Source organism: Nyctibius grandis, chromosome 17 (genome assembly GCF_013368605.1).
Source record: "Nyctibius grandis isolate bNycGra1 chromosome 17, bNycGra1.pri, whole genome shotgun sequence".
NCBI classification, from domain to species: domain Eukaryota; kingdom Metazoa; phylum Chordata; class Aves; order Nyctibiiformes; family Nyctibiidae; genus Nyctibius; species Nyctibius grandis.
The window spans coordinates 3,779,606-3,851,009 of NC_090674.1; the positions used below are offsets into that span (position 1 = coordinate 3,779,606).

At 49.5% G+C, this 71,404-nt stretch overlaps 1 protein-coding gene across 1 annotated transcript; it reads right to left on the reverse strand.

Annotated features, from left to right (window-relative positions):
* Nucleotides 1-10,920: 10,920 nt before the first annotated feature.
* On the reverse strand, nt 10,921-49,563 carry DISP3 (dispatched RND transporter family member 3). The gene is made up of 21 exons (XM_068415071.1): nt 49,485-49,563; nt 32,099-33,035; nt 30,623-30,842; nt 28,875-29,011; nt 28,216-28,350; nt 27,832-27,992; nt 27,327-27,466; nt 26,378-26,523; nt 24,704-24,865; nt 24,127-24,288; nt 23,566-23,688; nt 22,822-22,958; nt 21,956-22,137; nt 21,370-21,500; nt 21,087-21,262; nt 20,359-20,485; nt 19,319-19,464; nt 18,797-18,956; nt 18,271-18,384; nt 17,106-17,272; nt 10,921-16,392 (listed from the first exon to the last, which is right to left on the reverse strand). The coding sequence occupies exons 2-21, from the start codon at nt 33,024-33,026 to the stop codon at nt 16,030-16,032; spliced, it is 4,017 nt and encodes a 1,338-aa protein (XP_068271172.1). The 5' UTR covers nt 33,027-33,035; nt 49,485-49,563; the 3' UTR covers nt 10,921-16,029.
* Between the last annotated feature and the right edge of the window lie 21,841 nt (nt 49,564-71,404).

Below are 71,404 nucleotides of genomic sequence, written 5' to 3' on the forward strand. Positions count from 1 at the left end.
ACCACGTGCTGCTCAGGGGCAGCTCTGGGGTACCAGGAGGTTGGCTGCAGCACTGGCAGATGAAAGAGGCTGTTGTAACATTAGCCAAAGAGCTTGTGAAGCCAAGAGGCTGTTTTCAAAAGGAAAGGAAAAAAGGCTTTCTAGTTCATAGCTGCAAGGTATTTGCCTTAATGTTAAATGACAATTGCTTGCAAAACAACATTGCAGAAACTCCCTGGAGGCATTAATCAGAGGCTGTATCTCCTACTCTCACCAAGCGTGACGAGCGACAGATACTTACAGATAGCACCGCAGGGCAGGGGCTTTCATTCACGGGCTGCCAGCAAGAAAAGCATCAAAATCCTATTTGGGTCCCCAAATTGGAAGCCTCAGTGCCTTTGTGGGTCTAGACCCAAAGCCTTTCTGTGGGTTTCTGAAGATGATGACCAAGAGAGAGCTCTGTTATCAGACAAAGCCTTTCTGAAGCTGGGCGCTCCCAGGTCTGTCCCCTGGGTCCCTGCAAGCATGGTCTGCTGTGCCAGCAAAAGGTCCCACAGCTGCTGGAAGAAAACAGCACTGCCTGCCAGGTCACTCCCGTGACCAAGGGAGGGTTCCCTGTGCAGGGAGGAAACAAGTTGCTTTTCCCAGCCTCCATCTGCGGGGAGAAGCGATCAGACTCCACTAGAGCTGCCCAGGGTAAGGGGAGGATTTTTTTGTTGGGTTTTTGTTTGATTTTTTCCCCTTCAGAGCACCAAGGAGGCACGGGGAACAGCAGCATATGGGAGCTGAAGCCCTCTTCCCTGGCCCCCACCACCCCTCCTGCCTGCCAGCACGCTGCACCTGCAGAAACAGATGGTCCCTTCAGGTCATGGTTCCTCCAGACTCGTAGTGTGGAGCCAAGAAGGCAGAAATAAATAGCGTGCCATTTAACGGGAAAAAGGAATTTCATACAGAAGAGGCCAAGCCCTGTCTTGGCAGAGGAAATGCCAACAGGTCATGGAGCACCACTACAGACAGCCGGCACCAACCTGCCTTTCTGTAAGGAGGGTCGGGGCTCCCTCCATGCCACAAGGGTGGCATCATTGCTCCTGGCTTATAACAGACTTCTCCAGCAGCAGCACTAAGCCTGTGCTTAGAGTCCTGCATCCCTCCTGCCCCACGCAAGACCTACAGCACTCATGATGACTACGTCAGGAAGACCTCACCCTCACGTCTTTCCAGACTTCTCCTCTCTTGCCGCCCTCCCATCCCTGCCCTGTTTTGGGCCACTACCTTGAGCTGCTGCTCGCCTCCACTACTACCATCATCCTGCTTCCTCTCTCATTTCCCACCTTCTCTCAAGATGTGATGCTATATCTGCTTTCTTGCGAAATATATGCAAAATAAAGTGTATTCTACCAAGATGGGGCTTTAAATCCTTATCCCCTTCACTGCATGCATCTTAAGGCATCATTTTTAAATGGTAGAAGCATGTCTACAGATTTATGTGCATCTTTAAGGTCTAATTTACATAAAAAAACAAGTGCAGAGTGTTTCTTAGCCCCAGGGCACAGCAGATACAAGGAGAACACCTAATGAATTAAAAAATGTTTGGATAAAACTTATATAAACTCTTACATATGCTAGTAAGATGAAAGGCTGTAATTACGAGCTGAATTGTGTACTGACACAAGTAGCTCCATGCAGTAAGCGACAGAATTTCAGTGTCCTTGAATCCAAAAGAACACATTGTGAGAAGATGCTCTCCCATAAATCTGGCTCTGTAGGTTCTTTCCAACACCGCTGGAGCACAGGCGATGCTAAGGGATGCAATAACAACTGCTCAGTTGGTGTAAATTTCATCTTTATATGGATCACCCCCTATTTAAGGGCACCTTTCCACTTCCTGAAGAGCACCGATGGAAGGTAATTATAAACCTTATCTCACATGATTTGGATCATCAGCGGGCATTCATAGGAAAGGTGCATCTAAATGAGGTGTGTATGTGCACGGAGGGGGATATTCTCACCGAGTTTCAATATACTGATCTTTTCATCCAACATAAATTTTTAATGCAGGAGGAATTTAATTTTGCAATACAAAGCTCGGAAGCACTAGAGTTTGTGTAAACAGCCAGCCACAGGGAGACTGCACTCCACAAACAGGTACTGCCAGCGCAATCCATTTCCACAGCCGTTTAATTCATGAGTTACTGTCCGTTGCACTCAAAACGTAATCCTCCACAGCACTCAGCCTCCCCATCCGTGGCACCGAATAACAATGCCCAGGGCACTGCTCAGGGCGTTGCCAGTTCAGACTGTAACCTCCGTACAGAGCTGTCCTCCCTCGACAGCCTCACGCTGCAAAACACACCCACGTAAAGTGGGGCTCACAGAAAGCAGCACGGCATCAACGGGAGGGAAGCCCCTTCTTCCCCGCTGTGACCTTGGGTGGGAATCTCTCCCCGCCCCAGCTACTCTGCTGCAGAGTAGGGACCATAACTCCTCATCTCCCAGAGGAGGAATTCATTAACATTTCTTATGCCTCATGCATTAGGGTGATGAGCCACAAAAAGCCCAGATCATCAATTTATTAATGCCAGCGCAAGCCTACAGAAATGCCAACCAAGCCAGTGGAGTTGCTCCAGATTGCCTCCAACATGACACCAGTCCAGACCTCCCAGCAACTAATGGTTGACCAAGCTGAGATATCAACTGCTGACCTTCTGCTGGCACCTCAGGGCTCCAACCTTAGCTCCCTCTGCTAATATACACGAGCCAGGCAGGCCATCCCCTGGAGTATTTACAACCTCTGCAGGCAGGATGAAATGACAGAAACAGAAAAACAAGGGGAAAGTAAGTCAAGCAAAGATGGAAGCTGACACCAGCGTGGTGGCTAGGCTAGAGACTGGCTCCCGGGCCAGGCTTGCAGCACTCAGCCTGGCCACCACAGCGGCAATGAGAGCACTTCACCCTGCCTTGGGTTGGTCTCATACACCACGCAACCATCACCCCACTTTTAATCATTCTGGGGACAAGTTGCTCCCTCACAGCTATAATTAAAACTCAGCTGAATAATTTTTCGAGTACTATGAACTGCAAGGTTATTTAACACCACCAAATCAATCGGCAACCTTAATGCATCACCTGGAGTTAATGTGCACCAAAAGAAAGTGATTATACAAGAAATATGCAAAGACTGCAGTCTTTCCCAGAGTCCTTTCCTACCCCCTCTTTGCCACAGTGATGGAGACAGTCAGCACTTTTTTGTGCAGATCAATACTGCACTTGAATGTGACCACCACTCCAATTACGGCCTCGATTACAGAGGCATGAGTTTCCTCCTGCACACCTACCCCTTTATTGAAGAAACACCGTGCACACTCTGCCCATTGAAGTGATACCTGTGGGGAATCATTAACCCACTAATTTGAAATCAATTTAAAGTGCATTTGCCTAATGACATGAGCACTGTAAATTATCTATAAATTGTTAATATATGAGAAAATGACATCAGAATTTTTGTTTTATTAATTGGCTTTTCCAGATGCAAGTTATTTCTAAAGCTTTATAATCCATGTCTCTTGGTGAGCAAACATTAAAACTCACTTAATAAGATGCCTTTTATGCCAAGAAAATGTGTAAAATAAGTAAACCCGCTCTTGTGAACACTTCAGTATAAGGGTTTATGCATTCATCCTAGCAATTAGAGAAGGAGAAGTCATAGGGAGAGTGAAAAAAGGTCCTTTGAGTGTCTGTTCACGTTCTTGAACAAAATTGGTTCCAACCACATTTGCATTTTTCAGAGGCAAAAATTCCTTTGAGTGCAGAAACCAACACCAGCCCAGGTCACCTCTCTCATCATCCTTGTGCCTCCTTGGCAAGGACTCAGCCAGGCACAGACTGAGCTAAGAACCTCACCTCTCAGCAAATATTTGAGCGACAGACTCGCTGCCCAAAGCATTAGCAGGAAATGATTGTCAAAGTCTGTGTCCAGGGACCAGGCTGGGATTTCTTTACTGAGACAGAGGTGTTACAGACTAACTTTTCCTAACAACTTCAGTATATCTACTTCTAGTGTGGGAATGCAGAGTCCTTCTTCAGGTTATTTTCTTGCAATACCACATACCCAGGTCCACAGAAGTTAAGTATCTGCTCAACTAACACCTATTTCAGTCTCTCCCTCCAGTTAGATCTGTTTCGACAGATGGATCTTGGTACGACAGCTCCACTCCCTCTTTTCTCTTCCTGATCTTTTTAGGACCTGATGCAAAAATCCCTCAAACAGCACAAAGACTCTCAGGAGTGCTTTTGTGCACATAAATGAAAGCTCCTCCACGCACAAACCAACCACCCCTGCGCTCGAGCAGCAGCCGGCACGCACAGAAAGCTCCGTTTCTGCCAAAATAGAAAGCTGCAATCTCAAACCTTCCCTCTTCCATTAATGCTCTATTTAAGTCTGTCTTTGAATCCGTCTGGATTACACACCCACCCCCTCTCAGCAAACCCCCTTCCCAGACATCCCTCCCCCTCTTCTCTGCTAAATAGATACTAAATATAAATATATACCAGGGAGAACTTTTTGGGGAAAAAAAAAAAGATTGGGATTTTTTAAAAGCTTCCCCCTCCTTCATCTGCTCCACAAACCCACACACCAAAACAGAGCTGCTTTGTTGTTTACTTTGATGGCTCCCAACTGAGTTTGTCCCTTCACTGCCATTCATTACCACAGCTCCTGCTGCAAGAGAGCAATGCTGGGAATACCCTTTCCCAGGGATACACCAAGCCCCTCTGCTGCTCTCCTCTCGCAGAGCCCAGCAATGCCCCGCCAGCTCAGGTGATAAAGGCAAGCAGGCTCAAAGAAAAACTGCCAGATGAACACTGGCCCTATTCCCTGATCCCCTAGTGAAACCAATCCAGTCGGAAGAATTCCTGCCTGCTGATATGCTAATATTTGAAATGAGCTTTAATTGGTTTCCCAACGCTACCCGTGTCACCCGCACACCCATGCCAGTCCTCATTGCTGGCAGCCCCATTGTGCTACATCGGCACCCTGCACCACCACCTCTACAGCCCAAAGAGAGGAGACGCTGGGTTCCATGGGGCTGCTCTGCTTGCCCGACTTGTGCTCTGAATATATTTATTCTGGTGTGAAATCACAGCACGACCTGCTTCTGATCATTTCACAGTTCCCATCTAAAAGAAAACATCCTTAGAGTGGGGCAGAGCTGATAAGAAAATCCAGCAGCCCTGTGCTGGCTGCTCTTGGAAACAGCACGAGGGGAAGGGTGCGTGGGTGAAGGTATATGTAGGAGATTAGTGAGTCACACACCATCTTTAGCCAGCTAGCACTCCCCTGCAGCTCTGGCAGAGCTCGGTCCAAGAGTCCATTGATATCTCTGCAGCGACTGAGTTGTAGGTAAGGCACCTGCACAGGTACCACAGCTTTGCTGCTGCATCTGATCAGACTAGCTCACCTCCTTCCCATCGAACACAATTCCTCCAATTTTGTGCTGGCATTAAACGAGCATATCATTTGTTCCAGCTCTCTGCTCAGAGGCTAAGGCTTACAGTCCTCCACGCAAGCCACTTGAAGCAGCAGGATGATGTGCCTGGCCCTCAGGAAGGCCTTGTACCCCCAGTAACCATCATTTTCCTCCATAGCCCTCTGGAGGACCTTGTCCCCACTTCCCCCCACCCCTTTCAATCCATAAGCTCCCCCAATAACACAGCCCTGCTTCAGGCTGGATCAAAAGGACACCGTTCGACCCTACTGCCTTATAATCAGACGACAGGCAACATTACCAAGGACAAGAGCTCCGCAGTGTTCCCAGGGAAAAGACCAGTTGTCTTCAGCCCTTCCTACACCCAGTTTTTAACCAGCACCTCCTCCTCTCTCTCTCCCCAAATCTGCTCTCCCCCAACTGCCACATCCCTCCCAGCTCATCCCTCTTGGAGGGAAGGCAGCATAACTGATAGCCTGATGCAAAGGCTCTTCAGTTAAGGCACCAGAGAACCTCGAGGATGTCTCTTCCCAGGTACAGTACGAGGCCTTGCCTAGATCCCTGGAAACATCTTTGGGTTTGTGTTTATTTTTCAGTGTGATCATCAAGCAAGACAGCAAAGAGATTCGTCACCATCCATCACGAGCTTCATCGTTTAGTCATAAGATGTATTGCCCCCCTGCAGCAAAATAACACTCCAGCCAGAGCTCCCATTTGTTATGGGCTGGCTGACTGGGACAGCTGTTCGTGTCAGTGCTGTAAACACTCCATTTGGAGCAGAGACAGCAAAATTTAAGTGCTAACAAATGGGATTGCAGGCTGCCGAGGGCACGCGAGGTTAGCGGCTGGTCACCACCAGCTTTCCCCAGCCAGGCTCCTTGAGCAGCTCCGGTCCAGTGCTGCCAACCACCGACCTCCTTCAAACACAGCGCAGGGAGTGTGGCTCATCCCAGCTCTGTCCCACACGTCTCCCCACTCCAGCACCCCGTTAACCCTGCTGCGAGCTGCCACAGCACAGCTACCACAGCAGAGTGTCCCCAAAAGCCATCTGTGAGTGGGCAGGGAGGGTTTGTTATCAGAGCCAGTGGGATAAGGCAGCTTTCTCAGCTCTGCAGGAATGGGGTCAGAGCAGCAGTGCTGGAGGAAAAACTTACTTGTCTCCATGCGTTGAGAGGGAGCTGAATCTGCTTTTCTGTCGTTAGCTTTATTAGAAACGGCATCAGCAGATCAGACAGCAGAGAGAAGGCTTTCTGGAGAGCACTGGCGGACTTCCCCGGTAGCACACGATGATAACCTGCAGAGGACAGAATTAATGCTTAGCTGGGTGTCTCTGACCTGGTACCCTCTGTGCCTTCCAGGGTTAGAGGCATGCCCTTATCTCAGGTTTATTACCAGCTATGAAGACTGCTCAGTGCTAAAGCTCCAAAGCAGCAAACTGAGCCTCTGGCAGCAGCTAGGAGAAGATAACTGCATACTGGGGTGTCAGAGATTATCTGTCACCAGATGCCTAAACACACACTGGGGCTGTTCAGAGCATGCTTTCTCTCCCCACATAAGCTCCACTGTGGCCAGTGTAAGCCAGGCCCCAAGGAAACAGCAGCCTTCCTGTATTCCCAGCCTGCAGCAAGAGCCCCAGGACACGGCGAGGGTGCCTGCACCACAGCCAGCTCAGCCAGGGCAGAGCCTCTGCAGTGCAGCCTCAGTTGATACATGAGGGCTTTCTGGCAGCATCCATCAGTGGATTTCACTGAGGTCACAGCCTCACACATTAGACACAGATGTCACTTCCATTTTTACATCAGGAAAAATAAAGCTTAAAGACATACAAAGCACTGGCAAGATTTCATGATTTATCATTGCTGTCATCCCAGGCATTCACAACAGCCTGGGTTTACCCTTTTGCTCCCTTATAGCAGCTCCTCCAAGAGGTACGTGAGTACCAGGGGCAGGGGACAGGTCTGCTGCTCATTCACACCCATGTCTCTGACAAAGTAGAACCCCTCAGGAAGGCTGCAAGGGTTTAAAAGTACATTACAAATAAGCCCATCACCCTCTGCAGCCAGCCTGAGAACAGTCATCGGGAGCAGTTTACCCCCAAAGAGCAGACAGTGGGAGCACTGCGCACCACGCAGAGATAGGAAAAGTAAAAAGCTGGTGTAGTTTTTCACAGCATTCAGTCAGACCCCCAAGCCGTTTCAGCTGTCTGCAGGCAGCCCTGTGTCACCACCCCAAAGGGCATAGACTGAGTCTAAAAATACAACATGTAAAGCCAGCACACAAGACCAAAGCAGCACCTCACCACTATCTTCCTTTGAGCAGCCTTGCAGCTTAGGAAGGACTTTCTCTTGCCAGAAACTCCCCCCTCTCCAAACAAAGAGCTGGAAAGAAAATCCCACATGCAGCAGATCCTTCAGCGCTCTTGTGCTGTGTCTCATTCAGGAGACAACCACAAGCCCAGGTGACATTCAAGGAGATGAACCACCACTGCTCACCCTCTAGTGACAAAACTATATTGTCCATCCAACACAAACTTCTTGACGCAAAGCAGAGCGGTTGTGGCAGGTGCCCCAGGCTGTAAAGGGTCTCATCCCTTCTGCATCTGCACTATCTGGGTTCAACCTGGTTAGGGAAATAATCTCAGACCACCTCATTTCATGTGGGAACTTCTTAATCACCCAACACCCATCACCTGCAGTGCTCTGACAAGGCTGCAGAGCTCTTTGGTGATGGGGAATGAGACATCAGTGCCCACACCTGTAGCTAAGATGAGCCTAACACAGAACATAAGCTAACAAACTAAAGGAGTCACGAGGCACCAGGAGCTGCTTGCCTTCCTGCCAAAACTAGCTGAGCCACAAATGCTCTCGGTGCCACATTTCAGCTCACCCCTTCAGCGACTGGATGTCCTCGTACCCACCCTCATTCTGGGGACTCCGAGACTGCCACATCTTCCCCTAGAAGAGGCCATGACCTGGCCTCCCTGCCCACACACTATCAGATCAGCTACCCAAAGCAGCACCACAACCCTTCCTCTCAGACATATCCCCCTCTTGGCTAGTCCATATGCAGGAGTTACCCTCTCCCTGCCCTTATTCACCCCTTAGCAGCCCTTTTTGTGGCTTCACTACCTCCTTTTCCAGAAGGAGAACCTTTCATGGTTAGGCACCATGGGCCAATACTCAGAGAAAGACAATCCACTAACTTTCCATGCTCCCACTGTATTGGGCTCACTTCAGCTCCTGTGCTGGCTTACAGTGAAGGAAAACCTGGCACCCAGCCTCTGCTCATCACCACCCTCAGGCCTTGGGGAGCACATAATAGCTGAATAAACAGCCACAAGGATAAAAAAAAGAGCATCCCAGAGGCACAGCTCCCCACAGGTCTGCCAGAGCTCTCTTCACCGCTTGAGATGACACTAAGACGTGTCATCTGCAGGGTGACAAATTGCCAGGGAAGGGAAGAGGGTGAGTCGTCCTCTTTAACTGACCTTTGTGTCAATCACCAGAGGGAGAAGACTGTTCCTGACCTACTCAGGAACAGATAATGAGCCACACGGGGCTGCAGAGAAACCGTTCGTGGGCTGAGCCCCAGCCCTGTTGAACACAGGGCGATGTCCCCACTGGCACCGTGTATGTGTTAGGGTGCTTGGAGAGGGCTGGTGAGAGATAACGAGCACTGCGTGGGCGAGAAAAACAGCGAGGAGCAACGACCAAGTAAAAAAACCCAAAACAAAACAGAAGACGGTGGTTTTCATCAGCGTAGCTGAGTCAGACGAGTGTAAGGTTTAAAATCTGCCCATTTCTGTGCTAAGTCACCCGCAGCTGAGGGGAAGGGGGACAGGGGAGGGCGTTAAGGCCGGAGCAGAGGGGACGGGATGGGCAGCGGGGCCGGCGCCGCTCCGAGGCGGGCAGAGCCGGGCTGCCACCCCCGCCCCGCTCCCCGGCCGCCGTCGGGGGCTGAGCCCCCCTCGTAAAGCACCTCAGGGCAGCACCGAAAGCCGAGGCCGCCCCGCAGCTCGGCACAGCGGGGCCCTGAGAGGACGGACAGACCCCCACCCGCCTCCCTCCCTCCTCCAGCACTGCTCAACGCGGCCCCCTCGGCCCCACCACGGGGGAAACTACTCACCCGGTGTCACACCGTGTTGTCTTGTGTCGTGTCCCGTCCCACCGCGGCAAAGACAACCCATTCCCCTCACCGTCCCCCCCACAGCTGCCCCTTAACGGTGCCCTGACGAGGTAACGGCAGCACCTGGGCCCGGCAGCTCGTGCCAAGGTGGGAGGTGCGAAGGCTCCTGCCCCCCCCGTGCCGGGACCTGCGGCCGGTTTGGCAGCTTCTCCCCCGAAACAAGGGGCTCTGACGAGCCCGGCCCCGCTGGTGCTGAGGGGGGCACTTTCCGTCTCCCCAAAAAGTCCCCAGGGACGGGCGGGTGGTGCGGGGACACACGCACAGCGACAGCATCCTGCGTGCGTGGCAAGGGCAGGCTCTGGCACACAGGTTTTCAGAGAGAAGGTGGGTTTTGCCTTTCAAAGCCACAGAATTGGGGCTTGGGGTTTGGTTTCAGTGTGGGAAGGAGCCTGTGGGAGAAGGGATGCACCTGTGGCTGCTGCATTTTTTTCTTTCTCACCAGATGGTGACCCTGAGCCTTCCTTGTATTTACTACAACAGGGGTTTCACCAGTAACTTTGGCCCCATCCATAGAAGTGAGGGCTTGAAAACACAGGAGGTTTTTGCTGCGAAGTGCTGTCGGTGCTGTCCTTCCCAGCAGTGTCGTCGCTGGGTGCAGTGTGAGCACACCCAAATGAGGGTGCAGGGAGCAAACCTGGCTCAGCATGGCTGCACAGACCGGTAAATGCCTGGGTTCTCCTCCTATCCCACTGCTGGCCTCTGCGTGCATCAGTTCAGCGTGGTCCTGGGAGGTGCAGGGTAGCACTTTCCTGCTGCAGCACAGGACACAGACAAAACCTTGACCAGAAGTTCATGCCAGGCATCGTGCGTTGTGAGAAACTGCGGTGCTGCAGGAGCAGGCAGATGGCTCCCCTTCTTGTGGGGTCGGCACAGAGGTGCAATCTTCACGTGCTGCAAGGAGCACAGTACGGAGCAGAGGAGTAAAAGGCCTCCACAAAACTTGGATAAAGCTCCCACTCGAGCCAGCCTTTGTGCAGGCCTGTGTGGGATCCTGGGCTGGATTTTCAGACTGTCAGCTTTTCTGGATGTGGGAAGTTGGCTTCAAGGAGCCTAATTTCAGCAGCAGGAGCAATCCTGTGCATGTTGGGAACCAGTGCTGTGGCCTCATCCCCGCTGCATTACTTACACACACAACACGTAACATATCAGTGCCACTCTGGCCAGCACTACGCTTATATGCAACAGTGACAAGTGAAGGATCCAAAGGTGTGAATGTCAAAATATTTTATTTACAACAGTCTCCAAAAATCAAGGAACATTGAAAATAGTGAGGGTAGGAGACGACTTACAAAAGTAACACGTGTACGTTACATCAAGAATTGTGCTACATCACTCTGAGAACCGACACTCTAAGGTCTGCACATGACGTGGTGAAGGGGCAGTGCCCTCCCTCCTTGGGGTGCTCACACCTCTTCTCCCCTTGGCTTTTGAATGATTCTTCCTCCCATTTGCTCTCTTCTGCTTCCCGCTGCAAACCTTTCTGCTCATCTGCATGTTGCTTTGCCTCTGGTCCTGGCCATTGCCCCACCATCTTCCCCAGCAACTGCCCAAAGGAGGAGTGGAGGGGAGAAAGGCAAACAGCCAAACAACTACATCCTCACGATGGAGACAGGCCTTGAAAGACTTTCAGCTCTGGGACCCTGGGTACTAAGCCAGAGCACAGCAGTTAGCAGAGGCCTTTGAAAAGCGCAGCCTGTGAACTATGGCTTGTGTGCTGTCTGGGGTGAGGAGTGATTTCGGAAGAAATAACCAAGACACTGTGAGTTTGTCCTGCCTGGCTGCAAATCAATCAGCACAGCTTCCTTGGTGGACAGTGTGGGAGGATTTATACATGTCACAGGGTTAAATAAAAAGCCTTTTATAACCTTCCAGGAGGGCAGGCTGCTCTGGTAAGAAAATTCAGTGCAGGACAAGCTAAAAGAATTACATGGCATGACATAAAGCAACATCCCAGTTTGCTCCAGTGGAGACAAAGCCAGGGGTCTCTGGAGACCATTGCATCCACACTATTGTTTCAGTGGTCCCAGTAACCCTGTAAGCATGTCACATATCCTCCTTGGGGATAGTTCCCAGGCTGGCTTTGCTCTGGCACAGTTTCAGATCCAGCAGGGATTGACAAACACAGCCCAGCTCAGCCACTGATCCTCTTTCAGCATCTGCAGCCTTTGTAATTGTCATGGTCCGTGGCCAAACCTGATGCCCCAGTTGCCAGTACAGGCCCCGTGTGAACCCAGCACCTCAAGAGGCACCACGACATAAGGACACAGAGTGAGGAGACCTGGGTCTATTCCTTCCTCTGCCACTGATCTTTGCAAATCACATCAGCTCCGTTCCTCCTTGCTCCAAAGCTGATTTTGACAGGGCTGTTGTGAGCAGAGACTCTCTCCCTGAGTGTCCACAGCCATGGGGAGCCTTAAACTCACTCAGCAGCTCCAGGGAAGGCAAGAAGCAGCACCACCAGCTCTGTGCATATCTCACAGTGCTTCAACAATGGGGAGCAGTGCCCTTCTGCGACTGCCCGGGGCTGGCAGGGAGAGGGCTTCTGCTCAGGACAGGACCCACTCTGTTTTGTAGGAGAATGCACAGTTTCAACATCACCTCCATCATGAAACATTAACATCAGCTTTGCAGAACATAACCCTCAAAACAGGATTTACTAGAAACAAAGGAGTGGGCAGTTAACAGAAATAGTCCACTGCAGTGTGCTGTAACAGAACTCATGTATATTTCTGTTCAATTGCAGCAAGATTGTTTTGAAATGGAAAATCGGAGCATTCTCCACCAAGTAAGGCTGGTCTGCTGTGTTCTACTGTTTGAAAACACCAACACTGGCAGCTTCGTATGAAGCATTGTAACTCCCTAGCTTCCCCTGCCTAAGAAATTCTCCCTGAGACAACCTCCAGCCACTTTTAGTCCCAACTCTGTGAGCACCTTAGGCATGAGCAGCTACCACACAGAAGGCTGAACCTTGCTCAGCAAGACGATGGTGCCCAAGAGATGGTCTGGGAAACAGAGGAGTCATCAAAGAAAGAAGATAGAGAGAGATGTGGGAGGAATTCATTTAGGGTGAGCATCTGCTCCTGGACCAGTGCCAGACAGGTGAGGCCTTGCTTTTTATTGCTACGAGCATCTGCCTCAGAGCACTGATTCCCAGCAGGGCTGTCAGCCCCACCTGCACATTTGCTCAGATAAACCCATCCATTTTCTTACCTCTATAATTTTATGAATATTTTCTAATCCTGAGGAGGACACTGCTTACATGGAGGTGGATGTACACATCTGCTACTGATTTATTGTCTCCACAGACTCTTGGGGAGATCAGGGGGCTGTAAGCATTTTGGGGAAGGCTGGGCCCCACCTCTAGGCCTCTTTCACTCCACAGCACATGGAGAAAGCACCAGCCACCCTAACCACAGAGCTGCGCAGAGTGAAGTGGTGATGGGGCAAATGTCTAGATCGATCTTTTGACAAGTGTCATGACTACATTTAATCAAGTTTTCAGCTTACCAACATCCAGTGGGTCCTTGCAGTGAAAAACATCACATAGGATCACCTCCTGGCTCTTCTGCCATCCCACTACAATCTGGAGTAAGTTCCTCCTCCTCTCCTTGCCTCAGCTTCCTTCCTGGAGGGGCAAAATCTCCTCAATATGCCTTTGTCAGTCATCTGCTACTGCTCTGCACTTATCTCAGTCTCTCATTTTCCTTTCTGAATCGCTCCAGCCATTGCTCTCCCAGTACCACCTCGGACAAACAAGGGCAAGGTGATGCCCTGCTCCTGCTAGTGCCAGCCAGCCCTTCTGCACTGAGCAAGCCTGGGCTGGCCAGAGAGGAGGAACGAAAATGATAGCTTGTGCTTTCCCCTGCCTGCTCCAGAAAACAGGACAGATCCTGTCAGGTGCCAAGAACTCCGTTATTTTTGTCTGCAGATCAGACACCGCCAGATCAGACCCAAGAGACATAAAAGGTTTTCTACTACTTTGAAATTAATCTTCATCTTCCAAGAGTGGCTGAATGAATGGTCCCAGCATGGTGTGTCCAGAATCACGCTGGAGGTGGGGAGCTTACATAGCCTCTTTATAGTGAGCCTAAACACAGGACATCAGCAGCTTAAATGAGCTTTAAATTTTGCAGGATTCAAAGCACATCTATGCCTTGTCTTAAAGGCCTTTCAAGGTTTCTTCATGCTCAAAGAAGGAGGAACTTCCTCTAAGGGTGCACTCAGCACTTTATTCTCTTGTCTGGTGACCTGGAAATATCCATCAGCTTTAATCACCCCAAGGAGTTTGAAGCATTAGCTAAATTCAGGTCAAGTCACCAGCCAGAGCATCCCTGGCAGCAGCACTAGGGCTACCTTGCTCTCCCCTGCAGCACCCACAGAGCCACATGGGTCTCAGGGGGCTGTATATCATCAGCACACTGCCCTCTACACTTGCTGCCACTTAAAGAGTGCTCAGGGCACCATTAATTTGGAGTAATTAAATTTGGAGAACAGACATAGGGAAAATCATGGCTTACAGATCAATGTTGGGGCTGAACTGTGCACAGCAGCCATCAAAGCAGGACAGCTTAAGGACAGTCAAAAATCCTTTCCAGAACCATTTATTCATGGGCACTGGGTTCATTATGAAGGAACTGGTGCAGATCAGAGGCAGGTGTCAAGGAACATTCAACAGGGTGCAGAAAGGGGTAACGCAGCTGCACCATGGCGTGGTGAGGAGGAAGCCAGGTCTGTTCTGCTCATGCTCTCACCCTCACTGCCTGCAGCAGGATTGCTCTGGATTTCCCCTGCCATCAACAAGGGTCCTGTCCTGGCACTCCTCTCTCCAGCTGACACCTTAGGGAACCTACTTTAGGAACAAGAGTTTGATCCAGTTTCACAGGGACGACACCATGTGAAGGTGTAAGACTGTCAGGGATCAGAGCAGGGATACGCTGAGCCAAGCAGAAGCAGCTGCTGCTCTGTCTCAGCAGCACAGTCCCCAGAACTTGGCTGGCAATGGGGATGGGCTTCCTGGAATTTCCATCTTAAAAAGGGGGTCAATCCAGACAGCGAACACAAAGCCACCAGGGACACCGTATCTGCAAACAAATGGAGTCAGGCTGCTTTCTGGCCACCCCCCTCCATTGGCATCCCTGTAAATAACATTTAGTGCATCTCCCAGTGGGCCCAACCCCTCCCCTTCTGCCGAGGACCAGATGTGCTGCGTATCAATGCACACGCTTGGCTATTTCAATTTTAAAAATATGATAGAATCAGTGATGCTTAAAATGTACTTCTTAATGGCACCAGTTTGCGATTTCATTTTACTTTAATATAAGCCATCTGCTCTGAGCAGGCAGCAGCCGCAGGCTGAAGCTCCGCTGCCCTCATGTCTCCACAACGGAGCATGTCTCTGAGCTGTCACAGAGGATGCCCCACTGTTTGTGTGTGCCACCAGGCACGGGCTCTACCTGGCCCCAGTAGTTACCTCGTCCTCAGTCTAAGAGCTGACTCTGCAGGGACCTCAGGGCTGTCTGTTCTCTCTCCTGGCGAGGTCACACACTGAGCAGGAGGTGGGACTGGGCATCGATACTACCTTGGCCTCACTACTGTGATGAGGAAGAGGAGGGCAGGCTGCTGAGGGCACCAACTGCATTCCTGATGGCTGTTCACAGACCCAAGAGATCCCAGCAAAAGGCTTGCCGTCCCTTCAGAGAGAAGGGGAGAGCCACGTGTCCTGACACCCCCCACGAGCGATGAAAGCCGGTCACTGCAGGTGGTGCCACCCAACACCTCTAGTTTGGATCCCACAATGACACCCGTAAGAGCTCCTGTGCAGTGGGTTCTCTGCTGGTCTAGCTTGGGCACAGCAAAGGGGTGCAGACAATGCTGTTTGCCAGGCCTGTCCAACAGCTCACTGCTGGTTTCGAAGGCTCAGTTAGTGAGGCACAGGCTTGGCACGGGGGTAGGACATCACCTCAAGAGCCATCATTGCAATGCTGACCCTGGCCAAGGGGAGGGGAGGGACAGAGGGAAGGGTTTTGAAAGGGATCAGATGGCCTTCCCGACTTCTCCCCTTTTACCTTTGCGGTTCCAGAAAGCTCTGTTCAAAAAAAAAAAAAAAAAAAAAGGCAGAAAGAAAATTGAGAGGAGGAGACCTCCTCCCCTCCTGCTCACGGGCTGAGGTATTCCCTGGGCAGCCCTCACTGTCCGTCATCCATCCATCACTACCAAAATAAATACAAGTTTAGAGCAAAACCCATTAGAAAATAAAGTGCATCTGGAGTTGAAAAACTTCTGGAAAAAGGGGATTTTTTTCCTCTTTTTTTTTCTTACAAAAAATATCTTTTAAAGAAAAAAGGGAGTAAGAGGACAGAACGTGTGGCTCTTGGCATAGGGTCTACAGGGCTGTCCCATTAGGCAGAGGGATCTTAAATCCGCTCTTCAGCAGGGCGAGGCAGATGCATAGACCCAGCAGGCCAGCAAGAAGCACCCCCAGCACAGCCTTGAGGCAGGAAGTCCTGCTGCGGACGAAGGTGCCAGGCCCCATGATGCTCAGCAGGGCTGTGCTCACAGTTAACGTGTACAAGATGGAGACTCCTGTGTTGAGGGCCACAATCTTCCCAAACTTGGCAAAAGGGGCAATGATGCAGAAGAACAGCGGGACGGTGGCAATCACTGTGGTGACAGCGCTCGAGACAATTGCTACGCCCACGTGACGGACTGCTTCAATCGTCCTCCACTGGCGGCACGCGGTGGGGTCCTGGCAGAAGGGACAGAAGTGTTAAGGGGAGAGGGGACAAGCACATGGGGCTGTACTAATATTTCAGCCCTTGAGATGATGGCTTAGCTGGTCCAGCACAGAGATGCTGTGTGAGTGCAGATCGGACAGTTCATGCAGTCTCTGAGCACACTGGGCAAACAGCCATGAGGTTAAAACCCAGCAGAGGCAAAGTCTGCTGGATATTGTGCCTCCTTTCAGCCACACCAGACTGACTGCAGAGCCTACACAGAGGGAGTGCATGCAGGCACTAAACCTGGGATCACAGTTCCCCGAGCTTTTGTGGTCTCCTTTTACCCAAATAGGGAAAAGATGTTAACAAGGCTGGAGAAGCCTTGGAGGTCCAGCACAGCACAGCAATTTGCAGAGGTTACAGAACAAGCGCAGGGCCATTCCAGCACAAGACTGTCTTCACTGGGGCGTGAAAGGGAGTTGCTCTGGACAGAGCTGTGGCCAGTAAGAAAGGGACAACCATGTGGGTTGGACCCTCAGCTGGGTTTACTGTACTCAGGTGCACAAGCTCCCATCAGTCTCTGACCAGTCAGCTGGACAAGCAGCAAGCATCCCAGGCATGCTGTGAGGGTGGCAAGGCACATTCCCCCTTGGCCATCACGCCTTAGGTCCTGCATCCCAGCTGAGTGGCACGGAGGACATGAGTGGAATGGATGCAAGGTTATAGGAAGAAAAGAGCTCACCTCTGCCTGGTGTAGTGGCAAGTTTTCCCCTGCCAGCAGGTAGCCCTCCACCAAATGCACGCAGTAATCGACAGAGGAGCCAACGAGGATGGAGAGGGAAATGGCTTCCACAGCTCCCATTTCCCAGCCAGACCAGTACATGATGGTCACCACCAAGCAGACCACCCCTGTGTGAAGAAGGTCACGTTAGGTGAATTTAAAGGACTCTGGGACTGCTGTCCAGGCCTGCTGATAAGAGTCAGTCACTGGGGAGTCTGGGATCACACCCCTGCAGGTCTGCACGCCAGCCAGTCGGAATCTTGTTTGCACTCCCTCCTGCCCACAGAGGCAAACACTGCCCTCACCTTCCACTGGCCACTGGGACCATTCAATCAGACGTGCTGGGGACAGTGAAGTACATAATTAAATATTAGGCAAACTGACGGACTGATGCCGATCTAGACTAATGCTTGGTAAATGAATCCAAGCCCAGGCACGTGTGTGTGTGTGCACCCACGCACAGCAGGAAAGAGGGCCCTGTGTTTTGCTTGCTGGAGTTACACACAGGCTGAGTGCACGCACAGGGTTTTCTTAAAGGCAAGAGCAATGTTTGTTTGTGAGTCATGTGTGGGAAACTAAGTGGTTTTAAAATGATGGATTCGATTTTTAAAATGAGAAGTTTAGCAACACACTTAGTCCACAATATTGTCAAATCACCTGCTAGAGAAAAGGAACTATTTACAAATTTGCTTCAAATACTAACAAAACCACTAAAATGTTCAGCTTTTAAAATCTCCCACTGCTTGGAAACAGCAGCCATAGTGTAGATCCTTGGGAAGCAGTGCAATTGTTATTCAGAACATGTGGGACTTAATCACATTATTATACGTAACAGGCAGGGATGGCATTTGTGTAGCTAAACCCCCTATTTAAACAAATAGAAAGGATTGTGTGGATAAAACACACTGGGAATTAGACACACAAACCTACTTTCCCAGCGAGGTTCCTGTGCATTTGTTGAGTTTCTCCCATTCACCTAGGTATATCAGGACTGGCTCTTGGAAAGCCAAAAGGGTTTACACAGAGTAAGAGCAATTCACTTCAAATCACCAGAGACTCAGCAGTGCCACAACCCACCAATTTCAGACAAAGGCAAAGCCTGATACATTGGAATTGGCATTTTTACCTAAAATGCTGAGCAGCACTGGCAGCAGGAGGAGGATGTGAGTGGTAAACACCGCCACTGCAGCCACACAAATAACAAGCGAGAGGACGAGACCGTACAGGGCACTCTGCACTCCTGGAAGAAAAGAGCCAGCTAATTTGACACCTGGAAACATAGAAACATAGAATATCCTGAGTTGGGAGGTGACAGCCGGGATGAGAAAGGCACTGTGTCCCTGCTGGCAACAAAGCAGGCAGGCACTCACACTGGGAGAGATGGGAAGGGGAGGATGAAAGTGGGAAGTGGGTGATGAACTTCTTGCCTCTCACCCCAGCAGGCCAGAGGCCCTTCCCTTCTCTATTTCCCTGGGCTCTGCCTGGGATTTTGACAGTATACACTGCTTGGGGCAGACACAGGCTTTAGGAGATGCACAGCAATGGTAAGGGACTGAAGATACAACACATGCCCATCAGATGGGAGAGAGTGTGCTGTGAAGATGTATCAGAGAGATGGGCTCCTCAGGGAGAGAAACATGGCAGTGACTTGCCTATAATCTCCATGAAGATCTGCTTCCAGTGCTCACAGGTCTGGAAACCGTGCCGGAGAGCAGAGCCCTCTGGGAAGAGCTGGAGCTGCTGCTGCAGGAATGTCTCCCATTTCAGGTAGTCAGCATAAGTCTGGAAGGAAGACTTCCCTTTGTAGGTTGTCTGTAAGAAGATGAACATGTTATTCTCCTGTCGTGCTCTTTGGGACAGAGTATGTATGGCAAGGGAAGGGGTAGAACAAGCCAGCTGGAGTTGCAGCACCTGGGAGAACTGGCAGTGGCAGATGAGCAAGTCTGCCACCAGCTCTTTGCCTGAGCTCTCATGGTAAGAGCAAATTGTGGCATAAGCAGCCACTCTTAGCAACTTGTGAGGGCAGGAATCTGCCTGCAACAAGGCACAAACACCAACAAACACTAAATTATGGCTCCAAATGGAAGTGGCCAGTGCGGAAAGAGCAGAGCTAAACCCCCAGAAGTCACAAAAAGAAACTGTCCCAAGGGTAGATGGTGATGCCATGTGCTCACCGATTCAAATGCCATGGAGATCCACTGCACCTTCCCATCCTTCACCCCCACTGCCCCATGAGAGAGCTGTCCTGGCAGCAGGTTTGGCTCAGGGATGTTCTTGCACTCAGGGTGCAACATCTGCAGGAAGGAGGAGATGCTGTATCCTGGAGAGAAACAAAGAGCAAGGGATGGAGGACAGGGCAGGGAAAGGAAGCACATTGCAGCAAGAGGCAGAAAAAAAAACCCAAGAGAAATTTGCAGGTCCCATTTGTCAGCAGCTGCTTCCCCTTGGAACTCTGACTTGCCAAAGCCCTTGAGGTCTCAGCACCAGAGCCCTCAGCTGCTGCTAAGCTTGAGAGGGCACTCTGTGCCATCAGCACTGGACAGGACACTACCACCAGAAAGTGCTGAGTTACATCAGCATAGGAGCTGTTTGCCTGGCCTGGTTGGGATTTTCTCCAGGCATGAGACTGGCTTTTGGCCTGAAGCCAACATATACTTAGACTCAGCTCCACAATCTTGTGACCACTGAAGTTGGAAGATGGAGTTAGTGGTTACATATGTGAAGCCACAGAAGCAATGAGTAGCCTCATCACACAGAGATCAGGTGTGATTTGCTGGTTATTCAGGAGCTACTAAGAAGATATTTACTTGTCCAAGTCCTGGTTTGCTGTTGAGGACCCCAGCTCAAACAAACACTGCTGCAAGCAGAGCTGCAGAACAGGAGTCTGATCTTCCTCCTCATCCCCAAAACGCTTGGCACAGCACATGGAAGCATAGCCCATGGAGCTGTGACTTGAGCCAGGTGGAAACAGGCAGAGCTGTGCTGCAGCCAGGTCAGGAACGCTGACTGCTGAGAAACACCTCTCCTCCCTGCACTGCCTGCATTTATCAGTGACTGGGAGCTCCCTCTCCTTTCCCTGCTTCATCAAGTTGGGATCTGAAAGTTTAAAAGCCCTTAGTAGCCATACTGCTCAGATGGGAGGGTGAGAACCAGTCTCCACCCAGGCACCCAGTATCTCTGCACAGAGTCTGTGGCTGGCGTTAGTCCTACGTACCAGAGGGCAGGCACTGAGCTCCTCCTGGCTTCACCAGCTCGGTGTTGCTGGCGATGGCTTTGCAGAGGCGGCACAGGTTGCCAATCTCTTTGAAGAGGTCGAAGCTGTCGTCATAGATAACGCTGCCCTTTCACAAGGGGACACAATAAGAGCACCACACGTGAGGCATACACACAGCAACTGGCACAAGAAGGCAGAAGCTGAGTCCTCTCCCAGCATAATTTTGCTGGGGAAAGGCTGTGAATGTGTCAAGGTATCAGATCTGGGAGATAAGCTGTTCCTGGAAAAGTCACATTTAGAAACCTTTCCCCAGAGTAACTGATTTGTATTTTTTCATGTTAATATCTTGTAACAAGATAAACAATTATAGAAAAATATCAGTTCCCTAGGCCTTGAATTTGTAATGAGATTTTCATACTGTGCTCAAGATGGGTTTGCTTCCGAAATCCTCAGGAAAGCCAGATTTAGACTCAAAATTAGAAGGTTAGATATTGCACTCAGAAAGGGATTTTCTGAGAAGTCGGAGGTAATTTCAGTAAGGGCTTCCTGATCTCCATTATTTGTGAATCTGTTAAAACAGAAATGTACTTTTGGCTCATCACAACGCTACCATCTCTGCTATTCCATCTGTCTAGGCTGCTGTACCACGCTGCCTGGGCTGTGGGGATTAACTAAAAACCATCCAGGGAGACCTTCCTTCACTCATCAGCCCCGAGCATGCCGTGTACCATGTCTCCGATGACGTGGTTGTCTGGGCGTCGTGTGCGATTAACACCTCTGATCCCAAACACTACGAACACCATGGCTCCTGTGTCTACCAGTGGCCGCACCGCTGGCTTCCCGCAGCCCGTGTTCATGCAAGGATTAAATCCAGAAGTGGCCGACAGCTTTGCTTTGGGTGCTGCTGTCAAACACAGAAGAAGGATTGGTTACATCAGAAGGCGGCAAAAAAAGGTCTGACTCTCTGGCCCAGCCAGCCAGACATGGCTCAACAAGCCCTCACCAGCTTACCTTTCTCACTGGGAACATAAAGGATGCCCTTGGTGGGTCCATCTGGGCTAGAGCTGAGAAGACAGCCAGGAGGTGCTACACACACTCGGCCGTGGTAAGGGGGCTTGTGCGACTGGGCAAAATACAGTTTCCTGTGCAGCAAAGAAAGTTTGTTATGGGGGAGCAGAGGTAATAAAGATGATGTGTCCAAAGCATTACACAGAAACAGATGTTCTCAGGGACAGAAGGAAAGGAAAAGGTGAACAACTCCAAACCTGAACCCCTAGCCATTGCATATTCTGTGCTGCCTGTTCAGCCCAAGAGTTCAGGTGGGTAAGGGCAAGAGCAAGACGAGCAATGTCTTTTTGCCACCCAAAGAAGCCCCCAGTCACAGTCCTGCATCTATCAAGCCTTTGGCGCATTAATGATGCCATGGGCCTGCAAAATAACTTTGCAAAGATGGGGCACAGTTGCAGCAAAGCAAGTCCGAGGGCCATGGATGTCACCAACTGAGGGCAGGACTGGCACTGGACATCAGGCATCCCATATCGGCCACTCAGCTGTGCTGTTTTTGCGGTCTGGCCCTGAGTGGGTTTTGGAAGGTTACCGTGTTCGCTGCTGCTCCTTGGCGGCCACGTAGAAACTGAAGTCGAACTTCCAGCCTCTCTTGGTGTCACAGGACAAGGTGGTCATCATCCACTTCCTGGGGCTCGTCTGCTTAAGCAGCCCTACTGTGGACACACAAGCTGTCAGCTTCCTGGTGAAGTTACCGAAAGGCACTCTATACACCTAAGCAATGGATTAATGAAAACAGACACTTAACTCCACAGGGTTGCAGCCTGTTGCACATTAGCATCACACACTCCCCTCCTCCCTGAGCGCTGGCACAGCCGCACAGAATGAGCACTGCAGGCACAAACCCAGCCAGCCCCCAGCCTGCCTCCTTCCCAGGGTTGGCCAGTGTGTGATGGGGCCCCTCACCACCCCCATTCTCTGTGGCCTCGGCTGAACGGTGGCTGCTCTGTCCAGGGTGAGGGACATCTGAAAACGAGTCCTCCTGGGGTTGTGTGTGTCCCACAGGGCCTGTGCACAAGCAGTGTTGCCTGCTTGCCTGTGTCTGTGGACAGACAGAAGGAGGCAGTGGGAATGCAGCTGTCTCAGTAGCAGTTCCTACTAGAATGAGTTCAGCTGACGATGCCAGGCCTCATCTGATCTCCACAGACACCCACACTTCTGCTCCCATTGCCAACAGTTGCATCACAACAGCAACAGGTAAGTATTGTGGCACTGCAAGGCACAATCTTTAATGACACCAGGCACAACGCCCTCTGTGTTACTACCTTACTGTAATGCCCTCCAAATTTCACCCTGAGCTACCTAGGACCCCGTGGAGAGACCGGAGGAGGCTCTTGTGCTCACCTGTTGAGTGCTGCACTCTTGATAGAGGAGTCCAACATCCCTGGACTGACTCACCTGGAATGAAGGCACCTCCCCGTCTCCCGGTGACACCGTCTGCCAGGGGGCAGGGACACTGGCGTTGAGCGAGAATCTGTAGATGGCTGGCCTTCCCTTGCTTCTGGACTTGGAGATATACACAGTCCCCTGGAGATCTGAAGAAAACAGAGGGCATGAGGGCTAATGGTACTTCTCAATCAGCAAATCCTACAGACATGGACAGCAGCGAAGGAGGGCTCTTCTGGTTTGCTGTCTGCTCTGGGGCAGCAGGCACAGCCTCTGCCTTCTAGCAGCACAGCACACCTTTCAAAGGTTTTCACAAACATATCCTGAGCTGCAGTAATTCCTGACGGCTTATTGATTCATGTCATCTTGGGACCTGGCCCAATAACTATTCTATCCTCAAAATCCCCTGCAAAGCAGGCTGAATTTACTCTCCTCACAGCCTGCCAACAAGGTTTTGACACAGGACTGAGATGCAAAAGCTCTGAGCTCCCAGCCCTGTACTCAGACCAGAGGGATTTGTCACTAGACTGTACTGCCACCTGGGTTATAGGACCACGTCCTAGAGAACAGTAGGCATTCAAGGGAAGGGGGATTGTAATGATGCCACTTACATCCAGCACCAAGCTAGGGCTCAGTGGGGCAGGGTCTGAAGAGAATTATTCCCCATTAGCTATTCAGATCATATGGTTTAGTTTTTACTTGAGTAGATCCTTGGGCCCCGGACCCAAATGTGGTCAGTCATCATGCCCCACTTACCTTGCTGCCCTGTATCACTTATGCTCCCTTTGCTTCCCCAAGGTGACCCTGAGCCCCTCTTCTTTTTTTCCAAGGAGGTTCGGATGTTGTTCTGCAAACTGTGGGGCTTTTCCTGAAACAAACCTGTCCCACAAGGTTAGTCAGGGAGGAAAGAGCGAATGGCATGACAAGAGACCTACCAGCCCTGCACACACCGCAGACTCTGCTATTGAACACCTAACCCTAAGCAGGGAGCACAGAGCCACAGACCCCCAGCTGGTCACTGGCATGTGACCAGCACTTATGAGTAAAAGCAGTCACTTTTCATGGACTATAAAGGAATTGCTCCAGCAGAAACACTCAGGCAGCTCCTGGATAAAGCAGGAAATTCTTTTCAAAATACTCCACTCCTATAGGGAACTCAACCATCCCATGCCCGGTGTGTGCCTCCCTTCAACGGGGCCCATCCAATGTCCAATGAGATATTTGAACAATCTAGGCCTCTACCTCATGTTTCAGCTCCTCCAGCCCAGAGCTTGGGCCAGGCTGCACCCATTATGGTCTGGAGACCAGCACTCTCACCTGAGCAGGTAATGCAGGAGATGCCTTCAGCACTCAGGTTGTATTTCAGGTCTAGCAGCACCTGGATGTTAGTGTCTGGTCGGAACAAGACTGGAGCACGGCTAGCTGGATGGAGGCGGCTAGCAAAGAATATGGACAGGAGCAAAACGAGGAGAAAGAGCCCTGCAAGGAGAAGCCCAGGTAAGTGTGTGGGACCCTACATGCATCTTGGACATAGGACATACTCAGACAGCAGAGGTGTGGCAGAAAGACGGTATTTTCAAGAGGAAAAAGGAACAGCCCCTAAAGCACACTGGCAGCTGGGCTTTCTCATAATGAGCCCCATGCCCAGACAACCCCATCAGGACTTGCCATTTCAGATCTGAGTGAAAGGAGAGGGATGGGAAAGTCTCAGAGTTCCTCATGCAGTTCCCTTAGGGACTGACTGTTCTGGGGACACTCTTGACTGAGTTAGAAGCCATGTATTAGGTCCCTTTTTTCAATCTCTCGTCACTAATAATCAAGGCTTGGGGACTGACTGAGATGCTGACAAACCCTCTAAAATCCATGCAGATGGAATAGCCCCCTCCTTCCTTACCCACAATCACCCATCTGCTCTTCACTGCAGACCACAGCACCCAGTGTTCCAGCAGCTCCTGCAGATGACTTATCAAGTGACCCCGGTTGCTCTTCTCTGCAGGGAGCTGCAGATTCTCTGGCATCACAGATACCAAGGGGACGTCTCCCATTTCCAGGGAGACTAGAAAGAGAGAGAAATTAAAGGCAGTGTCAGTGCTCAGTGTCATGAGTGTCTCTCATAGCTTTCTGCTCTCCTTTACAAAGTCTTCTGCAAGGTGCTGTACAACTCATTCAAGCTAAGGAGATGCAGTAAGACCCAGGCAGAGGCAGTGACTTGCCCAGGATATCATAGGAAGCATCTTTCTCAACTCACTGCCATGTGACAACTACACTTCTAAACCCATAGTTCAGTCCAAGGCTTATGCTTCAGGCTATTCTTCCTCTGCCAGATCCCACTAACATTGTCCATATGGCCACAGGGACACTGCATGCTTCTTGGGCCAAGCAAGATTTGTCCCTGTCCCACTAAGTATGTCTTGCAGCTAACTACACACAGCTGACCTCTTCCAGACTGCAGCCTGGCTCCTCTCTGATCTCTTTACTCCAGCTCAGGGATGCGTGGGCAACTGCCCTGTTCTCTACAGGTGAGAAGTGGGCCCTTGCTGTAGCCGAGTCAAAGTGTGCCTGGCATGCTGCACAGCTGACCCACAAACCATGCTTGGTCACCAACTGGAACAAGCTGCTTTGCTTCTTCACGAGTTACCTGATGCCCAGGGGCCCCTGGAGAAAAGCATCCTGCTGTTTACTCTGCTCCAGGGAAGGCGAGAGTCATTTCCATACATTACCATTGCACGTGGCTCTGGCATACTAAGCAGACAGCTCTCGCAGCACAGTGCCAAAGCTTAGCTGTCTGCCTATCAACGGCAGCTCAGAGCCTGCTCTGCAGGGAGGGGGTCTGCACACTGCTGCGGCATTGATGGGCTCTTGGCCATTGATCCATTTGCCTCCAGTTCCAGTTTGCTGCTAAGCCTGAAGGCTACTCGCTGCCCAGACCACTCCCGTTGAGGGTTTTAAAAGGAAGAGATCCCAGCAAGTTTTAAAAGCCAACTACAACAGAGCACGACCCTGTAAGCACACTTATCTTCGATCAGGACTAGAAGGATTATCTCCTGCTAACAAGAGATAGGGAATTTCTAGGCTCTTTTTCTAGATTGCTTATGTGGTCTCAGGCAAGTCATTGCCCTCTTCTTGCCATGACACAGGACATGCTCTGAGGAGGTAATGCTGGAGAATAACAAAGTGTTCTCTCGCCTGCTTCCTAAATGCAGTACTCTGAATGGCAGGGAAGAGGAGAAAACTCTTTACTCAAAGGTGAGCTGTCCTGGTGCTATGGATTAGATGTTTCACGGCTACATCCGTGTCACAATCAGTGATTCCAGACAGAAAGTACAATCCACATTAGACCCAAGAGGATTAGCAAAGTAGTTACAAAGCATATATCGACACCCACTGAAGATCTCAAAGCAGCTTCCAACCATTAGTGAGTTCAGACTCCTATAACCTCCTGTGACAGCACCATCTCCAGCTTAAAAGTAGGGAAACTGAGGCATGGACCCATGGCAGAGACAGGAAGAACTGCAGGATGAACAGGGCAGGGCGGTCCCCCTGAAGGCACTACGCAGCAGGCACATACCAGGCTCCTCCTCCACGCTGAGCAGGGGTATGTCATCATCCAGATAGGGAAGCGTCTCTCTGCCTGCTCTGGAGGTGGCCTCCGAGGCAATGAAGAGATCTTCAGCCAGGTGCAAGGCACTCTTTTTGGTGCACTTCCGACTACAGCTGCATTGGAGCAGGGAAGGAGACAAAAGCATGAGTTTTAAGCCACATACCCTGCCAAGAGTTACCAGTGGGCTCCTTCAGTGACAAGGAGAGCAGCAACAGCCTGCTCCAGTCACTTGGAGAGACAACAGGCAGTGCCAGGAGCAATTTCCATTGCTAAGTGCTGAGAGGTCAGGGGCTGAGCTGCTATGACAAAGCAGCAGCAGGCTGGGCTGGATCCACAGAGCAGGGCTGAGCCATGAACACCGGGTGCTGAGTGATGGGAGTTTCAGCAGTTCATCTCCCTGCTAATGAATTAGATCAGGCCAGGTCATCTGCACTGCTAAAGAGCAGGGGAAGGTGAAATGTACTGACTTTTGAAACACAAATCTGCATGCACTGCTTGTGCTCACAGGCAGGAGCAATGCTGATCTGTCTGCCTTGCAGGGGCTGTGTCTCCACAGCTTGAGGATTTAGCTGGGCAGTAAGTGTTCTGAGGACACAAGTAGCTCCAATACTCCATGGGACTCAAAAAAAGGTATGACTGGCATTGCAGTCTTGCTCCAGAGAGGCACCTGTGTGTGCACCAGGAGGAACAAGACTGGGACCTGGCCCTTCCATTTTGCTCCAATCTTGAATGGCAGGAGTTAAATTCCCTTCTGTTAGAGACTAACAGGGAATGTCTAAGCCAAGCTGCCTGAGGGGGGTGAGGATAACTGAAAGGGATGAGGATAACCAAGGGGACAGGACAGGGATTTGCACACTGCCTTGGCCATGAGTTCCACAACAACTTCCCACCCACAGAAGGAGGCTCCAGGGCTCACCTGGTTTGGCAGGAGCTCTCTAGTGGGGACACATAAAGGGTCCATATTCCAAGAGCAGCTGGCATGGTGAAGAGCACAGCTACCCAGCAGCAGGACACAATCAGTGACATAAAGAGTCCAAAGTCATGCACGGCTGGGATCTACATGAAGAGAGAGAACATGGAGCTGGGATCAGCTGGGGCAGGAGACCCGGAGAGACATCACACCAGAAAGAGATATCTGGAGGAACCTAAGAATAGCACATGCTGACCTCAGTCATGGTAGTCAGCAAACCTGGTAGGTACAGAGCCGAGCTGGTCAGTGGCACAGGAAATATTGCCTTGGATGCTGATACAGGGAGAGTGCCCACTGCCTTAGAGCAGGTAAGGGATAGCCCTCTGGGGCAAGCAAGTCTGGCATGTCCCTGTGCTGACGGAGAGGACAGAAAGATGGTCCTGGTGGCTTCCCTCTCTATTAGGGCCTCCAGCAGAAACAGAAAGCCCCAAATCCCAAAGCTGCAGCATACCTGAGAGAAGATGTTGGCAGCATATGCTGCAGCTGTGGTCAGGGAAGTGAAGAAGGTGGCCTTCCCTGCTGTCTGGATAGTATGGATCATGCGCAGTCGCAGGTCCTTGAGGTGGGTGGCTTGGCGGTAGGTGTTGATGAAAACAAAGACATCATCAACCCCTGGGAAAAGAGGGGCAGATTTTGATACTTTGCTCACAGTAGGGACACGTGCTAAAAATCTAATTTGCCCTCAACATCTGACCTGGAAATATTTCACTTACAGGTAATGGAGGGAAAGGGCTTGAAAATTCAGTCTGCGTTTGCCACCATCACCTTTCTCTCTCCTGCAGGCAGGAGCTACAGCAAGGCAGCACAGGTAGGTTCTGAGTAAGGACATGCTTACCAATCCCCACAATGACAAAGGCAGCCACACCATTGAGTATACCCAGGTACTGGATCCCAAACACGACGTGGTACAGGAACAGAGCCACCAGGCAGCTTAGCCCAATACTGGCGATGCCGAAGAATGACAGGAACACTACAGGAGGAAAGGAACGTGGAACAAATGGTACTGCTGGCTGTGCCCTGGGAGAACAGACACCTCCCGCCTGCCCTGTCAGAATACTGGTTCCCAGGAGTGTGTTGGTGACAGAGAATAGCTCTGGGCTGCAGGAGTACCGCTTGCAGACTCCTTCCGCCTGCCCTGTCAGAATACTGGTTCCCAGGAGTGTGTTGGTGACAGAGAATAGCTCTGGGCTGCAGGAGTACCGCTTGCAGACTCCTTCCCACGAGGCCCATCCATGAAATTACATCAGCTTTACACCAGTGTCAGTAAGATGGGAATTTCCATCTTATTCCTGTTCTCCTGTGAGCCTTCCCCCCAACCTGCCCACAAATCTCTGCCCTGGAGAATCAGATTTGCATGACCTTCTGCATGCTGCTGTGTCACAAAGTCAGGCTGGTGTCAGGGCACCAGAGCCCCCCCTGGGGCTTGCACAGACACAGGGAGTCACGGTGTATTTGGCTTTGTGTGAGAGCAGGGCAGCCGTGACTGCAGCCTACCTGAGCAGGAGGTAAGGATGTAGACCAAGACAGCTATGCAGCTACTGCTGATGAAGGCCAGCAACATGTCATTGTTAAAGGTCCTCCTCACTTCATAGTCAAACAAATCCGTCCCTCCGTACAGCACCTGGACTTTGCTAGGGTGGGAAGATATGAAGGAAGGAAGAGGAGTAGGCTGAGTTGAGTGTAAAAGGGAGCAGAGCCAGGGGATTCAACAAAGCACAATGTCTCCCCCAGAGCCAAAGGAGGTCACTGCTCTAATAAACCTGGCTATTCTCTGAGGAAACAGCTCAGAGTGGTGAGAGCAGGTTGAACAAGGCTGCTGCTGGAGGTGAAGTTCACACAAGAAGGGAGAAAAATAAAAGAGCAGGTCTAATATTTTTAAAATTCCTCCAGTGCATGGTGGGTCTTTGGCACTAAGACTTGCTCTCAGCAAACAGCTCCTGAGGCCTCCAAAGCCAATTCCATCTGGAATGCTAATCATTGCTTATTATATTAAGCACAAAGGTAATAACCAGCAGATGTGGGCAGAGTGAGAGCTCATCAGAAATCATATGATTTACCAGCTTCTGGTTCTGGAAGCAGGCTCTGAGCGGAAGTAATCCCAGATAATTTCACCAGGAGTACAATAACACCGCACCACAGGAGGCTATCAGGAATCCAAGCTTCAGAACCGAGCCTTGGCCCCAGTTCCCTTTTGGCTTCCCATAACTGCAACCCGCTCTGCCAGCCCATCGCTGACAACGCTCTGTGGTGCCTGCTTTCAGGGCTGACAAGGGCTGGCTGCGTTTCACTCTGCTTTTGAAGATCCATATCCCTTGTTCTGGGAGCTATTGAGATTCAGGGCAGCAGGGAGCTGGAGACTGAGCAGGTACACTGACACGGGACCTGCTGCCTTCCCTCAGCTGCCTGGGTACTGGGCTACTCTTTTAGCCCTTTTAGCTCTATTTTACCACCTCCCTCTCACAAGCACTGAGCAAAGCTCTATTCAACCAAAGTCATACAGACCTGGTGGTAAAAAAGCCTGTATTTCCTGAAACTTATCCTGCCCTGAAATTCCCCTCCCCATCGCCCTGTATAAAGAGCAAACACTTCTGTAAGGAATTACACTAGCATGAGCAAAAGCAGAATCGAATCCATAGGTTGATGCCTTGAGGAAGGACTATTTCAGCCCCTGCATCAGACCAGCTGGGGCCAAATTCAGACCAGGAAGGCAGAGAAGCAGCTCTGTTGGACCCAGCGGAATTGGACTTGTGAGATTGAAGCAAACAGATCCAATGCCAGACGGGGCTGAGTGGAAAGGCAGGCACTGGATTCAATCTCTTGTTCTACTGTTGCTGCAGTAGGAAGTGGCATTGAAGGGAAGCATATGAGAGGTTTTCTGCCATATGCTCCCCACCCTCATCACAGCACTGGGCCTGAGAGCCCAGCTTCAAAGGAAGTTTTTTCTCCTTCCTCTGGAGCATTACGCCATGGCCACTGTTTGAGACTGACCCGCTGGTCAGTCAGTGGGTCTGAGCTGGCATGCCAAGCCTTCCATGCCTTCCAGGTGACACTGAATGCTGCAGGGCTATCAGAGCAGGCATGTCTGCCCTGCATAAACCTGAAGACAGAGCTTTTACACCCTCAAGGGCCTGTTCCATCCACTCCCTTAGTGCAACAGAAAGCACCGTCCTCTCTAACCTCTGCCTTTCCCTGCTCTCGCCTGCTCCCAGCAAAGCACCTGCCCTGTCTGCACAGACCCTCACCTTGTGGATTGCTTGGCCAGCATGGCCACGTAGGTGATGACAAAGTTCTGGAACTTGCGGCGCTGCTCCTCCCAGCGGTCCTCCACTGAGTAGTAGTTTGGCAGTGGTGCCCCAAAGAGGATTTCGCTCCGCAGCAGGGAGCTTTTCATGTTCTCGGCAGACAAGCCTTCATCCACATACCAGTAGAATTCGGGGTGGGTCATGGCCAGCTCCAGGGACCCTGCAGGAGAAAGCAGCATCATTTTTGTTAGGTCCTGCTTAGTTGACTCGGCAAGGCACAGGGTCTAGTCTGACAAAGGGAAACTGGGAGTGACCCTGTCTCAGAGTGATGCTGACTGCTGCTGCCTTGCAGAGAGCAAGGAGGGCTGGAGAAAGCTGAGCTGCAAAGACTCATGTTCCACTTCTGCTTTGTGACTCTGCTTGTGATGTTGCCTGCATGCAGTTCCCCATCAGGGGGACATCTTCCACCTGACTGTGATCTGAACCACAGCTCCCCTGAGCAGCAATGCACACAACATCCCCATCAATACTCACGCTGCTGGATGCACTTAGTTCTCATACATTGAGCCAATATTTGCTCCATCACACTGGGAAGCACAAGAGCTAAACAATGCCCATGGAAGATGAGGAGCCCTGGCTCTGCTGTGACCTGGTACCTCTGCCACCCGATGGTGTGAGGGATGCAGAGATGGAGGCACTCAGCTAGTTCTGAGTGAGAGACACTGCCTGTCTACCCCGAAAGTTCAAGTTTCCTTGAGTTCACATCAGAAAGACCCAGAAACGATGCTCTTTCCTATTTTGGTAGCAGAACTGTTACTCACAATGGAGCAGAGTGAGTTAATTCTTTGCCTGCTCCCTGTATGGCTCCTGGACAGCTATCATCTGCAGCCTGCGCTTGGGAGACAGATGGAGGCTTCGTCCCACAGCCACGTCACACCCACAGACTCCTCATGATTCACCTCTTTCACCATCCAGAGCCTCTGCTTTACTTTACTTTACCAGTACGGAGCTGGGAGGAGGAGGCAGTGCCTTCCTCCTCCACTCCTTATTGAAGCCTTTCCAGCTGGTGACTCACAAGCTGCCTTTCAAGCTCCAGAGCAGCCCACAGACCTCTTGCATCTGCTCCATGGCGCAGGGAAGCTCATCCCTATTGTCTGTCCAAGACCTGACATTCCTCTACTTAACCACGGTCTTTCACAGGGGACAAGGGTCAGTAGAAGGCATCTGTACAATGCAGGACTCCCCCTCATTTGTCCCTCTCCTGTGTGACCCATGACTGGGGTTGCAGGGGCTTTGCTGAAAGGGTAGAAGAGTGGCCCTAGCACAGAAAGAGCAATTCCTCAAGGCACAATGTGGCAGCATCTTCCTCTTTGCACAAGGCAGTCACCCCTCTTAGCTGCACACCAGCGACAGCCTAAACTTGCAGGAGATGCATGCCTTAAACACGCCAGCCCTCGACCATGGCCCTCAGCTCACCTTGGATGTCAGCAAGGTCTTGTCCCATGCCATCATAGTAAATCTTCCCTCCTCTCTCAGTGGGGAAGAAGTAGGTCATGAGGGAGCTGGGAGGGGAGCAGTAGGAATAGGAGCCAAGGGGCAGGTCCTTCAAGACCTCGTGGGGCTTCCAGCAGAACTCCCGGAAGCGAGGGTGGTCCATGATCTTGCGCTCAACCTCATGGATGGTAACCAGGCGCTCGGTGGTGAAGATGTTGTTTTCAGAGTCCCCCCGAGCCAGAAAAATGAGCTCAATGCGCCAGTGGGCGTGTGTCTGTGTGTTGGCGCTGATGTAAGTGCTGGAGTAGTCCCAGCGTGGGGCACCCCTCCCAACTCGGGAAGTCCGGTTTCCTGGGTTCAGGTGGGCACGGGGCTTGGGGGAGCTCGTCCTGCCCTCTCGGGTGCTGCGCTTGACCCGTGCGCTGACCCCCAGATGGGAAGCATTGAGGTGAAGCTGCTGGAGCTGCTCAAAGATGAGCCTCTGCAGGGTTTCAGAGGTGAAGTCAGCCAGGTCCCGGCGGTTCCTCCCCCATGACCCAAACTGGGACTTGAGGGCCAAGGCAAGTGCATCGAAGCGCTGAGAGGACTCGTGGTTGCGGATCTCGAAAGCATTGTAGGAGATGTCAATATCCAGGGCTGGGTAGTAGAGGAACATGACAACAGCCAGCACTGCAGGGATGGCACAGCCCAGGAAAAGGATGAAGCCAGCGCAGTACGGGTTGGTAAATACCCAGCCAACAATATTCCAGAAACCAGACACAGGCAGTGTGACACGCGGGGGCCTGACTCTGCATGGGCTTTTCCCACACAACAGAGCACCCTCCCAGCTCTTCCGGGAGCTGAAGGCTACCTCTTCGTCTTCCTCATCTAGCCAGGCGTCCTGTAACAACGGGTCATCATCTGTGTCCATGTCCAGCACCTGCACAAAGAGGCAGAGAAAAGCAGTCATCAAGGCCCAGCAATGGGTGTCACCAGGCACAGCCATGAATCCGTAGCAGTTGCTGGAGGGTCTCAGCAGCAGAGCCAGGGAGGGAGGCCCACTCCAGCTCTCTCAGCCCTGCAGCAGCAAGGCATGACTCCTTTCAAACCCCAGAGATTTGCTGCAGCCACTGAAAGAACAGGCTCGCCATGGGGTATCCCACATCTTGCCTGGCAGAGGAACCAGAGAGGGGAGAAGTTCAAACTACAGTCCCAGAGCTCAGTGCTCTGTCAGGGGAGGGCTCTGCATGGCTCCAGGAACACCAGTACGTTCACAGTACGCTGCACAGACTGCAGCAGCAGGAACATTTAATTAGCTAACATGGTTCTCATGCCCAGGAACAGTCCATGCTACCAGATGAAAAATGCAAGGGACTCTGTCTTCCTCTCCTTAAAACCAACAATAGATTTCCCCCCAGCTATTTATAGCTGTATTTGTCTCTCCCTCAAAGCGTGTGTGGGTGCACGCAGAACCAGAAGCACATGCACCCATACCTGCAGACACACATGTGTGCACGGACATGCACACATGACCCCCTCAGAGAACTCCATGTAACCCTGCTCTAGTCCCCGAAGGGCTATCCACTGCCAGCATGGGAAGGAAAAGGGCTGAACAACCCCGCTTTCCTTCCACCCCTGTGGGATATTGTTTATGGAGTGGGTTTTCCCAGTTCCTAGAACAACCAGGAAGCAAAAGCAGTTCCTGCCCCCATGGAATGAGGAGAAAACTCTCCCCGATCAGCCCACGCTTGGGCAGGAAAGAAAGGGAGACGCCCTGAGGTGCCCTCCTTTGCAGGGGGTGCCAGCACACACAGGTTCTTAGACTTTCCCATGTGCCTGTCCTGGGTGTTGCGTGGTGGCCTCGCAAGCCAGGAAGCCACAGGTGGTGGTCCCTGAGAGCAAAGCCCAGAAAGCCCAGACCCTGTAAGCATCACTCCCTTTCCCGGCTCCCCGCAAAGCCTGCAGCCCCCCTCACGGAATGAATGAACAGATTCCGTTCCTTGCCTGACCCTGACAGTTGCAAGCAATTTACACACAGGCCAGATGCAATTCACGAGCTTTGCTCCTAACCAGTGTTTCTATTTTAACAGGACTTCTATCAGCAGGAAGATGAACTGCCAGCACCCCTTAACTCTAGGTCCTCAGAAGATCTGGGAGCTGCCTGAGCTTGGGCCGAGAGGAAAAGCAATGGGGCAGAAATGCTCCCTGGCAGAAGAGGGGTGTGCAAAGGAGCAAGGGTCACAGCAAGCTCCCTGGCTCTGGTCAGCCTGGGTGATGCCTGGGGCTTTGTTTGCTGGCCGCAGCAGCTCCCATGGGACTCACCCTGGTCTGGAGAGCACCTGCGCTGGCAGAGCACTCCCAGCGCTGCAGAGCCTGTGGAGGACAGGGAACCTCTGAGCTCCAGCCTCTCTGCTCCTGCCCACACCAAGGGAAGCACAAATGTTGATCAGTGGCTTTAATCTGCAACTGATATTGTCTCAAAACATCCCACCCTTCCGGTCAGCGCGAGAGCAGGGACTCTCCCATCCCCTCGCCGTGGCTAGGCTCATGCAGCTGGCTCACCCACCTCAGCCAGGCTGCAGAGCTGTGCAGGAGGGCATGTGTAAACCTGTGCTGAATCCTCCTCCTGCTCTGCAATCTCACAGTGCAAAAACAGATGGGCACCCCTGATGGCAGATGGCCACAGTCCCTCTTCTGCCAGACCTCCACATTCTCAGGAGGCTAAGAAATAGGGTGGAGAGGGCAGCTCACAAAACTCTGCTGTCTTGTTTTCCCCCTTCACATGTAGGGCTGTTAGACAGCAAGAACAAGCAAAGACTGGTCTTTTCAAGTCTCTGGAAGGGTTAGGAGAAATCTAGCTCGTTTTAGCCTGCATTAAGATTTCTTTAATATTCAGGATGCATAATCCTAAACAGCCAGGGAGCATCTGAAAGCTTCCCTGAAGAGCCATGCATCACTGCGTGAGCCTTGGGCCCCAGGGCAAGCCAAGAGCATACGAACAACGCTGCCCAAGACAGCTACTGGTGTGGGGGTGCTCCTCCGCCTCAACTTCAAGGGCATGTATACCCACGTGCTCTTCTGTTGTTGCTTACAGAGAGCCTTACTTGCATCATGACAGGGAGGAGGCCTTCCCAAGGCCCTGAATCTGCATATAAATCCTCTCCCAGCTGCTCCTTGCTGCAGTCCTGCCTTCTCTCCCATACTCTACACTCAAACTCTCCCCGCAGAGCAGCCATAACCCCATCGATGCTGCCAAAGCAGTGGAGGGCAGTGACATCCTCCTGTGTGCCCAAAGCCTGCTGGCACGCCGGCCCCCCCAACACAGCACAGTGCCAGCCCCAGCCCCAGCTCACCCCACACTACTCGCCTTTGCAGATGCACATCCCCAGCACACACAAGCCCTCGGCCAGCATGTAACTCCCATCCATCGCCCGGCTGACAAGTACTATCACCCTTCTGCCTCTAAGAGACAAGCAAGGTATAACTTCAGCTCACGTTAGCAGTGCAGATTGGTGCTGCATGAATGTAGGTGCAAACCTCACTCATCCCATCTGGGCAGGGTGGTGTGTACATGCAGTTACCACACCACCCAGCTGCCCGTTCTCGCATTGCCCTGGGCTCTTCTTTAACAGAACAGAGTTACTGCAAGACCTGATCAAGCATATGCATTCTCTCTTCAGATAGAGAGCTAAAGAGCCATAATAATTTCCCATTTATTGAGCTACTGAGAAGGAGGGAGAAGATTCTAATCCCGAAACAGAAGAGCCTGCACGTGACAAGAAAGGGAAATGAGAGAGACTGAGATGGGAATAAGCCAGCAGAAAAAGGATCACATCTTTTTTAAACACAAGCTAAATCCTCAACTCAAGGAAAGGATCAGACCTCAGGCATCTCCCTCTGTCTCTCCCAACCACTCTCATGGTGACTGCAAAACCCACTTACAACAGACAGGTACCCACAAAGTACGAAGGCCAAGGCATTCTACCCTGTAGCTAAAGACTGGTACAAATCCTGATGCTGGTGTAAATCCCAGCACAGCAAACGCTGGAAAAGTGCCAAGATTATATGCACTCACGTGAGAACTGAGTCAGGGAAGGATGAAGATTTGGCGCAGAGATTTGGTGATCTGCAGATGAAGGTTCTGTCCAGAGGAGCACAGAGGCTATCTCACATCAGATCTGAGCCACCCCTGCGGCCCTACACACCAGACAACCTCAGCACCACGGCCATGAATGCTACCGGAGCCCAGTGGAAGAGGCTCACCCCATTCCTCCCTGGACGACTGTCACAGATGAACCAGTGCCTGGTAGCCTGGGCTTCCAAGCCCCTTGACATGTGCACCCCTGGTCAGCAACCAGTCTGACTGGAGTAATGAATTAAGCATTTAACGCGCTACAGGGCTATGGAGCACAAGGTAGGAGTACTTATGACTCCTGTGAGCCTGACACATAGCAGGAAAGAAGGGACAAAGCCAAACCTGGGAGACCTTAAGATCAGCAAGAGTTTTGCCCTTGACTGCAGCAGGTGGGATCCAGCTCAGACCCCAGCAGCCCTGTGGGGATTGCCACTCACTTGCACCCCAGCCAGGAGAAACACCCATGCAGCTCCCACGTGAGAGAGTTCTTTCTTCTGTGAAATCTAGGATAGAAGAAAGTCATTGACAAGTTGGGGAGAGGCACTGACAGATGAAGAAGCTAATTACACCCATCCTGACTAATTAATGCTGACTTTCAGATTAAAAAATCCTCACTAGTGTTCCATTTCAATTACTCGGTTGTTCCTTCTTACAGGAAAAAGGAAGCCTTGTGCATCAGCAAGCGAGAAAGAAAAAAGGAAAGAAAGCACAAGGCTAGAAGGGGAGGGAAAGACAATTTCTGTAATACGGGAGATTACTATCGACAAAATAATTAAACTTCACATTCGTTCCTCTCATGGGTAAAGCTTTCAGAGCAGAGCTAGCAGTTTTGTGGTCCTGGTTATAATCCTGAAAATTCTCGGCACAGTGCTGTTGGAATTGCAGCGCAATGATGTAAATATGCGTTTGCTGGGAAAAAAGTTCAACAAAATGATTTAAAAAAAATATATTTAAAGCTCTATCATCTGCAATGCCACTTGCCCACAGGAGGCAAGACAAAAGATAGAGCTGTATACAGGACGGAGGACTGCCTGATCTCCCAAACTTTATGAAATCAAGCACATGCATGCACACTCACTTGTAACTGATATGTCCTCTTTCACTGCTGACTGTCCCACGCTTCCTTCCCCTTACAGGCACTTTTACACCCTGGCTAAGATAAGAGAAGCTGGAAATGGAAGGAGCCAGTCAGACTCAATTACCTTAAAGGTCTTTTCCAACCTAAATGATTCTATGATCTATCAACCTGCTTTCGTAACGGACAAAGGCTGGTTGGAGCACTCAGCCTATGACATCCAGGATCTCCTGCCTGCTATTCCAGGCGGCCGACAAGCACTGATTAGATCTACTCATAATCACATGCCAAAAACAGTGTGGAAAGATTAGCTGCAAAGTCAAGCACTCACCAGTCAGGAAATGCCAAACTCAGGGCTGACACGGCATCCTTAATTCGCCCCCCTTCCATAAATGCTTTGCAGCGCAGTTTTTCTTCCAAGCCCAGTGGCCAAAGGCAAAGTCTCCAGCCTCCACCAGTGCAGGCGATGGATGATGCTCCCCAAACCCAGCAGCTATTCACTACCTTGTTCTCTCCTCAGTGTTCAGCGTGTGGTCTCCCGCCTCATTTCCTGCACGCTGCTCATGCCTGGCTCAGAGGCAGAATTATTAATTTCCTCATGAGCTGTTCAACACTGCCTGTCACGACAGAGCCTGAGGGCTGAACAAAGAGGACTGAACTGAATCTTCTCCTAGCATCTCTGAGGAGGAGGGGGTGGTGCAGTCCGCATCTGGAGGATGCAGGAGCTCAGGAGACCAGAAGGAAGAAAAAGACACTTATTTTGGGGGCCTAGTTTGACACACAAGATACCTAATTTCAAGTGCACAGAATGGCACAGATGGGGGCTGTGTGCAACAAACTGCAAACTCGCTTCGTTCTGCGAGCATAATTTGAGCTGTAACATCAAGTGTAACTATCATCGTGCAACGTAACCTCTATGCTGGCAAGAGACATCCAGCCTCCACAATGAGAGCCAATCTAACAGTGCTAACCAGTGATGTGCATGCCAGTACCTGGGACACATCAGAAAGGCTTACGAGTGCCAGAGAACACAAGGACCATCAGTTACCTCATCTCTCTCTACCTCTAACCTGGCCACGTGGACAAGGAACAGGCTGGAGAAAGGGACTGCAAGATCAGTATATTAGGAAAAGGGAGAGAGACTGGTTTACAAGGTGTTTGCTTTGCCATGTGAGAAGCCACTTCCTGCACACAGAACAGACCAAGAAGAAAGTGGACAGAAGAACTAGGTAACCTTACAGCTGTGATCCACACAAAAGCAAAAAGCAGAGCAAAAGCAGCTCTACTGTGCTCTGCTAGGAGTAAAATGCCTGCAAATAAGAACTAGCTTGGCCATCCAAGTTTCCTATTTTAACACCACACTTCTCCTGAATGTTTCCTTAATTAGGAAAAAGAGTGATCCCCCAGCCTTGGATCAGGGGGGCACCTTCACATAGCACTAGTCTGGGAAATTAAGGCAGCCCCACCATGGCTCCAGCAAGTACCAGCCATCAGGTCTGCCCTAGGGTGCCAGTTCCTAAGTGGCTCCAGGAAGAATCTGCATCCTGACAGATTTTTTAAAAATCCTAAAGGAAACAATAACTTGCCCCAAAAAACTTGCTTCAAAGTACTGAAACTGGCACTTTTCAAAGAGAAAGGTCACCAGGATTTGCTGGCATCAAACCATGCATGTTTGGTGCCCTGCCATCCCAGGATTGCTGCAGAGGTTAGCAAAAGAACTTTGCTAACTTGCATGGCATTGCCAAAGAAAATTCATTTCCTGAAAATAATTTGCTCCTGGTTATTGTAACTAATGATTGTGGGCGTTAGAAGACAGCTTCTTGGTTATAATCTCACAAAACATGCCTGGCAGCCTTGTGCCATGTTTACCACTGGAGTTACTTGCTCGTGTTAATGACACGGCCCCGCTGTCACTCAGGCATGTGGCACTTACAGGTTTCTGCACACAAATGCCAAGCAAGCTGAGATTCTGATACGCTTCAGAAATGACTTACCTAACCACTACAAAAATGACTTCAATTTTGTCTGAGCCCCAGCCACTCGCTGTTGCTAAGTAAAGCGTTGGCTTCTGCATCAGCTGTGTGCCACTGGGTGCCTTGACACTGACTTCAAAAGCACCCCAGCTCCCACCTACCAGGGGCCCAAGAGAACAAGCTTGTTAAAGGTGTGTGGATTTCCACGTTCCAGCGTCTACCCCTGAGCACCTGTGTTCACAGCAAAGCCTTTACACATCATTAAATACAGATGGCTGCCACAAACCAGGGCATTTGTAATATTGTCCCAAGAAGTGTCACTCACTCCAGGAAAGAATCTCAGACCACAGAGAGGATTCACCAATCCCCAAGCCCCTGGAATAAACTGCCATCCCCAAAGCTTGTGTGCTGCTCTGCTATGAACTCAAGCTTCCCACACCACTGTCACCCTGAAAAGGAAAGCCAAGTCCTACAATCAGCGCCTGCCAGTCATTTATTATTCCACCCTGTGCTTAGGCTCCCCAGTTTACGTCACTGTGGGCACTGATACCACTCTATGCTCAGCTGCGTGATCTCCAGCTCTGACCCTGCTCCCCACACCTGCTCCCTGCAGCAGGAGGAAGTATGAAGACAAGGGCTGGCTGTGCCCTCTCCTCCATCTGCAGCTCCCCAGCAATAGCCTGCTTGTGTGCACGCTGTGCTTCTGGGACTGATCAAAACACCCTCCCCTAAAGGCCCCTCTCCAGAGTCTCCCCATAAGCTGCTAGTTCATTACTGAGAAGGAGGAGGGCAATTTCTTCCTCATCATGCACGTGAGCTGCTTTCTTGCCAGCAGCCTAAGCGGCAGTTTGTGCTGAGGGGACTTTGCTGGTTGTGGTTCGGTGGGCAGCGATATGAAAGGTAACAGGAACGCCAACCTATGCTGCCAGTCCTTCTTGCAGTCACAGCACAGGCAGCTATTTCATCTCCACTTCTTACCACTCCAACATAAAAAGTACAATTAAGGTTAAAAGAATATTGCAAGTACTCCCCTTCACCTGAAGTGTCTGTATTCAGCCAGCTCTGCTCATCGTGCTCAGACCTTCCAGGAAAAGGAGGTACAGGTAGAAAGTCCCATCTGCACATGTGTCAGTCATACGGGTCAGTGTCTCACTCCATATGCTACCGAGCCTCAGTTTGATGGATCTAGAGGTCTTGCCTTTGTGCTGCTATAATTTACTGACATCAGAAAATGCGAGGTTCACAGCAGGAAGGCTGTAAGGACTGCAATCTGTGGTGGAGACACAGCTCCCATGGCATTTCAGTCATACTCAGTTCTTTACAAGGGCTTTCCACATACCAGCATGAAAGAGGAACGGGTGATGCTGTAGTCCTCATAAACGAGGGAGCAGAAGACATGCCCAAGGTTGTTCATGTACCATTCCAGCTCCATGCACTGAGCTGAGCTCCTCTGTGGTATAGACATGGCCTCTTATTTCTGAGAATGCAAGGGCTTGAATTTTGGGGAGAATTTATCCTGACACTCACTACAGCTGATTGGGAATAGCTGCAGCAAACCTTGCTCTGTTGTCACCCATGGAAAACTCACTACTGATCAGGAGGGACTCACAAAGTAGCTTGCAGCTAGCTGGCTCTCAGCAGCCTATAAAGTGGGATCTGAGCAAGTATGTTTTTCTTACCTCCCACACTTCTCTCCCTCTGAATATATGCAGCTAGCTGCTCTCCTCCCATGAAAACCTGGTGCTTCTGGAACTAGATTAATTAGCATTGCTTTTTCATCTTCCCAGGATCAGTGAGAAATCTGGAAGCAGAGTGTAAAACTCAGAGGCTGGAGAGTCTCCAGTGCCACAGCTGACTGCTCCAGAGCAGGACCTGGCTGAGCACAGGGTTTTTTCAGAACAGAAGGAAAACTTCCTGAGGGGAAGGGGAGGACATGGAGATGAGACAAGATGCCTCTGTGCCTGAACAGCACGTCTGCAGATCCCCTGCCAGTACAAGGACTTAAAGCTTACTGCCAGCTGCACCAACCATGCAGAAACTCACATTAAACGTTATCATAGCTCACCGAGCACAGTCCTGCAGACTGTTAGCAGAGGAGGGGGCCGGGTCTCAGAATAAGCAAGCAGGCTTTAATGACACATTAATCTCAGGGAGAGTCCAGGATGCTTCCTAATACAGACAAGAGCCACTAAGAGCTGGTTCCTGTTAGTCCCTGTGCAAGGGAGGGAAATGTTGCTGGCAGCAGCTCCCAGAAGCTGCCAGTGAGGCCATGTCTATAGGATACAGATTTAGGCCACCAGGACCTCTCCCCTCTTCTCCTCCCCCCCAGTACAGACCCAGAGGAGTGTGATCTAAGCCTAGCACAGGAGCAGTTCAGCAAGAGGCAGACACCACCCTTGTCCTTATTCCCCTTCTACCACCAAAGATTCAGAGATCAACAGCCACACGAGCTGCACGAGCTCAGGAGTTCGAGAATGGCAATCACCCAGCCCAAGGGATACCAAGGGACTGCCATCTGCAAAGGATCAAAGCATTTCAGGCAACGGTTCCCAGTTCCTTATCGCATCCCACAATCCTCAGCCAGGCGTTCACAGGCTGAGATGCTACTTGTGCTAACTGCAGGACCGAGCCAACAAAAACAGAGGAAACAGTCATGGCTCTGCTATTAGTTTTTCTAGCTTTCCTGGGGAAAATCACATCACCTCATCTGAATTACTCTCATATTCTGGAGTCTGAGACCCTCACCTTCCATCCTTTCACAACATGCCTTGTCCCAAAGCCTCCTGGGATCCCACTCCACAAGCAAACACAGGCTATTCTTGCAGAGACATTGGTAAATGGATTTTCAGAGGGACTCACTCCACTGCCCTATGCTGAAGTGGAGCTGTGTCTGGCCCTCTGGAAGCCAGGCCCAGTTGGCTGAGGAAGGGAGCAAACTCACTGCAGGCACTACCCAAGTCAGCCAGAGGAACAGAAACGCAAACAGTACCAGGATCTGCAACATCACTGAAAAGATGGGAATGTAGGCAGGTGGTGTATATGCAGGAATGGATTTGGCCGCATGTGTGCCAAGATTTGGCTCCAGAAGGAATGATCTCCCCCACAACACATCAGAAACACAGGAGAAATACAAGGAACAGCACGAGGTCTGTAAAGGAAATGTCATCACAGTCTTAACTTAATCTGTCTCTGCTACTTACAGTGTAGCTCTCTGTTATTGGAATCTAAATAAGGTCAAATGCTTTACTGTACCACTTACACAGAAACCTATGCTATGAACTCTGCAGATACTGTGAGGTAACTTCCACCAAGGAATTGGCTCCATGTAGCAGATTTACAGGAATGAAGCTTCTTTTCTTCAGCTTAAGCAGTGCCACAGGGGATGAAACATTTACCTGCTGATCTATCTTGTTTCCAGCTATCATAGGCTGGTGTTTTATAGCTCCCTATGATGCTGCAGCATTTCTACCATGCTTTGTGCACAAGTATTGACATCAGTGACAAAAATGAAAGGAACCAAAGACCACAGCCCAGTTGCTGCCTGTCTCCAAGAGCCCCATGTGAAGTGACAGAGCTGAGATGTAAGGGTTAGGACTGGGAGAAAGCGAAAGGGTGGCCTTGGAAGTAAAATTCCATTTGGATGTGGAAAAAAACGGCTTGAAGCACATATATCAGATTCTGAGACACTCCAGTTAAAAGCACCTCTATAGATTTGACACTCGGGCTACTCCAAGGCACTGACAAGTGCTCGATGGGTCCTGAAGAACCACAGCTTGCAACACCTGGGCCTGGAGTTTGGAAATTGCAACTGTTGGCAGGAAGCATCAGAAGGAGCAGCTTTCTGAATAGTTCAAGAACTAGCCCAAGCTTTCCAGCAAAATAGATTAAGCTTTTAAAACAAGCTGTTGTCTATATCTTCCAGACCCACAGCTCTCAGTTTAAATGGAGCCCACTGTTTTACTGAGTCACTTTCATGCTCTTGTGGGCCCGTCCACCTTCCCATTTCAACTCAGCCATAAAAATTGGCTTGGAGATTAAACTTGGCGCATGAGTTGTTAGCTGGAGAGCAAGTGGGAGGGTGTGCAAGGGGGGAGGTGGAGCGAAAGAGGTGGCAGAGGAAATGTGAAGACAGAGGATGTGGCCAGGTTTGATTTACAAGCCGGAGTCACGGTTGCTTTGGGCTTTTGTCAGACACGTTTAAAAATGCCTGGTTGGGCTCTAGTTCAAATCTGAGTTTGCAGCTCCATCTTCTTCAGGAATTCATTTGCCTTGTTAAGGGGAGGAACAAAAAGACAAATTATTTGATTCAGGGAATCAAGTGTGCTGCCTGTTCAGCAGTACCCCAAGCAGTAGAAAGGATTAGGAACTTCTTTTTTTCCTCAAATTGTCTCCACAGACCTTAATACAGCACTCAAAAGCAATTCTTTCTCAGCTCCTGGGTGTAAAACAGAGCCAAGAAACAAGTCAACATATAGCACATCCCCCTAGGAGCAAAGAGCACTTTGATTTGTGCATCATAGCAGCTTCTATCAGAGCCTGCACAAACCCTTTGCAAACACCTATCAGATCCAAGTCCCTTGTTCCCCTAGGGAAATAGGTCAGACTATATGCAAGTTTACAAATGAATTAAGCCAGGCTCCACAGCCTAGCTCCAGCTCTGCTGGAATTCAACCGTTACTTTTGCTGACTTCAACAGAAGCTAAATACAGACCAGGCAAGTTACAACTACTGTTGTCAAGTTTGAGTTGCCATTTGGGGGGCAGCAGTGGTACCTATAACTCCAGTTAACAGTAACACAAACTGGTTGCCCAGAAATTGAGGCATCCAAAACCCAGAGTCATCTTTGCTACAGCGACCTTCCAGATCTGCTCAAAACCACATGATTTGTGGCAGAGCAACACCAGGACCCAACTCTTCCCAGTTCTCTGCTTTGATTACCAGATGCCCCAGCTCCTCCCATGCTCAATATCATGAAGTGTAAAGAAGTTAATACCCAGCAGAGGCCTGTGATGCTGACACATGAATTTCCTTTTCTACTATTGCTTTGCAAACACATAGATCCTTTGAGAACATGGGAAGGCAGAGGGAAACAGGGCTCCTATGATACATTTTTGTAGATAGATGGTGAAAGAAACCATATATTGGAGAAACAGAGACTCTGGCTTGCTAGCCCAACATCAGACAGCCAAGTCAGCAATAGCATCCACACCCTGAAGTCCCGGCAGAAAATAAATGACTCTCACCTCTGACTCTCCCCTTTAAAGAAGCAGAGAGTCAAGACCAGCAGCAGTTGAAGAACCAGACGACTGCCAGTATGTCTTTCACCCCTGCAAACACATTGGCCTCTCCCCCTCCACTATTTATGTAACACGAACTGCCTTCTATTCAGGAGGAGTCGTTCTCTATTAACAGAGCTTGGCAAAGATCAGGAATTAACTGTGCCAACCTTCGAGCTTGCTGCCTTAAGGCAGATGGCATGGAAAGTATCCCAGCCTTGTTCCCCAAACCTCTTCTCCCAGCAAGCAGAGATAACTCAAAACAGGACGAAGGGGTCAGGTATCTGTGAAGCCCTAACTTCAGTGCAGGAGACAGCCTGTGTCCGGGGTGCCCTGCTCTGGTACGGGCATGCCTGCCTCCCCACGGACAAGCAAAGCCTGCTGCACTGCCAGGATCTGCAGGCTGAGAGCAAGGGCACAGGCTTCACTGGAAGTTTTATACTTCCAGAGTTACAACAAGAAAGAGGAGATGCTCTGCCGCTCCAAGTCAATGATGCTGCAATCATAACAAAATCAGCACTGCTTACGGCTAGCGCTGAACTGTACCTTTATGGGAAAGCACATCCCTCTGGGCCAGCTGGAAGGACAGGATTGCCACAGTTACTGCAGACCCACGGCACAAAACACGAGCTGCAGTTGCAGAGTATCCTCTGCTTCCCCATCAGCAGAAGATAGCTGCTCTGCCACCCCCACCACAGCGGCTCTCCCAGGAGCAGATCCAGTGCTGGGGGCCAGTTCGGCCCCATGAAGACAGATCGCACTCAGCCACTGGTAGGAACAGACACAAGTGGCCTCGGGAGCTGTGAAGTGCTGAGTGTCCAGTTCTGGTGAAACCCGTATGACGTGCAAGTGCCTTGTTTTTGCAAAAGGAGGGCATCATCCCCAGGTCTAAGCAACCAAAATTAAACCTTTGAAGCTTGTTTTGCCAAACTTTTTGTGTCTGTATTTTCCCCCGTTAAGGGTGTAGCACTCCAGTTATTAATTGTTTCTGTTTTTCATGACTATAAAAGCATGACTCAATAGCAGTGGTGAGACCTCATAAAACTTCTCTCATGGTGCTGCAGAGTACAGTTAATGACAGTATGACAGGCAAGAGGGTCATAAATAATATTCTACTGGGTGCTAATTCAGACAGTTGTTGTAGCTCATGCCTGAAGCACACTGCCATCAATGGGACAACTTACAAACTCACAGTTAAGCCCATGCTGAAACATATTCTGGACTGGGGTCAATGGAAAGTCTCACCTAGACTTCACCTAGAGCTGCATTAAGCACTTAACTCTTACATTGTCTCCTCCATGTTCCTGAATTATTCATTAAGGGCCAGACACTGCAATCCATACTCACACTGCGCGTAATCTGTCCTTTAAACTGACTTGCATTAGTCTGAGTCACAGGCACCTTAAACAGCCTCACTGAATGCAGCAGAGCTATTCATGAAATAAGGGACTCTGCTGCAAGAGGCAGGATCCAGCCCTTAGAAAAGACATCAGTAAGGCTAGACCTCAGAGAAAATTCACCCTGGTAAAGCTGCATCAGGATGAATGAACTCAAGTAAATCTGTGTGAAATCAATCATTTAAAGAGATAGCCTGTTCTGTGGTATTGCAGGAGAGACATAAGCGAATGCTGGAAACTAGTATTTCATTGTTCAGCTTCATCACAAGGTCTGGAAACACATTCCCCTGCCCCTGGACACACATTCACAGAGCTGAACTGCAGCTTGCACACACACCTTGAGGACTGTTCTATGTCTCTATAGAGAGAGAAACAGGGAGGTGTGTGGAAAGGAGGAAGGCAAAGGACATGTTCCACTCCTCTTGACTGGCACAAAAGGAACAAAAAGTAAACAGGACTGCTTGTCACCAGGGAGGTAACAAGTGCCCACACTAACCAGCAACCCCTTCCTCTGCCAACCTGGCAACTTCCAGTAACCAAGCCTCCCAGACCACATTACTGGCTCTGATCTTGAAATCCCCCGCAGCTACTTAAATAGCAGATAAACTCATATCACAGGAGAGCCGATTACCGAGTACCTTTCACCACTGAGCCCAAATCTGTAGTCGGATACTTTTAAACAAACAATGGATGAAGAAATAGGCCAATCAGGTAAGTGAAAGGAGCAATCTTGTGCACTACATTGAGAAATATAACGGGGTTTGATTTTTGAGAATGAATTAATCTGTTCAGTTCTCATTTATGTCAGTGCTTGATAAGATTAGAGGATTAAACCAACTGTATGCTAAACGCTTCGTGCTAAAGAGAGTCTTGCCAGGATTTACTGCATGTTGGCATGAACAGAGACCATGGCAGCATCACCCAGAGACCCTGGGACTCACAGCAGGACCTGTTCAAACTTCAGAAATAAAAATCACAGCTTATCCAGATTTTCCATATGCCGTCAGGGTATGAACTCTATCCCTCTCCAGTTCCAGTCAAGCTTACTTATTAAGTACTTGTACCCAACAGGCAAGTCTTTGTATAAGCAGCACTTATCTCGGAGCACTGGCATCACAAGAGGATTTCAGATGTGCTGTGGTTTTTCGAATGCAAAATGTTAACACCGTATTCATGCCTCCCCCAGTGCCACACTGAAATGCACACACCCTACCACTCTCATGCTATACAGTTACATATACATACACACACATTGCAGCTACCCCCATAAACTCCTGCACAATGCAGCTTGCTGAAAACATTTCTCATTGACAGTTCAGAAATGACAGATACAGAAATGGTCAAAGTTCTCCTGTAACTGAACCACTTTTTCTATTGGCCTGACAAAGGCAGTTGTGATGTTTAATTCATTAATGCTGACTGCAGGTGTTGTTTTTTTTTTCCCCACCCCTGAGGATTAATTTGGCCCTGTACTTTGCAGAAATTGAATCACAATCTTTACCACAGTGGGTGACTGGAATGATGCTGATGCTACTTCCCAAACACCAGTCTGGTTCTCACATATTATACCATTGCATATTGCTTTGGGCCATTTGTCCTTTAGCTTTTCCCCATGTGTGTCTAGGTGAAACAGTCACAAACGCTGATGACTTGTTTCTCCTTGAATAATTTTTCTATTAGACAAGCATTCTCACTCTGTAGTGTAGCATTTTCCCTGTGGGAATACACCAGGTATTCATAGGGGCAGCAGGAAGAAAGGAGGAATGGATCTTTTAACATATAAGCATTTCCATTCCACCTTTGTTGTCTTTTTCACTAGCTCAGGTCTGTTTTATTCCAGGCTTAGGGAATCAAACTATTAGGCTCCAAAGAGGTAAAAAGTCTGGCTTGATGAGTCTCACCCTGAAGATGTATCCAGCGTGATAAAAGAAGTGTAGCTATTGAAACATCTCCCTTCAATACAGTTATTGTGTTGCTACGTTTCCACCTAGACACACAGCCTAAAAGAGCAATCAAAGGAAGCTGATGCTGTGGATAATATCTTTATCAACACTTCACAAGGCTGTTGGGGAAGAAGAGGGAAAAATATTGTCCCCGAGCAAAGTTTTACTGGTGAGAATATAAAGCTAGTTTCAAAAGCTCACCCAAATTTTCATAGGAATATTGTTTTAAAAAATTGAGCTTTCAGGGTAGCAGATTTTATGTGTGTCAGCGTGTGGCTTTGTGAGCAAAAAGTCTGCGTGTTGTGTCATTTGAAAAGTACTTCTCTTCCAATACACAAGTCCTCATCCCACTTGAGTCATGTCTTGCAGTCACAAAAGAGACATGCACCAGCCTTGTTTTAAAGGGACTTACTGCTTGCACATTACGGTACACCCTAAGACTCAGCACAGCTGTCAAAATACTATCCTAATAATTGCATAAGCTAAGGCTGCTAACCAGCACGCTGCTGTGCCTGTGTACAAAACAGAAGTGGAAGCGACACAAGACGCAGCAGCAAAGCAGATGCAAGGTCCTACACGTGCCCAAGGGACCTGCCACTTTCATCTCACTCCCTCTGTCCCAGAGGTTTTCAGTTATACTCAGCTCCCGGCAGCTCCCACCCTTCTCAAGTGCTTTCAAACACCGAGGCAGTGGCAACCAGCCCCACTCTTTTGTTTGGTTATCACATCACCGAATAAGAAAGAACACAAAATAGTTCATTTTCTCCAGGACACGGGCTGTTTTGCTGGGATGTCTTTGGAGACCACCCGGAATAGTAAGGGCTCAGGACTGGGCTGCAGTTGGGACTGTTGCTAAGCAATGTAATGTCCTTACTAAGTGACCCAGGGTTTTTAGGCAGGAAAAGTGAATTTCATACAAACCAATATGAAACAGGAGGTTACCTTCCATGTGCCAGGTACGTGACTCTCTTTACATCTTCTAGACAAACACCTGACAGCAGCTGCTGTCAGAGATGAGGATCCTGCCTGGCTGGACCTGCTAATAGCCCTGAGCACGGAGAATGCTGCTGCTGGCTCTCCTCCTCCTCAGAGGGACCGGCCAACCCTCCGTGAAGTCGGGGACACAAAGCTGCTCAGTTCTGGCGCCCAACTTTTCCCTCGGGAGAACAACCCTGCTGCAGGCACAGCTCAATCAGCTTATTATAGCGGCAGCCTCCCCGGGAAGCGCTCTCCTCGGTGCATATTCATGAACTCTCCAGAGCTTCCAGGGAGAGTTGGCTGAGCACACAACGGAGGGGTTTATCTGTTGTATTCGCAGGAAAATAAAAAGAAATGGGGGAGTGGGGTGGGGAGCTTAAAATAAAGAGTAAACTGCGGAGCGGGGGCAAGGGGAGCGATCGCAAGCTGTGCTCTCCTCTAACCACCGCCTGCCACAGCGGGACCCCGACCTACCCCCCAGGGCCACCTTCACCGGCAGCGCCTTCACCGGGGCTGGCGGCGAGGGGCCGGTACAGCGGGAGACGGCTGCGCCCCACAGCCCCCCTCTTACCCCTACCCCTCCCGGTCCGCCCCGCGGAGCGCAGCACTCACCTCCGCCCGGCCGGGCGGCAGCAGCCGCGGGCTCGCAGCGATGCCGGGGCAGAGCCGGGTACCGCGGTACCGGTACCCGCGCTGCAGCGCCGCGTCCCCCCGCCCAGCAGCGCCGTGCGCCGGTGCCGGTCCCCGCAGCCGCCGCCTTTTAATGCCGCTCTGCCGCGCGTCTCGGCCGACTACTAGCACGGCCCGCCGGCCCCCGGGGGCGGAGGGGCGGCCGCCAGCCTCTGCCGCTGCGCCGGTGCGGAGCTCCGCGCCCGGGCGCGGCCGCTGCCCGCTGCCGCCCCGCCGGGCTGCGGGCGGTGCTGCGGCCGCGCTATAAACCCTGCCCCGTGCGCGGCCCCCGCCCGCGCCGGCCCCGGGAAGGCACAGCCCCGCCGGGAAGGCACAGCCCCGCCGAGGCAGCCCCGCCGCGGGGCCCGGCCCCGAGCCCAAGGGCGGCCGCTTCCGCCGGGCGTGGGGGACGGTCCCCGGTGCGTGCCCGCCCCGTGCGACTCCTTGCCGGAGAGGGCAGGTAACGGGAGAGGCCGCCGAGGCCAGGGGTTTGGGGTGCACTTGGAGCCCTCCGGGGATGCGGCCCGTCCCGGGGTTGCCCTGCGCACCCTCCGAGGGAGCCTTTGGGCTACGGGCTGCGGTCTGCAGAGTGAAGGAGATGCCCTGTGCAAGAAGCTGCGGACCAGGGGGTGGGAATGTAGCTCTGCCAGGGCAAGGCACTGCCACCACCCCGGTACCGGGGGCATCTTGGAACAGAAGCTGCCAGAAACTTTGGCAGCAACTGGCCAGTGCTGCAGGTCCACCCCGGGGCTCTGGGAAGGACTCATCTGGTTTCCTTGCTCGTACTCTCACCGCTAGATAAATGCTCCATATAGGAGACATCCACACGCATTCAGTGGCAGAGGTATGCAGCAACGATCCCTGAATTAAGTAGCAGTCATTAAATGGGAGGTGGCAAGGCTATTAACTAGGGTGGCAGAGAAAATCTTTTTTATATGCACGCTTGCCCCTTGGGCAGCTAAGCATTCTGCACAGCGGGTCATCTCACTTGACCACGGACCCTGGCCTTGGCTTTCAGGAGTCCAAAGAGCCCTGTTTATGATAAAGACATCCCTGAGTACAGGGGCTTTGCTCAGTGTTGACAGGAGCTCTCCGATGACTGTGCTGGATACAGCGCTCTTGCATTTATTTATTGTGCGCTCTTCTGTGACTCACTCCTGCTTTGGAGGCAGGGAGAGAACAACATTCCCCCCAGCCTTGGCCTGTTTACTGGGGTGACCTGTTACTGTAATGTGGACTCCTGAAATAGCAGGATTATGTCAGTAAATTGCTGAACAACTACCTGATGGGAATGGCTTTTAAGTAGGCTACATTAGAGGGGTGACCTAAGCACATTTTTCCCAATATTCTTGTTTATTTGAGTGTTGATGGTGCCTAGGAAAAATATCCCCCATCCCAGTTTTTAGATAGATTTGTCAAGTCAATAACAAACAGAGAGCACCACAGCAAAATAGGCCCATCACCTGAGTCTGTCTCCAGGCAGGCGGCGGTGTCAGAGGCATTGCGATCTTTCTGATGCATCACCCAAAGTGAACAGGAAGCCAGGCAGACAAAGCCAGACCATCATCTTCCTTGTGGGGCTCCAAGGAATGCAAATTTAATGAGCCTTTGAAGTAAAACTGCATTCCGCCAGCTTTGCACGTTTCTGCCAATGATGGAGGTTTCTGCAGAGAAGGTGATGGTGAAGGGTTAGCAATTTTGTTGAAAACTGCAAGTGTACAGTAAAGGGAAAAACTGCTTTTTCTAACTTTGCCAGCGATGCGAGCGGAGCCGATGCTGATGCGAGGGACAGCGCTCCATCAATCACCCAGCAGAGCCCAGCGAACTACAGGGAGCTATCAGTCAGCACTGCGTACCAGCACGCCGACAATAACCCAGTCCTCATCGGCAGCGATTCCTAGAGCCCTCCAGGCACAGACACACGCATCGCCGGCGCCCTGCTCCCCTCTTCGCACGAGCATGCAGTGCACCGAGTCCTGCGGTGCACACACAGACACACCTGACACACCTGCTCAGGGATGGACCGTACTCATCTCCTCTCCGCACGCAGACGTACATCAACTCGACAGCTTTAGCTTTAAAACTTGTACATGGTTTTCTGACAGCATAAACACATGGCACCTTCCTTCACCACACACATGCCACAGCACTACGCTAGCCCTTAGTTGAACTAGAAGTTTCTCTTGCTATGTTAGCACCTACCATATATACATGAAGAATATGCCTTTCCCTGTCAATACCAAGACACTCAGGCTGCCACATCCCTCTGTTAAATACCACCCCATGAACACACAGGGGTCTGCACAGCACTCGAAAAGCCCTGTAATGGAATACTCACCTGGATGGGAAGGGGTGACTGGGGGGTTGGCAACTTCTGTGATTTCAGTCTCTCTTCATTCTGCGTTGAAAAGAAATAAAACATTTCAAATATTTGGGGATGGGAGGGGCAGGATGATGCATAGTGGAAACCTTCATACCTGGCTTAACATTTCTTTCCATGCCCCTGTGCTCGGTAAGCAGCCTCTGGCTGCTATCATTCCCCCCCTCAGGCCCCATATTTGTGTTGCCAAAATGAAAACATAGCTCATTACTAGTTTAAATCAGCAACACTGAACATGTTTTACTCAGACACAGGTCAGAACTGTCTACGTAAGCAGCAATATCCCTGCACATGAACACAAAATGTATCAAGCCGTACCTATGTTACTTGCACATACCCACACACGAAGGTTTCAGTGCTTTTTTTGCAGACTCCACTAACAATGTAAACACATCTACAAAGAATTAGCATTATTTGTGGCCTTTATTAACCCCACACGTGCACAGGCAAACAGCTAGCACACGGACTGATGTGCTGCACACTGCTGTTGTCCTCGTTAACCAGCGCAGGTACACAAACACACGTGTGACACCAAGAGACATCAGCACTGTACTGCAGTCTTCGTTAGTAAGCTGCGTGTTCACAAATGCCTGGCCTCATGCACAGAGGCACCCAGCTACCAGCAGACAGGAGAAGGATTGCTGCTGCACCTAAAGCCATTCCTGGCTAAAGGATGCCTTTTGGAGTTGAGAAGCTGAAAGAAAACATCTTCCCCGTTATTCCTGCTCTCTAACCTTCTCACAGTCTCAGCACAACCGCCTTCCATGCCAAAATCCACGGCCATTCCACATGCTTGTATTTATGGCCCCTCTTTGAAATTCTGACTGCTCATCTATGCAGAATAAAACTACCCAAGCAATCTTTCCTGTTCAGGTGTTCATTACTGAAGTATTAAATAACACCAGGCAGGCTCTCTTAGGCCTTGTAAATTTTATCTGGGGGACTTTCAGCTTCCACGAGGTCTATTACTGCCTGATTGCCTGCAAGGCTTTCAAGTTTGTACCAGCCAGCCAGCCATAGAGCAGAGAGGGCTGGGTAACAACTGAGCACTGAACTTCTGTTAAACACCACTGCTGGCTGGGGAGCCAGGCTCGGGAAGGTGAAATGCAGACGTGTGAGGGTGTACGCACGAGTGCACGCAGAGCCTGCCAGCATGTCCCGGGAGAATACACGAGTGTGTGTGTAAACGAGTGCATGTGCTTGGCTGTTAGAGACAAGCATCTGGATCGAAAGGCGACACTGTGCATGAGGGAGTGCAAGATTGCGGGTGTATGGAGAAGGAGTGGGCTTGTATGTGTGGGCCTGACCTCAGCTACACAAATGTCACCGCAGAGCAAGTGCTCAGGAGTCAGTGGGGTTCACGGCGGCACAGCTGAGAACGGGATCGGGCTCCGTGAGTTCCCACCTTTCCTATCTGAGCAGATTTCTGGAAGCGCTTGCTGTTAGCCAGGGCTCAAAGCAAGGCTGTTTGAATACACCAATAAGCTTAATAAAGTGGAGAGAAAATAATGGAGAAATGCAGGAAGAAAGAGCAGTACCCCCAAAGCCAGAGAGGTTCTGTTTCATCGGTTGCCAGCTAAGTGTCCCAGGAGAATCTGCAGGTACATCCAACACCCCTCAGCGCCTGGGGGCAACCCCTAAAGGATACTGAGCTGCAGATAATGCGTATTTTCAGAGGAAAAGAATGGGGAGTGGGGAGAAAATGCTCTGTTTAGAAACATCCCTCAGGCTTTTTGAAGTTGTGCTCTTGGTTTCCTGGTGTCTTCCTGTCAGAGAACTCAGAGCTTTCCTCCTCATCCTTCCTAACCCAAACATCCTGCCTGATGGAACATCAAGGAAAGGGATATTTCCTATCTGTCCACAAAACTAACAAAGGCACATCACAAGCTATTTCTATGTGTATTTATAAACCTCAGCCCTGACCTGATCAAGGAAAACAGCTTCTCGTTACCACTGACTCAGGCTTGAATTGCAATTGCCAGCCTATTATTTCTCACTCAGGCAACACTAGTACTCAAAAATTATGTTAAACATTTCCCAGAGGCAGAAACAATCCCTTCCCCAAAGAGCACAGAGGTGAAGGCACACAGCCAGCCAGCCCCCTCTTTTATTGGATAACATTTCTCATCTATTTCACGGGAGCCAGATGGCACCATCTGAACAGCAGTGGAGCTGGAAGCCTCCAGCCCCATCAGCGAAAGGGAAGCGTGACCCTGTGCGCAGCAGCTCGGCGCTGGAGCCCGCTCTGGCTCGGGCAGAGAGCGGCCGCAGGACCGCGGTGCCCGCAGGCAGCTGCCCCTGTGCGGGCACAGGACAGCACGGGGAGGGGGGAGGCTTTTTTGCATTCAGGCAACAGCGTAAATTTGCACGTGGAAACCTCAATCGCCACCGCTGACAGGTACAATCCTACGCTTTTGAGGACAGGAGGAGTTTCCCCAGTCCTGCAGCTCTCTGCGAAAGGGAGGCCCATTTGCAGATTGCCTGAGAAAAAGAAACAGATGTAAAGAGAGACAGAGTGTATGCTAAACCCCCGCTGCATGTGTGGCCTTTTCCTTGCAATTAAGTGAAGCTCATGGTTTTATGGAAGTTGTTTGTTAAAAAGGCCTTCCCTGCACTGTTTAATGGAGTCTCACCAGCATTCCCCAAAGGCTTCCCCAGTGCATTAGTACCCCACAGCTCACACCCTAACCAAACAAGCCTTCTCACCCAGTATGTATGGAGTGTGGGAGTGCCAGGGCTGCCATGCCTCCTGCGCCCGCCTTTCCACTGGAGTCTTGAAGCCCCAGGATGTCATGAATATTCATGACATAAACATTAGCAATAAGTATTGTGCAATTTGGACAAAAATATATTTTAGGCAAAAGAACTGGGAGAGAACAACTGAGAGAGAATCTTTACTCCTGAGCTCTGGGAACTACTGAATAGCATTTTCCTGAGCTATAACGGGTGGTTTTAAAATGCAAATCAGTCTTGGGTTTTTGAGAGACACTGTAAAAAAAAAAAAAAAGACCCATGCAGCAAAGCTTTATTGTATTGTAATGAATGCAGCAGAGCTGCTTCGTGCCAGCGAATGCACAGCGGATGCAGACCAGGGACTCAAGAAGCCCCGAGGCTTGTCCCCAGCTAGCTCTGCCACTGACTCACTGTGCGACCTTGAACATGACAACCTTTCCTCTGTTTCAGCGTTCTCATCAGAGGACATAGGGGAGGGGAGAGAGATGAGGCATTTCTGTGCCTCCTGGTGAGGTTATACATTATAGGCCCCTCTGAGGTGGAAGTCAGCAGAATGAGTGCAGCAGCTGTCTCCCTGCAGGGACCGATGAACTGGGACAGTGTTGCCCTGTTCAGAATGGCCTTCCTCTGGCAGATGCTGCTCAACCTCTCATATTGCTATTCCTATTCCTACTCCTATTCCTATTCCATAGTTCATCTTTGGCCCTTCTGTCTCCCTTGTGTTTTTCTATAGAGCTGGCCCGCTCCATGAGCCCCAGAGTCTGTAGAAAGCCCTCTGCAACTGTTCAACTCTTCTTTTTCACACCCACCTGTAGAGCACCTAACCCCACCTAATACACCTCTATTCCTCTATTCCTGGACCCCCAGGATCCACTCTGGGATCTTGACTCTGGTCACTCTGGGTTATCTCTGCCTTGGCTTTCTGCTAGCCTTCTGCTCCCTTCTGTACAGCCTGGTGGTGGAAGAGGTTTGGGGTGCCATTTATTTGTCCACCGTTGCCTCTTCGTATCAGCTGTTTTCACCACACTCAGACCCCAGTGTTAGTGAACTCTGAAGGGTAAATTGGTGATTTCTAAACTTGCCCCCTCAAAGCTGCACTCTCTACCCACAGCCTGCACATACCTCCTCCCACCGCCTCCAGCAATGCCCTCTCCCATGTACAGCACCGAAGGAAGGCTGCTGCATCTGGCATTTAGAAGCTAAGTTCACGCCACAAGGTCACATCAAAGAGGCCAAAAATCACAGTCAGCTGGCACTAGCCTTCACGTATTACTCACCAGAGAGAATATTAAGTGGTAAAGCAGAGGCAGAGTGCTATATTCCATTACCAGTCCTCTGAGCCCCCTCGACACCATGGAGGGAGAGCTGTTAACTGAGCTCTTCAACTGCATTTTCACTGACACAAATGCCCTAGCAGCTGCCTGACCTTCATGTAGCAGAAGTCTCAGGTCTCCTCAGCTGCTGTGTGTCACAGACAGAAATCACTCAGAGCCTTCTGTGTCCTGATGCATTTCAGAAATTATCTCTCTGATGAAGGCAAGATCCCAAAGGAGGAATACACCACAAGGAGAAGCAGTCACAGTGGGGAAAAGCCAGAGCGTTCCGATAATACAAAGCTAAGATGTTCAAATGCAGATGCCAAAAGGTAGGTTTTCAAATCCATATTTAAATCCCTAAGCATCAGACCTGAAGCTCCTATTACCCGAGTGCTCAAAGCTTTTCAAACCTGGCCATTTGTTTCCAAATATGTAAATAGGAATAAAGAGCGTCTCAAAAAATGTGCTACTGTACCAGCAGAAAATTTCAGCTCTTCACTGGAAACACAAATCTTTAGAGGCACTGTCTGGAACCAAAATATATTAGTTTAAGCTGCAATATTTGGGGGTTCAGATATTCCTTTCTGAAGTAATAAAAATAAAATATGTCCAAGCAAAGCATCCTTCCTTATTCCTTCCCCACTAGTTATGCAGCGGGGACAGTCAGAAGGTTTTGCATATTGGCAGCAGCAGTATAAAAGTGCTTCTGAGAATAAGGTGGGAAAAATGCTTGCTCCAGGAAGCCAGAACAGAATAAGAATCAGAAAAAAAAGGAGGAGGACAAGAAATCAAACTAAACCATTCACATGCTGAAACAAAGGTGCATACCCACGACCACTTTGGAAATACCAGGAAACATTGCTAATCTCTTCAGCTACTGGAGAACCAGGAGAGCTTGCAGAAGTGATTATGGGTCAGAAAATTACCAGAAAGCAAAGAATTCCTATAAAAAAGAAAATATTTCCAGAAATAAAAAGAAAAATCTAGCAATGTTCTAGCTCAAAAAATTCTTAGAAAACAAAAAATTCCTAGGGAGGTTCTAGGTTAGAAATTCCTAGCAAGCAAAAGGATTTCTCAAAATCAAACCTTCCTCTCCTGATGTAAATCACCGTGAACAATATGTGGGAAATGTGCCAGTGTGCACGTAGCAAACGCAGGAAACATTCTGGCCTAATGATTAATGCAAGAGAAGATGTCATTCAAATTCCATACATTTATATCAGGTATTTTTCCTGTTAATGTTGATGTTACCACTGTGGAAAAAAAATTAAGTGTGGAGGGAAAACCTGGACCGAATTCATAGTTGCTATAAATCAATCCTGTTCCATTTTGACCTCGGAAAGGTTGGCCAGTTCCTAGCAGTGGAGCACATGACTCATTACCTGTCTATTCAAACACCCAGTGGGAGGGAGTTCTATACGGTATCCGCTTGGCAAATAAATCTTTTGTCCCCCCTCTAAAATAGCACACACAGAGTTATCTCAGCAACAGCTATTTATGTATTGGGGAACTGAGCAGCTTTCATCTCTGGGTCCTTCTGCCTAGCCAAGAAAAGCATCCTGCCTGAGATTATGAAACAGAATAAAAGCTTGTGCTGTTTTCACACCCTGAGCAAACACGGAGCGCAATCGACACCCTCCACCTATTGTCAGTGAAGCTTTGTGTATTGCTTTGTGCAGACATTTCCATCTGAGCATCAGCCTGCTTGAACTGCTGATGTGGGAGAAAGGCTGTTCCACCCCACGGGTGAGGAAGCCAACAACCACTCTGGTTCTCTCTGAAAGAGCAAGAAAAGGGGCCATGTGTGTGTGTCTGAGCACCACAGCCCAGGCAGACAGGCGATGTGGACTGCCTTTTGCCAAATAGGGTGGCTCCAGGCTCTGACAGGCCAGCTCAGCCTGTTGTGATGGCTCCAGGTCATTCACTCTAGCCCTTCATACCAGTGGCAGCGGGTTTGTGCCCGTAGGGAAGGCTGCCAACCGCAGCCATGGCAGTGTGGGGACAGATCCAGCTGTGCGGCCTCCAGTGTGGAAGTGGTGACCTCCGGTGAGGGCTGCAGCTGAGAACTAGAACCATGGCTGCAGAAGAGCCCCTGGTCTCTCAAAATGGAGAAAAATGTCCCTTGGGTGGTGGGGCTGGAGAAATACCTTTTGCAGTTACTTTTGGTGGCATGCCCCTATTTACCAACACAGTGTTATTAGTACAAAGTGAGAAGTATAAGCAGGCAAACAGACAAAACACAGCCATAGGAAAAAGCTAAACTGTACATAAACCCAGACTGGCAGATTGATAAAATATTCTTAGGCAAGAAACAGACAGCATGAAAGACAGGAAGATGGAGAGAGAGATTTAGAACTGAACTTAATACTTCTGTGATTTATTTGCATTAAGCTCAAGCAGTGTGTGTGGCTTGGGTTTTACTTGTTTATTTTGCTTCCCAGACTGCCTCAGGTGCTGGCAGAGAATTGTTTTGTTGAAGTTGCAGTCTATGGGATGTTTTGGAAATTCATTGCCTCTGGGGAAAAATGAAGAGTTTCATAAAATTCTGCAAAAGTTCTGCAAGTTCTGAAACTCAAAAGAGAAAAGAATTACCCATGAAGTAGTCTGGATATCCTCCCTATAGTGAGAGCCCAGCTTTGTCTCCTCAGAGCCAGAAGACCAGAAACTATCAGCAGCCTTCTTACTGCGCTTCACATGAGGACATTCTGCAAATTATGGAAATTTTGTCCAGCCAGCCATCCTGCAACAGATGGCGAAGCTGTGAGAATGGCCAGAGCTGGTGGGTGGCATGGACGTGTTTACTTTACTGAGACCCAGAGATTAAAGTTCCACCAGTGCCCATCAGCAGTCTGTTACATTCATTTATTTATAATTATTTCCCATTTTTCCCTGCAGTTACATTTTAGAATTGTAGTTATTTAGATCTCTATAAGCATACAACGTAGCTCACATGACCCTGCCCCAAACCAGGGCATCCAGGATCCCTCCCAGGATCCCCCTGGTAATCCAAGTCCAGGCATCAATCTGTGGGACACTGAGCCCCTTTCAGCACACAGAGGTAGGACTGTGGTCTTGCAGAACCTCTTCTGCTGTGGTCAGGATGTTCAAAAGAGCACGAAGGAAAGTGGAAAAGCAGGGGAATATGTAGGTACAGGAAGGAGAATAGACAAAAGAGAAAAAGAGTGAAGGAGGCAGGTGAGTGGATTAAAAATGGTACAACAGAAGATGAAAACTACAGCATAGGACTGATACCTATAATCTCTGCTACAGAATTTGTGCAAGATGGATAAAAACAAAAGTTGCAGAGGAGGAACTTTCTTATGTCTAGCATGAAACTCCATGAAAAATTTTAACAGAAAGAAAAAGGAGAAAGTTAAAATAGGAATAGGAGACACAAAGCCACTGAAGTTGTGCAGTTAAAAACGCAGCAAGCACAAGTACGTGAATGCTGGAGAAAGGGGAAGGGAGAGGCAGCTAATGAAGGAGCTTGTTTGAACATCATAAAACATCAGTTGCTTCCAGACGTAGTGTGCTCCATGCTGCCTGCAAAACCTCGGCTTGCAGCACCATCCATTTCCTGGGCGCTCAAGCACCAGGGAGCTGCACTCTCAGGTGCTGTTTGCTTTTGATGAATGCTGCTGTGACAAGTGCATTAAACCCAGCGGAAGAGAGCTTTATTGGACTCTGAAAACCAGGGTCCATCACTGCTCAGACTACTTATAAAACTGTCCGGCTTGAGAGTGATACCAGCTTTTCCCAGGGCACGCAGGGAGGCATTGCTCATGCCAGCACGAGTCTTCCCACATACACCATCGCCTCTATTCCACGCCCTGCAACAGAGAGCAAACTGGGTAGCTGCCACATCCCCTTCCTACAATTATTAGTGTTTCCTCTCAAGGAGACTTGGTTTTAGTGGCTGGTTATCATGAAAGCCTCAAGTGGGCTTCAGGAAATTGCACACCACCACTAGTCATCCAGTTTGCAGGAGATCCCTATGGGTGGGACACAATGGAGGCTAATTATGTTTTTGACTTTTGGGATTCAGATCATCACAAGAAGGGTCTATGTGTACGCTGGGTCACAGGACAGGGGTGCGGTTTGATCTGCTCTGTGCTTTACTAAACCCACAGACTCATTATCCAGCTCCTGTTTCCAGGGAGCAGCAAGAGGATGAGAGCTCTCCCTCACTGTGACTCCAGAACTCAGCCAAAGGCTGACAGACAGACCGCGTGTCACTGCCTCCTGCTGTGGCTGTGATTTATGACGACTCTTCGTTGGTGTTTGAGCCAAGGATGGTGCCAGCCCGGTTGTGACCTTCTCCGCCCCTGAGCCTGGGTTCCCAAACACTCCCTATCTGCAAGCATCTTTTGCAGAGAATCTCACTCTCTGCTCCTGTAATGAGTTGCACAGCATGATATGGAATTAGCAGAATCTAAGTTATTAATTGTCTACAACAATTAGCCAGGACACCTGGGCCTTCAGGCACCTTGGTTATGTGTGGGAGCCAATTACAGTCTCATACATATTCATGCCACTTTATCCACAAACTGAGAGCTGCTTCCCCAGCTCTCTCCCCATCTTCTTTACTCAGACTCACATCCAGCCCACCCTGAGCCAGGAAGGAGAAGTAGTTTCCTTTCCTTTCACGTCTCACTGAAATCAAATATTTGCTGTGGCCATAACTGATGTAATGGAAATGCAGAACTAGCACATTTCAGAGGCAAGAACAGAAGTGGTCTGGCCAAACCTCGCTCGTGCCTTACAAGGGGAGACGGAGAGATCTTGCTGGACCCCTCGCCCTGTAGTCACCTGCTTTATCAACATACCACAACACATCATCTGGCTGAGCTTGATGAGAGATATTCTCACAGTTAGCAACCACCTCAACACCATCTGAGACCACATTTTCCAAAATACCAGCTCTTGTGGTGTAGATCAGTGTGGTCAGTGTATTTCCAGGGAAGCTGATGGATTTAGACCAGTTTATGCCCACTGAGGATCTTGATGGTAAGTGCTGAGTGAGACACTGGGCTGCACCAGGTAAGTCACGTAATGCCTGCGGTGTCCGCTTCCCATGGGTATGCCAACGCTTCGCTGCTTCCCAGGGCTGCTCTGAGGTTACATGGATAAATATCCGCGTGCTGTGCTCGTAGGAAGATAGCAACCCTGTGGGTACATCACTGAAACTATGCTTGACCCCAACAGGAGCTGGAGTGAGTGCATGGGGCTGCACAGGAGTCTTCTGAGTGCCTTCACCACAGCCGGGCCAGAGCCTAACCGGGCAGGGACACGTGTGCCTTGACAATCCATTGATCCACAAGAATGCCCATTTAATATCCCTCTCACAGCAGCTATCCAGGAGCTAAAATGTTAAATCCATAACCCGCTCTCTAGATTTATTGTCCTGAAGGCCTTTATGACTTTTGTGAGCTTTGGAGTGCAAAATAATGTTAGAAACACGTTATTTATCAAACACACTAGAGTGACTCCTCCTCAGCCATCACTGTCTGCTGTGGAAATAAATCCCTGCTCTGTGTTTGGGAAACAAAGCTATTTCTGTCACATAGGAGACCAGCTGAAGCTTTTGAAATAATTTGATTTTAATATTGCTAATGCTTGCTTTTTGATTTTGTGCACCCAAACAACTTTCTGAATGGGGCCCGATTGATTTTGCCCTTCCAGTCATTTTTAATCATCCTCTTCTCAGGCTGGCAAGAGGCTGGTCACAATTTTCAAGAGTGACTTGTGGTTTGGGCTGCTTCACTTCCGTTACGGACACCACCTCAGTAAAAATCAATAACAAATTAAATCACAGCAGGCAGTGTGACCAGTGAAAGAGTGGCTGTGCGCTGCGAGAGGGAAAGGGTTTGTATTTTTTTAAATTAGAGAGAAATTGAAAAATGACAGCTTTGTGGCTTCATCAGAAGTGCCCATGCCAGAAAGGTACTGGTATACACAGAATGTACTTTAGCATCCTACATCATATTAACTTGTGACTAGGACACAGTCTTGGTCCCAGCTGGGAAGGGAAACACCTGTGTAGTACACTACACAGCCTGGTCCTCCCCATTACTCCTGATTTATGCCATCTAACACCATTAACTTGAAGAAAGTACCTTCTGACTTAACACCAGTATGACATCAAAACAATTCCTCATTCTGAGAAAGGGAAAAAGAGAGTGTAATGCAGTCTTCTGCTCGAGCCTCCTACAACCATTTTCCAGTTCCTTTGAGTCTGTGAGGAACAAACCTTTCTGCCTTACATCCACAAGCCCATGAGCTCCCCCAGGGCAGGGGGAGAGACACCACAGACAGATTTTAGGTCTCCCCCACGTGCTTGTCAGTGTCTGTTTTGTTTCCCTACACACTCCCCTGGACAACACCAGCACTGCGATTCAAATTGCCCAAAGTAAGTTCTGGACTCTGCCAGTCTCGGTGTCTCAGAGTTATTGGCTGGTTTTATAAAAAGGTTCCTAGCATGTTGCGATCTATGACTGGTAAATGCAAACGTTTTATCTCTCAACAACTGTATTTAACCTCTCAGTTATCTGCTGCTTTCTTTCTTCCCCTTTGCCTGCTTCCCAGTTCATAATTTTTCCCTTTTTATTGAAGGGATTCTGCCTGTTAGGGGAACTTTGCAGAAGGGAAAATAAACAGATCAGTATTTGATGATATGCTTCCTGTTTAGAAGTTTGTTTCTCTTTCTTCTTCCATTGCATCAATATTAACATGTTGATTCGTAACAAACATAAAGTAAGTAAATAAATATACTCTTTTTCTCCTTTTTGAATCATAAAACTCAAAGCTATGGTTCCCACAGCAACTGTAACTCAACCTTAATGTGCCTGTACATTAAAAGCAGGGAAATTATCACCCAAGGCAGCAATTGAGTATGCGTGAGGGGATTACGTTACTGACAGTGGAAGGGCTGCGAAACGCTGAAATCCCAGAGATGTGAAACATTTCAGGTCTGTCTGTGACAAGATGTCACACCAGAAAAAAAGAAAACATCTCAGAGATCTTGATTTTTGTGGGCATAAATGGGATGAAACCTTGCAACACGCAGAACCGCTTGACTGAGGTGGTGTTACCTTTATTGTTGAACTCCACTGGCCTCAAAGGTGCCAAGGCACTCCAGAGCCAAAGATAGTGCCACTGAGCATACGTGTGGGTGCTCCTCCATTGTACAGAGATGATGGGGAGACCCAGAACCACATACAGTTGAAGGGTCTGACAGAAAGGCAACAGGTCCCCATGTCCCCCAGAACAGGGCATGCACCAGACCACAAAGCTAGAAGAGTCGTTAGAAGATCTCCTGCATCCCATACACAATCTGTCATCCATCCTGCCTCTTCCAAGCCTATATGTCACCCTTCTTTTCAGCTGCTCTCTAGGAGGGGCACAATTCTGAAATACAGCTTCTTAGAAAGGATTGGAGCCCACGGGGATACAGATGAAAGGCTGGCAGCATCTACAGGCAAGAGGTCTCAGTCCCTCCAGCTCTTCCGTACTCTGGCTGCCAAAGTAGCCAGTCACTGAAGGAAAGTGTTTTAAGCACGAACTGCATCCCAGGGGACTTTGGCTGAGTTATTCTAATTATTTGTACAATAAGATGAAAGAGCGACATGTTCCCGTTTCATAAAGGCTTTAGCAAATAGAGTTCACCAGGTGCTGATGCTCCTTTGTGAGGCCTGAGAGCTGAGAACTAATTAGTCCTAAATTACACCCCCGACAAAGACACAGCAAGGAAGCAGAAAAGAAGTACACATGCCAAACCACTAACGCGTGTCCTTTCAAATGGCAGATCAAATAGGCACCACCACTTCAGAGGGCCAAAGATGCCTCGAGCAACCAGTTGGTATTTACATTAAACAGCAAGGAGAAAGGCAGAGGAGGGTGGGAGAAGAGAAACAGGAAAAGGGCTGGCAGGAGTGGGCGGCGTGCTGTTCCCATAGGAAAGGGGTTTTCCTTAAGTTCAGGCCTTTGGGATCTGCACAATTGCTCTCAGCATCGTTTGCTGCCATTTTCCATTGGATGTACTTTTAAACAAGATTCACAGCCAGCTCTTTTAAATAAACATGAAGGCAGCAGCTTAGGAGGATACAGCTGGAGTTTGCAGAGCATGCCGTTTGATGTGTTGCATGATGCAGGAGATTCTGTGTGATCCTACAATTAAAGGGCTGCATCACAGTCCAGCCCAGAAGGATTAACACAACTTTTGCTTTCATGTTTCCTCACTGCAGGGCAGTGCTGGGTGCTCCTTTCACTCTTGCACAGCCTTTTCTAAGCCTCCCACCAGTGCTGCGGAGAGGAGACCCTCCTCCCCCCCGCTTCCAAAGCTTCAGAAGGGAAGAATCTCCCAGAGAGGTATCCTGGCCTCTGTATCAGCCAGTTAGCGGCACGCACAAAGCCAGTGCCAGTCGAGGGAACGCCTGAGAGGAGACACAGGCACGATGCATTAGCCAAAGCAATTTCACACTGAGAGCGTCCTGCAAACAGTCCTCAGTGTTCCGCTTGCACGCCTTCATATGATGAATGCTGTGCAGTGTACTCGTTTTATGTTTCCCTCTGAAGTATGTGTAATTGTCCTCTTCCAGTGGCACAGTCCTGGATTAGACAGACCATCACTCTGTTACATTCTGGTAATCCCACAACTAATCTCAGCTAGACTAGTACACATTTGAAGCAACTCCTCTGCTTGGATCTGAGTGGCTTTAACCTCATAGTGGCATGAATGACACTACCTTCAGCCCACAAAGAAGTCCTAAAGTTTATCCTAGAGCACAGGGCATCAAAAAAGACTAAAATCAGCCCATAGTCCCATAAATTCCATTCTGCAACAAGGCATTTCATCAGGAAGTGCAGAAGCTGTGTCATAGCTGGGCCCAGTTTTGGCCTGAGGAATCACACAGCGGTGCCTGGGGCAGCACCCAGCTGCTCGGGGAGCAGAGCTGGGCCCAGGGATCGGACAAACACCCAACATGTTCCGTAACACCAACTCCTCTCTCCTTTCCTCCTCTCTTTTCCCACACCTGTGATTCATTAAGCATCCAAAAAGCTGAGCAACCCCTTCCTATCCACAGACACCCAAACTGCTGAGGTGCTTTGGACGTTTTCTAGATGTGTTTCCTTTCTATAGATGCCTCCATACCTTTGAACCTTTGTCCCAGACCAGAGTCAGTCAGGAATGCTATAGACTTCCTCACTGGAGGGTAGGTATTAAGTTTTTTCAGAGTATTATCAAAAAATCTGTGAGATGTAAGATTGGAAAAAGCCCAGCACCTTTGCTGGCCCTTCCCTTCAGAATTTAACTAACCCACCTCAGCACAGCTCCATTCTCCTTCCCGATGAGCACCTCTTCCCTGGGAAAACCAGGTTAAATACAAGTTCTAAATCCCCTGAACTGTCCTGTCTTGTCCTAGCCATTCCCCTGATGTAAAGCAAAGCCTCTAAGGCTGAATGCCACTGTGGCATGAATCATGTTTATCATAACAAGAAACAAAGAAGGAAGAAAACAAAGGAAAAGGGAAAGAGGAGAGAAAACAAGAAAGGAAAAGACAAAGAAGAGTGAAAGGGAGTGATATAGATAGACCCATTAATTTGCCTCTGTTTGCTCTGGGATTTAAACAACAAGCTGCTACGTTTTTGGTTTATCTTGGTTCCTCAGCTGTGAAACGTGCTGTGCTCCAGCTTCTTCTGAGCTTTAGAGATTTGCCAGGGAGCTAGGAATGAAGCAAGAGGCTCAGCAAACAGAGATAGTAGAGGCCGCTTCATACATCACACTCAGAGGAAATTCATTCCTTTCAGCGCTGCCCATGGGTGAAATTACATTATATTCTGTTTGGATAATTGGATGTCATATACCACCCGACTCGTTATAGGATGGCATTTCCTTCCCTAAAGAGGCTGTTAGCAGCATCCCAGGACAGAGGACACAAGGCACATGTCCCACGAAGTATGGAGAAAAAAGTAAGGACACGGAGGTGTTGGCTCCGAGCAGTCCTGGTTAAAAACTGGCCCTCTCAGGGTCAGGTTAATAATGGAGAGGGTGAAAAACAGGATAAGGCAAAGCGTATGGAACAAGAAAGAGATGGAGAAAATGAAAGGGAGCAAATCTAAAAGAGGAGAGAAAAGGAGGAAGAGAAGGTAGCAGTAGCTTGGTTTCAAAAAGTGCTTTCAGTTTTTATGAACACGTCTTTTAGCACATGAACGTCTCCAGGTGTCCCTCTACAGACCTAACAGGACTGGTGTGTAGGTCTCACGTGGTAGATATTGGCACTGGTCTTCCAGCTACAGCTGTGAGGAACAGCCTCCACATCTCAAGGGAGGACTGATTTACTTGGACATTTTTCCCAGCACAAACACAAAGCATTTCCTTCTTAAACTGGGGGGTGGGATGCAGAGGTCTCTTAGCTAGAAATGCACTGGGTGGACAAGCCTGTGCCACTGTGCAGGGGCAGGTCCCATAACGGCTGCCTGTTAATCCTGTAGAAATACAGGAGTTTTCTTTGATCTCTGTCACTGAGGATCACAGAGGAATTTGGAGTCTCCCAGCCATGCCTTGCTGCATTTTATATTCACCAATTACCTACATTTTGTCTAAAATGCCCTCAATTTCCCCCTCATTGTGTCCTTTCTTGCAACTCCTCACTCCAGTTCGTTGATGGCTTTTTAATAGCACAGTTAGAGTTGTCAACACAAGCCAGAGGACAATTTCATGTGTCATATTGTCCCAGTGCATCCTGGGAGCTCCATCTGGCTCAAGCGAACTTATTTTATTGAAATAATCTCTCCTCCCTGCTAGTTATTGAATCGTCTTGGCTCAATGGCCTCGCTCAATATCAACTTTTCAGGCTTAATAATTAGTGCTGGAGAAAAGAGTTTCATTGAATAAGTGCTTAATGTCACACCCGATTAGGAGACGCAGAGATGACCTAACTAGGCAATTCAATTTGGGGCTGCAACTGTTCAGATGGGGGACAATTAGGAACATGTTCTAGACTGTGGATGGATGCTAGTCAGCGCCTGCAAAGTTATTTATGGGAACTATACCCTTCTCTTCCATCCCATATACTTTGGTCTTGCTTCAAGGCCTAGAAACAGATGTTAGCCCTTATTTTTCCACCTGAGGTGTGCTATTCCCTCATGTAATGTACTTCTTCAGAAACTTAATGTTGCCATCAGTTGATTGCAACAATTGCTGCAATTCTCCATTTAACCTGATAGAGTCACCAAGCTTGGAAGGAATTTCCACAAGCACAAACAGGCAAATACCTGGTTTCACCGAAGCCTTTAAATGTCAGCATGGCCACGACTGGGTCCTAAACCACATGCTCATTTCCTCACGAGAGCAGAAATTCAGAAAGTGACTTGTAACAGTAAGTCTTAGACAAGCTATAGAAGCAAACCATACAGAACATAGCAATTTGTTTGCCTGTCTGCTTGTCTCTATCTCCCTACCTGTCTATCTACCACTACCTACTGACTTATTTATCCACCCACTGCTGTCAGTCCTTCCAGCCGGGATGTTTGTGTACTGTGTTAATGGCTGATGTATTTAGTCCCCAAAGGCTCTCTGCTAATATCCCCTATTACATGTATGGGAAAAGGAGATTCAGATTAAAAAAAGAGACAAACCAACAAATATATTTAGGAGTGAAGATAAGAGACAGCGCCTAATTATTCTGGGGGATCTTCTGAATTATTTTCCCATGGCACTCTTAAAGTGAGTTCTTCCAGTTCTGGGATTACTGTCCTGACTGATCAACTGTCCTTCCCCTGTGTTATTTAACTAGTTACAAGCACTCTCCAAGTGACTCTGCTCTCTGTGCTCACACTGATTGTAATCCTGTCTTAAAGCATTTCCTACAAAAGTGATTTTTCCCACTTAAAATTCACCAATACACCAATCTTCGTACATATCACACACTGCTCTCAGGAGTGATAATATGAAAACTTGCTCAATGAAACCTACATTCCTCCCTTTGTCTGGCTCCCTCATCCCTCTTCTCACAGAGCCTTCTCCCCCACAAACTCTTCAGTGCAACATTTTTAATAGGATTTGGAAAGCACTTGATAGCAGCTGTCACCCCTTTACACCTGCACACAGTCCGCACTCTGCTCATCCCTTTAAATGAGCACATTGATCTATCCTTGGCAAGATGTATTTCATTTTCCTGAACTTCTGATCTGCCTGTTTGTCCCAGAAGAAAGAGTGACTAGATGAGAAACGTGCTCCCTGTTTATAGTGATATTTTATGTGCAAGAGATTGATTTGCTATGATAGCCCTACCTGGAAACCCAGCAGTGCCCTGAACAGCCTCCTATTACTACCTAAAAGATGCCTGTAAATACAACTATTCCTCACCCTAGGGAGTGAAACAGAAGAAAACCCAGCTCACCTCTGTGCCTGTTAGTTGGGTCCAGCAGGACAGGGTTTTCCTCAGGGCTAAAGGCTGAGGGGCTGGATGTTCCTCAAAAGGGACCAGGATGGACAAGCGGAGAGGCACAAACTGGATACCGGTAACCTATTCCTGTTGTCTAAAAAACTGCAAGTTTTGAAAAATGAACAAATGTTGGCACTTTAAAATGCTACAGGTCTTGAATCTGCCCAGAGCGATGGAGTCACACAGGGGCTGTCAGCGATGCTGCTGGAGCGAGGCAGTACCAGGCTGCCTGAAAGGCACCGCTGTAGTGCTGGGAGGTCTCCCCTGACCTCAGCGAGCGTGGCTCTGTGCGTGCTAACAGAAATGCTCCGCTCCCTGCAGTGCAGCCACGTCTGGGGAGGAACACAACTGCTACTTAAACTGCGCATAATGATGTGAAACACAACGATGTCTGGACTGCGTGAGTCTGTCCCTGCTCCGCTGAAGCGAGACAAGGTTCTGCCACTGAGAAGAGAGGAGCTGTGCCAGGCCCCCCACTGTAAGAGCCAGGAATGCAGTGGGGAGAACAGGAAAGCACAGAGAGGCAGGATGTAACTGCATACACTGCAGTTGGACAAATCTCTGCAACCGATGAAAAACAATTCTACAACTTTTCAACAGCTGGTCATGATAGAGAGGGTGTCTATCCTGCACATGTGCGTTCTCCATAACCAAATGTCATGCTGGGCTTTAATTTCAAGCTGGCTTGGATGGAGGAGTGCTGCTGAGTTGCCTCCATGCCTGGAGCTATGGATCAGCCTTTGATCTATTAAATAAATACATTATTTCCCTGAGACACCATGGAGAGCTTCCATCTGACGAGTTAGCCTACTTAGCTGAACAAAGCCTACTTAGCTTTTTGAGGCTGATGTGATCACCATTCAGGATAGCCTGCCTGCAACCAAGAGGACAATCAGACTTCTTGGCTGCAAGAGGCTGCAACCAGCATACCCAGAGAATGCAACCTCTAAATTAAGAAGCAGTGATGCCAGTGTAAAACTATGGATCAGGTGGTGCTCCTTACTCTGTAAGAAATGTGGAGGTCTTTGGGTCCCCCAAAGCACACGGTACAATACTTGGAAAGCAAGTTGGCCAACTTCAGGCCTGGACAGACCCTGGGACATGGATGTTATGGTTTTTGCAGACCAAGACTATTCCCAAAGACCATCGCTTTAGATCCTGGCTGAATGATTGCAGAGGGAAGGGCTGAGAAGAAGGGAAAGGTGATAGTCAAATTCTATTAGAAGAGAAATGGCCTTTTCAGTCACCTGGAGTTCTCCCCTACCAATTAGAAAATAATGAGAGAAATCCACAGCCTGCGACAGTTTCAAACCCTCAAGGCACTGTCAGCCGGTGGACACTGCCCTAAGCTGGCCTTCACCTACTTGGCTGTTCTGGTACTTTTCCTAGGCAACTCTGCTTTCAAAGTGATTACATGGGTGTTTCTATCAGTAAGCTAGTGGGGATCAGGACACTCAGCACCATCCTCCATCACCATGAATAATTAATTTTTAATTAAACAATTGGGAGTCTTTTTATTTTGCTAATTTCCTCTCAGTGCCAGTGCTGCTGCAGCAGCAGGAGGGAAGTAAGGGGCAGCAGAACACATCAGGACTATCACAGATTATCAAAGTGAGATTCAACTTCATAGGAATCTGGGGCAGCAGGCACTTCTCTAGAAAAAAAAAGTCTTGATTTCTTAGCTGCTTTAGAGTCCCTGGCCAGAACTTCAGCTAATAAGAGTCTGCATCTTGAATAGGATCATTTCAGGAAGACTTCACTCAGCTGTTTCTTCTCTGCTTCCTTTTTGCACTCTGTATATTATTCATGCTAGGACGTGTACAGTAAAGCAAGATGGCTCCTTTCTTTCCAACCTGGTCTCACAGACAGACACGGTGAATAATTATGCATGCAGGCACTAAAAAGAAAAATCACTTGGATGAATTAGGGACTTTATTTCATTGTTTATTTGTGGGAGTGAGAAACTCACCCTGGATCAGACGTTATTGCACATGGTAATGAAACACAATTACCTATTCTTCTCCATCTCAGATGAGAACAAAGAAACCTGAAAGTCCTTGGAAGGTGAAGGAGAGAGAACTAAAACCAGATTCAAAGTGAAAGGAGAAAAAGACCTTTGAAAGAAGTGGAGGCACTGGGAGCTTATTTTGTGTGTGAGATCTCTATTAAAATCAGACATTATTTCAGAGGCTTCCAGCCCTAGCACATAATTAATGAAATTAAGGTGAGGATTTGCTGCTAAATATTTGCTCACGCTACAGGGGAAAGAAATGGTGCCAAAACCACCTGGAATTTTATGGGCAAATAAATCAAGGAAGAGAGGTGTCTCAATTACTCAGACTACAGAGGGGAAAAGTACCTCTCTTTTCAACAGTTTTTGTAATGGTAAAAATTCCTAGCTGTTCAAAGAAGCTCACTGCCAGTGCTCAGCTTTGCTTTAAAATACTGAGAACATCACTAAAACATTCTGGGGCTGTGGATAATGGAATCAGGAAATAGCCAAAAGGCTGACATTTTCAAAGCTGCAAGTGGATTTGGATGCTGCAGCTGGGAAGGTGATTATGGGAACCTTAAACAACCTCTCTCCAAATTTTGCAGGAGTAACAGGGCTGGATGAAGCCATCGTGACAATGGTTGTTAGGTAGGACTGTCTCAGTCTCTCACTCCTGATGTGACACGGGGTGTGCCGCACATGTAACTCCTGTACTCTGCTGAGCTCCCTGGGCATTCACTTCTCTGATTAATCTGATTCATTGCAACTTGTACAAAAGATGCCTTGTAGATGTTCCAGCTCCGGCAGTTTCTAAAACCAAAATTACTAAGAGATAGTCCGAACTGAGGAGACAGGCAGCCTCGGTTGGAGCCTTTAGCTTGTGTTAAAGGGTGATCAAAATCTTGCTTACAGCTTTAATGGTCATGACTATGTACTTAATTGTGTAGTGGGGGTCAGAAATCACAGGCAGTGCTGTGCAGAGGCACTAATGTATG

Coding starts and splice junctions, on each gene's coding strand:
- DISP3 (XM_068415071.1), bottom strand. CDS start 33,026: ATGGACACAGATGATGACCCGTTGTTACAGGACGCCTGGCTAGATGAG. Junction 28,351..28,874: donor CATCCTTACCTCCTGCTCAG/GTAGGCTGCAGT, acceptor TTCCTCCTGTAG/TGTTCCTGTCATTCTTCGGC. Junction 27,993..28,215: donor CTTTGTCATTGTGGGGATTG/GTAAGCATGTCC, acceptor CTCTTTTCCCAG/GGGTTGATGATGTCTTTGTT.